General features: G+C 37.1%; 3 protein-coding genes and 1 long non-coding RNA gene across 4 annotated transcripts; 3 read left to right on the forward strand and 1 right to left on the reverse strand.

The window, feature by feature from the left end:
- The first annotated feature begins 9,996 nt into the window (after positions 1-9,996).
- On the forward strand, positions 9,997-12,232 carry LOC125193307. Its single transcript, XR_007171560.1, has 3 exons — positions 9,997-10,286; positions 11,044-11,134; positions 11,966-12,232. It is a non-coding gene; the product is annotated as an uncharacterized LOC125193307 (long non-coding RNA).
- Positions 12,233-31,767: 19,535 nt separating this feature from the next.
- Positions 31,768-33,146, reverse strand: LOC125195177 (bidirectional sugar transporter SWEET14-like). The gene is made up of 6 exons (XM_048093363.1): positions 33,094-33,146; positions 32,969-33,005; positions 32,669-32,879; positions 32,428-32,589; positions 32,188-32,307; positions 31,768-32,046 (listed from the first exon to the last, which is right to left on the reverse strand). The coding sequence occupies exons 1-6, from the start codon at positions 33,128-33,130 to the stop codon at positions 31,768-31,770; spliced, it is 846 nt and encodes a 281-aa protein (XP_047949320.1). The 5' UTR covers positions 33,131-33,146.
- An 11,812-nt stretch (positions 33,147-44,958) lies between these two features.
- Positions 44,959-48,008, forward strand: LOC125195677 (probable protein S-acyltransferase 7). The gene is made up of 5 exons (XM_048093824.1): positions 44,959-45,434; positions 45,973-46,155; positions 46,849-47,139; positions 47,278-47,511; positions 47,589-48,008. The coding sequence occupies exons 1-5, from the start codon at positions 45,360-45,362 to the stop codon at positions 47,913-47,915; spliced, it is 1,110 nt and encodes a 369-aa protein (XP_047949781.1). The 5' UTR covers positions 44,959-45,359; the 3' UTR covers positions 47,916-48,008.
- Positions 48,009-50,140: 2,132 nt separating this feature from the next.
- LOC125195911 (ubiquitin-conjugating enzyme E2 27-like) lies at positions 50,141-54,457 on the forward strand. Its single transcript, XM_048094197.1, has 6 exons — positions 50,141-50,299; positions 50,369-50,718; positions 51,584-51,632; positions 53,545-53,704; positions 53,858-53,947; positions 54,209-54,457. The coding sequence occupies exons 2-6, from the start codon at positions 50,538-50,540 to the stop codon at positions 54,314-54,316; spliced, it is 588 nt and encodes a 195-aa protein (XP_047950154.1). The 5' UTR covers positions 50,141-50,299; positions 50,369-50,537; the 3' UTR covers positions 54,317-54,457.
- The last annotated feature ends 16,471 nt before the right edge of the window (positions 54,458-70,928 follow it).

Below are 70,928 nucleotides of genomic sequence, written 5' to 3' on the forward strand. Positions count from 1 at the left end.
TAACAACTCTCGTGTTGGCCTTACTTTGCCCTCGAGCAAAATATCCTTTGAAAATAAATAGCGTAGCACGCTAATTAGTACTTGAAATATTTCTCTTGAGAAAACAATGCATGCATCCTATTGGATAGCACCTATATCTTAGTCTCGGCTTATAGGATTTCTAATCCTACCTCGGGCTTCACTACTTCAAAAGGTTTGATTATTCTCTTTACTAATTTCGGGGAAATTATATTTTCTCAAAAATAGACACTTGGGTACTTATTTAATAAGGTATGGATTCATGAAAAATCCCTCTCTAAATCCTTTCTTTGAATTTTCTTAAGGCCGCCCATTCGCTTCTCCAACTTCAATATTTTCCATCTTCGGAAACTTAGTAAATCATTCGGAAATTAATTGATTGAGTTCCAACTCAAGTCCTTAAATTAATTCCAACTCAACAAATCAATCGACTATTTAACTTCTCGTCTCAACATATCAACAAGTACTTACTATAGTCCCAACCACAATTAAACAAGTCCATCCATCATGCTAATTTATTCCCATCCAAACTTAATTTATTCTCGGCCCAATTATTTAATCTGGGCAGCCCAACTCCTCACTTTTGTTACTTAATTGGAGCTTCTACTTACTAGCCCAATCTCATAACTAATACTTGGCCCAACAATTAATAACATTAAGGCAGCCCACTAAACTTTATTTAATTAAATGGACTTAGCCCAAAATCCTTCTCCTTTGACTTAACCCATCGGTATTCCTTCTCCATTCCTTCTCAAATTTGAGATCCCAACTTGCAGAGTACAGTTCTCCTTACTCCCCCGTCCTCTCTCTCGGCGAATCCAACCAGATCGCCGGAGCTTCACCAGCGCTAGCCGTCTCCCAGCTCTCTCTCCTCTAATCCTCTCTCAACTCGATTCACACCATAAATTCCCCAAATCAGAACCCTTAATCTGGGAGATGCAGCGCCTACCTCCGTCTCTCTCTCCGTCAAGTCCTCTCGCCCGACGAAGTCGCCGACAGAGAAGGCGTCGCCTTTCTCTCTTCATCTCCCTCTCTGTTTTCTTTTCTCCGCCGGGACTCTTCCTCCGGAGACCGCAGCGCCGCCGACAAGTGTCGGGGAGCTTCTAGCGCTGCGAACTCTCTCTGGCTCTCTTCCTCGCGCGTGGAAGCTTCGAGGTCCGCCGTCGCACCCATGCCGCCAGCTTCGGCAGGCAGAGCCGCTGCCGTGCCGCCTCCGTCGGATCGGCGCTCCTTCCTCTCAAGCTAAGTTTCTTTCTTTCCACTCTTACTACGTTTGAGTTTCCGGCAGCAACTAGGTGATTTAAAGGCATTGACTATTGTTGGGATCAAGCTTTAATCTTGATAATTATGCCTACTGGAATGAGTGCTCACTCTTATAATATGTTTACTATGGAAAGATTTTGATGAGTTTGCTACTGTTCTTGATATTGATGTGAGAATCCTATTGAAGTTCTAAGTTCTCATGCTATTTATTAGCTTGTTCTAAATGATGCAATGGGCGGTGTTGTGAAAATTACCTTAGCTTGGGTGAATCCTTAGGCTGCTCTCTTCCCACCACTCCTTGCTCTCCCTTCCACTCCTTATTGTGCTTCCAAAAATTGTGATTTTCTAAGTATTGATGGGTGTGGAGGAAGGAAGTGGTACAGTGTGGTATGGCTGTTTATATAGCCGATTCTCTTGGCTTGTTGGGGAAGATACCAAATTCCCTTTTTAGCTAATTGTTCATCTCTCTTTTTGAATCACCAAAAAGGCTTCCTTGCCTTCTTGGTGAAAGTCTTGGAAGGTGCTACTTGGTGATCAAGTTCCTTAATTGATCATGTGGTGGAAAAGGATTTTTCACTCTTTAGTTAAGGGGATGACTCACCATTCTTTATCCAATTGTCATTACATCCACTTTGGGAAGATTTGAGATATCTCATTCCTTGTCTCCTTGCAAACACTCTTGCAAGATCTTTAAATGGCTCCTTACCATTTTCTTGAATAACATTTTCCCTTGGTTTTTGTTGAAGAAGAAATCTAACTATTTTTGAGAATTTCCTTGGCAGGTTGAGGGACAACTTATGCTATCTCTAGGAGACTACTAATTGACCCCTTGGCATGGAGTGGGGATCAAGAATCGAGATGTGTGTAGAGAGGATCCTCAATGAAGATTTGTAGTTATCTCTTTGCTAATTTTGGTTTGATGATGTAGTGGGGATCAAGAATCGAGATGTGTGTAGAGAGGATCCTCAATCATGATTTTTGGTTTGCTAATTTTAGTTATCTCTTTGATAATTGACCCCTTTCCATTTTTAGTTGCAAGAAATTCCTTGATTCTTGAGCTCCTTAGAAAAGTATTAACTGTAGCACTTTCTTTCTGCAATGTGATGTAAAAAGTCTTGATATGTACCATAGGCGTGTATTCCCAAATACACATTTATGTGTATGTAAATTCCATATATTGTTTCACTTATATAACATTAGCACTTAAACTTGAATTTCCTGTCCAAAATAAGCGCACAAAAATTGGGGGCGTCACAATGTCGATCAATCGCGAGAGCAACAATTGAAAGAGCTTCGCGAGGGATTTTTAGCTCTGTAACTACAGCAGAACGAGCTGATGAAAAGAATGACGGCTCAAGGAGGCGTTGGTGGCCATGGCGGTGGCCAACCGCGAGCTCCTTACTTCGCTACACGCCAATCCAAGGTCGGTTTTCCGATCTTCTCCAGTGATGACTTAGCTAGATGGATTCTGCGTTGCGATCATTTCTTCACGATGGATCTGACACTGGAGGACTCTAAAGCACGCCTAGCTGTGATTACTTTCAAAGGGAGAGCTCTGCAATGGTTTCACAACTGGTCCAAATATCAGGATCAGCCAATGGCGACTCCGTGGCTTTGATTTCTGGAAGCGTTGGAATGACGTTTTGGTGACCATCTTTTGGGCGATCCGATGACGGAGTTGCTCTCCCTCAAACAAACTAGTTCGTTCTCTGATTACCATGATAAATTTGAATTGTTGTTGGGACGAGTATCTCTCTCTGAATCGTATGCTATTAGCCATTTTATTAATGGTTTAAGACCCTATGTGCAAAAAGCTGTTCGATTGTTTATGCCTTAGACCTTAATTCATGCGTATGCTCTAGCTAGGCTTCAAGATATGTATATTCCTGTTAAGGAAGGGTTCTCTACAAATGCCTCTAAGAAATTTGGTAATCAAGAGTCTAAATTCTCTGGAAATCCACCCTTGTTGCCAACACCTACTATGCCATCATTCAAAAATAAACGTGTACTAACTGAAGAACAGATGGCTTACTATAGAGCTAAAAGTTTATGATATGGCTGTGATGAAAAATTTGAAAGAGGCCATTGGTGTGGTAGGAAACAACTGTATGCCTTGGAGGTGGATAACTCTGTGGGTGTTGATTGTATGGGTGATGAAACTGTGTGTAATGAGGAAGAACAATGTGATGATGAGGATAATCCTCTAATTTCTATTCATGCCATCAATGGTTCGGTCTCTAAGGGATTTAGAACCATGAGAATCTTAGGACAAGTGGGGAAAAGGTTTGTGCACATCCTTATTGACTCTGGGAGCACACACAACTTTCTGGATATTCACTTTCCTAAACGTTTGAACTTATCTTTAACTCATGTTAAGCCAGTTATGGTAGATGTGGCTGATGGGATTAGGCTGGAGTGTGACTCAATGTGCAAGGGTTTAAAATGGAGGTTGAAAGATGCGGCCTTCATAACTGATGTTCTGCTGCTGCCTCTAGGCAACTGTGATATGGTCCTTGGAATTCAGTGGCTGGAAACATTGGGAGTGATCCACTGGGATTTTAAAAACCTTATAATGGAGTTTAAGCTGCTGGGGAAGAAACATATACTTAGAGGAGGACAACTGAAGCAACAAGTTCAAACTGTATCTAGAAAAGAGATGAGTAAGCTGCTTTCTAACTGCCAAGACATTCAACTTTGTTGCATCAAAGTAGTGGAGGAGGAGAATCCTTCCTTCATGTCTGCTGAAAGTGAGGAACTAAAGTTAGGAATTCCTTCTGAAATCTAGGAATTTCTGAGGAATCAGACTTCCATCTTTGAAGAACCTACAACTCTGCCACCAATGAGGTCTCACAATCATCAGATAGTTCTTACTAATGGTGCGTCCCTAGTGAACTCGAGACCGTATAAGCATACTGTTGTTCAGAAAAATATAATTGAGAAGATGGTCTCTGATCTGCTCAAACAGGGGTTCATACAGGTGATGCACTTTTTATTAGCACTAAATAAACCTGCAAATATACAGCGTATATGTAGTATAGCTAAAGGTCAGTACCGGATATCGAACACGGGGAAGGCAAACACAAAGTGTCTATCCTCTACTATAACTCAATTACTATCTGGAAGAACAAGAGAATTTGAGAACTTTTGAAAAATGAAAATAACTAAAAGCAATTAACAACTAAATGCAAGCAAAACACAGAAACAATCGATAGAGATAAGGGAATCCCAGGGATGTGCATTCACAGTTATGGTTATACAAATTCCAAACTACAATACCCTAGCACAGTTATTACTTTGATAGGACGAATCACCTAGCTTATTGCTCATGCGATGCACACGTTGATTACAAAATTAGGGTTGTCAATCCTAACACGTAACTCCATAAAGCTCCTAAGACCCTTGAAAAGTCATCACTCTCAATTAACAGTGTCGTTTTAAGGGAAGCTAATTGTAGCGTCTACTAAGTGAATCTAACTCGCTAGAACTCTCTCACAGTTATGAACCAAGCTATATTAAATCATATATATATATATATATAGTTGTGATCAATGTCGAACCAATTTTAAAGACTGAACTAGAGACCAAATCTGGGCCATTAGATCTAGTTTTTTTGATGAAATGTGCTGCTGTAAAAAAATTTTCTACTTCATTACTAGCCCATTTTACTTCATTGTATAGGTTTATTACTTCATTCTGTACGTAATACCTTGAAACTACAACATGTTTTTACTTGCTTCCAGTAGGTTTTGAAATGATTCAACATATATTTCATTCAAATTGATTGACGTGGGTTTTTGCTTGATTAACATTTAAAAATGCAATTTATTCAAGTGAGTTTATTACTTCATTCAGAAACATTATTACTTCATTGGATAAGATTTTTACTTCATTCTAGTAAGACTTCAAATGCTTCTACACATACTTCATTCCAATAATTTATTACATTATTCCATGTGTTTATTAAACCATATTAGCGCCATGGCGGTGGTGATAGATATTGTAGAGAGAAAGAACGGCACGCGACGGCGAAACCACATTTACGTACTGGAATGAAGTAAAAACCTACTGGAATGAAGTAAAAACCTACTAGAATGAAGTAATATATTCTGGAACGAAGTTAAATCTTCTTAACATGTTAGTATGACTTATTTACCTTCGGATGAATTAAAATAGGCTCGTGATGAAGGCGAAAATAATTTATAAATTTCTATATCTCATCCATAAAAAACTAGATCTAAAAGCCCTAATTTGGTTGGGGTTCGGTGGTTCGGTCTTTAAGAGTGGATTTGTGGATAATGGGACTCTATATAGATTTATATATATATACATGCGGAAAGTCAGGTTCTTAATAAGAGGTTGAGCAGTATCAAAATGTGACACCAATTCTTCAGTTTCATAAATTGAATAAGGGGTGTTACAAGTTTGGTATCAGAGCCTAGGTTTAGGCGGTCCTAGGCTTCTGGTTGGATTAAATTTAGTTTAGAAACATGCCACATAGGACATTGAGTCATTTTCAATAACAGTGACTCGATGCAGCTGCAACTATATAGAAGTTTTTCAAATGGGAATTTGATATATATATATATATATATATATATATATATATTTGTCTAAAGGTTTTCAAAGTACGGGATAAAAATTCTCTTGTGACCGAGAAAGTGGTTATATGGGACTGGCCATCCCATATAGCTCGAATCTCGGTAGCATCATCTTGAGTGAAAGATTAAAAAGCTGGTAGGATGATGAGATTAGAAATGGTCGATAAGAGATTATATTGTTTGTGATCTATAAATGTGTTGGTTTATGGATAAGAATTTGATAATCTCTGTGATTTGAATACATGGTAGTACAGATGAAAAGTTATATGTTATATGGTGTGACGGAAGGACATGATATATGATATATGATACATGATATGATTGGTGGATCTGATATGTGATATATATGGGGTGTTGGGAGGGTATGATATGTGATGTATAGTGTGACGGAGGATATAATACATGATATATGGTGTGATTGGTGGAAATGATATGTGGTGTGACGGAAGGTATTGATATGTGATATATGGTGTGATGGGAGGAAATGATACGCAATATGTTATGTGATGAGAGGAATTAATATATGATATGTGGAATGAAGGAAGACTTGATCAGTCCTATACGTGTGCAATTTGCTTTGCACATATATATGTGGTCATCGCTAAGCAAACTTGAGTAAATAAGTGAAATTTTGTGATAATGTCTATTATAATATGTTTGATGATGTATATATGATAATGTGTGCAGTAGCATGTGGATAATATGCATTTTAAAGGTGATATTGTCTATGATCTATAAATATATTTGTTTATGGATAAGAATGCGAGCCTTTGTATTTAACTTCGGTAGATTAAATGGTGGTTATCTAATGTCAAGTTTTATACACCTAAAGCGGGATTCTGAATGTGAACATATGAATTGATTAATACTTGAGATATATAAATATATGTGACGTGAATGGAAGTGTGAACTCTGTATGGATTATATGTGTGCTAGGAATCGGGAATATGAGTTATGATGTGATATGACAGAGATATAATCTAAGTAATTGTGCTTTATATAAGATATGAGATGCAAAATGTGATATGATTAGAAAATGTGAACTCCATAAGAACTGTGTGCGCTCGAAGACGAGCTAAGTGAATGTGGAAATTTATTAGAGGATTTAGAAATGATATGGAAAATGAAAATAGATGCTCGAAGTGAGTTATAAGATATATGACATGTTCAAAAACGTGAGTTTTAAATGAAATAATATATGAGTTTGAAATTGAGCTATATGAGATAAAAGGGCACTATGGTTGAAAGTATGAAATCTAGTGAATCATATATGTGTTTGAAAGAATGTGAAATGTATTGATGATCAATGTATGTTGGAATCTGAAAAAGAATGTGGTATTTGACGTTTATGCAAATCGTGCTGATAATTGATGTCTGCTGAAAAATGACAATAAATATGGTAATTGGTAAAAATGTGAACTGTTGTTGGTTATTTGGGAGATATTGGAATTTTGTTTGGATGATTAAATTGTCTTGTGCTTTGTGTTTGACTTTGAATTTGATTTTGACTTTGAATTTGCTGGTTTTTGGGCATGCTCCAGTTTTATGGGAGATGCTGCCCAATTTTCGTTAGAAACTAATGGAATAGATTAACTACAGAATTATAATAACAAGAGAAGATGAGTATAATAGTAACAATATGCAATATGCGGTGAATCAAGGTGGAAGTATGTGGTATGATAAAAGGGAATGTAAATAAATTGATTGGAATAAGTTAAAAATGAACTAAAATGGTTAACGAGATACATGAGAAATAAAAATGATAACTTTGTCATGTGAATGCGAATGAGGAATCTGAATGTGAAAATAATGATTATGTAATTTTATATGCTATTTGATAAATGAATGTTGGAATAAAAGCTTTGGATTTCACATTGGAACTTATGCGAAGTCTGTCAGATAATAAAATGTAAAGAAGTATGGACATAATTTGATAAGTATGTTTATGTGTATTATTGAATATGAGACATGATGAAACTAATAATCTTAATATGATATATTATAGTGATATATGAACTTATGTGACATTATATGTGAAAGTTGGATTATGTGATTTTAAGTGTGAATACCTAACCCAAATTTTAAATTACTTTGTATAATAGCATATTATATTGTCATTAGAATATTAAGTGTTATGAATGACTCAATAGTAGAATATGCATAACTTTGATTCATAAGAGACTTCAAAAACTAATATGCCTCAATTTTATACGATACAAAATATTCTTAATCATCAAGAAAGGAAGGAAAACGATCGGTCATCTCATACCAAGTCGGTTGAGTTATAGACAACGATAATTACAATAGAAAAAAAGAAAGGCATAAAAAAAAGAAGATAAAGCTTAACTATTAGGGATTGAGGGTTGTAGATCGAGAATGGAATTTGTGTGTTCAATTTGATTACATGCTATAATCAGTTGTGTATAAATCACTTTTTAATTTTATTTTACATGCATTATATAGTGGATTACTGTGTGTTCAATTAAAGTGGCTATTTGAATTATATAATGTGACTTGATATGATTATGCGTTTCTATTTGATATTTATAGTGGAATATGATATAGATATATGAATGGCACGATGGATATGTTTTACTTATGGTTTTGGAATTATTTAAATCATTTGACGGTCTTGACTTGGATCTGAAATCACATTGAAATCACATCAGATCATATTAGGATCTTCGGATCAAATCATATTGGGACATACGGGTCAAATCATAGTGGGACCTTCGGGTCAATTAATATTGGCAAAGCGGAAACCCGGACAAAACATTTGAAATCTGTTACAAATAATAATAATAATAATAATAATAATAATAATAATAATAATAATAATAATAATAATAATAATAATAAAAAGAGTATAGAGGCATATACATATAGATCTGAAATTATTTATGATACTTGATACTTATGATTGTATGTATTGGTGAAAGGATATACGTGATATTTGTGTGATGTGGAATTACAGGTTTAGTTTATATAAAGTGAGTTGTGGCCATATAAACCACTAATATTTTCTTCAGGAGTAAGATATCAAACTGATATGTTGGTTGTCGTGAGTTCTAGAAACTCCATGGATTATTATAGAAACTTCAAATACTAGATATATGATTACTGCACTTTAAGAAATATTTGTTTATTATAAATACATATGTCAAAGGGATTGGGGTGTGAACTATGTGTACTTGAAGATGTAGTCTATAAATATGGAATGGGATATGAGTTGGATATGTACGCCTTAAATAGGACACTTGTGTGCTCAAGATCGAGCTATATGCATGTGAAATGTGATATGATTGATAGGACTGACTCATTGAGGGTTATGAAAGTTCCCTCGTAATCTGTATGAAATTAAATAAATAATGTGATATGAAGAATTATATGACATGGTTGATATATGTGCATAGATACTATACTAATTAGGTTAATTAAAGGAACTCAATAATTATTTAACGTAATATCGTGGAGTATAATATGATATTATATGATCCTATGGGTGCAAACTGAATTATTACGTGATAATTTGTGAGTCATTTCCGAAGTAAGGATATGTTATGCACACAATGTAAAATAGAAGATATCATAGAAGGGCATATGAGAATAAGTAGCACCTTTAAGCTATGTGAATCTGATGGAATTTCGGGGACGAAATTATTTTTAGGGTGGATGAGTTGTAACATCCCAAAAATGACCCTAGACGGAAATTGATTTATTTTATTTTATTTTATTAGGAAATCAAACAATCAGGACTTTTGTCGAATAATTTGATATGAAAAATTATTCGACTAATTGACTGGGCATTGAACAATATGAAGACTAAATGGAGTTGTAGTATCCCAAAATTAAATTAGAAATAGAATTGGGAAATCTATAATTTTAGTACTCCATATGTTTTCTTCTGTGGATGTTTATATGCATATGATAGTCAACATGTGGAAAATAAAAGTAATATAAGGAAAGAGATTGATTTTTCTGTGAGGAAATAAAAGATAAGGAAAAGGGGGGGAAAAAAAAGTAAAGAATTGTAAGGAAATGGAAATTAATAGATAGTGATAAATAGTAGTAAGGGAACATGTCATGTGGAGAATTAAAAGAAAAGAAAAGAAGATTTTTTAAAAATAGAAAAAGAGAGTTGGAGATAGGAATGAAAATTGGATCCCTCTCACTCTCCTTTCTCTCTTTCCACGTCGTTCTCTCCCTCTCTCTGCAATATCATCGTCGTCCATGTTCTCTCTCTCCGTTCAGCTGCATCCCGCCGCTTGAGCTCTCCGGCGAAGTCACTGGGATACCAGAAGCTCACATAACTCACCCCAAGTCCTAATTTCCCTTAGTTTCTCTCCATTACAGAGATTGAGTTTCAATCCCACTTTAACCCAACATCCAAAATAGTTATAATTGGGGGTTAGATTCTTCCATAAACTCTTTTATCTTGTTTCTAAGTATAGTATTGATGTTGGAGCCGAAAATTAGGGTTCATGGAATTGGGGATTTGTAGTTTTGATGATCTTGTGTAAATTGGCTTTAAAAATATGCAATTGGGACTATGCTATGATATAATATGTATGAAAATGATGAAAAATCTGATGTTGGAAATAGTATGTGACCATAAGCTTTTGATATGAATTTTAAAGACATCTTCTTGATGATTTTGATACTACATAATATTGGTGCTACCTTGTTATGAAGTTTTGTGGTGTTTATTAATATAATTATAAGCTAAAAAGGATTTGGTGAAAGAGGTTCAGATGTTGGTTGATATCAAAAGGATTTTGGTCAAAGTTTTAGATTTAAAATGTCAATAGATTGGGAGTAACTGTAAAGTGTGGTGGTTGTCCACATGTGAAAAACTAAATAAGTTTAGTTTGTAGAGAAAAAAAAATGGAACTTTAGGATTTATGATTTTGGGACAGCCGGTATACTCTCTTTCCTAGAGTTTTTTTTGTTTAGCCTTATCATATCATTCTTCTTTTTCTTGATGTAAAAGTAACTAGATGTGCTTTAACTTGCTATATATGAGTTAATGAATTTGTTTTGGGGAGAATTTGTGTTACGAGCTAATGAAAACTCAAGTTCTAGTTTAATAAGGTAAAAGAGAAATAGAAGTTGGTTTTGATTTGTGATTTGAGTGTTAAATAGATGTGTTTATTTAAAAATGTAGGCAAACCAGATTCAAGTGCATGTAACAAATGAAATGACAAGATCTTGGAGGAGATGAATAATTTAGAAGGAGTTTTATTGGCATGAATCAGGTAGTGTACACGTATTCTATAATTTAATGTCTTTAATTTTGATTAAGTATTACTACGTGTTGTTTATGTGATTGATATGTTTGTGCGATTGAGCTTAAGGATATATTTGAAATATATGATACTTTGGTAAATACCTTGCGATAATGTGGAATAGTTGAATAGTGATCAATGTTTTTGTGGACTGCGTTATTTAAGTGATATGACAGGAATGGTGATATTGAAAGGTAAGATGGTGCATATTGGTGGTTTCGTATATTAAAATTGTGAGTATGCCTATGATATGCAAAGTGATTATCTCAAAAGCTATATATTGTGTTGAATGAATTATAAAGTGAAAAATTGTCTGAATGATATGCTATATTTTTTGCTATAGTTATGGCATGTATGGTTTTATTAACTTGTGGCATATCATTGCTGAAAGTAATCCTTATTTATAAACGAATATATTGGTTGTTTGATTTGATGGAATTATTTAGGGATGGATATGAATCTATTTGAAAATGATACAGGTACTTTATCTCAAACTACATTACGTAGGTTGATAAAATAGAGTGCTAAAGTTGATGTAATAACATGTTATATTTGCTCTATATTGTGAAATTTGTTTACATGATTAGGTTTGTTATGTGAGTTGACAAGATTGTTATTATATGAAATGGCATATTGATTGCTATCAGATTGAGAGGTGTAATATAAATAGATGGTGTACGACTTTTCAGGTAACAAAGTTATTGTTTTGTAATGGTGATATCGATGTAAGGTTTTAGGGACTATATGCTAAAATGTGATTACAAAACGAGTTTAAGCTCACCCCTTTTTCTCCTCTCGCAGAGTATCGTAGTGAGGAATCTCACTAGTTGGGCAGCTGCGTCACTGCGTGTGTCTAGTTACTATCTCTTTTGTCGATAAAGTTACAGTGGCATGCTTAGTTGAGGATTTATAGACGTGTATAGTTGGATAGATTTTTTTGTTATAGCATGTTGCTAATTCTATAACAGAGTGTGTATCTGTATCTGTATCTATCTGTATCTGTGTGATAAAAAAAATATACATACATATATATATATATATACATGCGGAAAGTCAGGTTCTTAATAAGAGGTTGAGCAGTATCAAAATGTGACACCAATTCTTCGGTTTCATAAATTGAATAAGGGGTGTTACAAAGCCACACTTAAACATGGATGGAATGTAATGTCATCGGCAACTCGATCTAAAGTGTGTCCCTAAGCATACGTGTTTCTAAGTTTTTCATGTTAAGTTCACGACATGGATTCAAGCAAACATTTTAAGAACACAAAATTCTCCTACGGGTTATGAAAAACAAAAGCAAAAACTTTAAAACAAAAAGAAAACCCTAAAACAAAAACCTAAACTCACGGTCCACCACTTCATCCCCCCAAACTTATTTACAAGAAAGTATAAAATAAGTTTGTAGAGTCGGTAGGGACGTGAGTAAACTACTGGAAAAAAAACGTACCTTGAAAAATTTCGAGTCAAGGCCTGACGGTGCAAAATCTGAAAAATCGCGATGGAAATTGTGCCCAGATGGCGGTCCGCCGCGGCATGTCCGGCGGTCACCGCGCAGCAACAGATTGTTCCAGCGAGCAGGTGGCGGACCGCCGCAGCGCATGTGGCGGTCGCCACAAAGAGGTCAGACCCTGCGAAAAATTTTCAATGCACAAAAATTAAACTAAAACCAAAAATACTTAAAATTAAAACAAAAATTGTCAAAAACATAAAAATAAAAAAAAAATGTCTTAAAACATCCAAAAATATGGTACAAGTGCTCATTTAAAGTCATTGAGCTTGACTTCTTCAATCTTGAGTAGGAGGAGGGAAACGGGCGTTGAGGTCGTCGAATGCACCAATAAGATAGGGGATGTCGCCACTCATGGTTTGGCGCTCTTGTCGAGCCTCGGCGGCCATCCTTTGGAGCTCTTCAATTTTTTTGACGGCGATGCACGTCTTCCAATCGTTGTTGCTCCCAAAATTGTTGCTCCGCCGTGCGCCAATCGCCTTGAGCCGTCCATCCTTGGCGGTTGTAGGCGTTCTCCCTTTGTTGCTCCGCCCAACGGGTGTCCCAAGTGTTGGACACGTTTTGCATGTAGGAGTAGATATCTCCTAGTTGGGCAGAGGTGTTCGCTTGGAACTCGTCATTGGGATTCGGCCTTCCGCGGCGGCGGTTTGCTCGAGTTTGGCGGCGATGGCCCTCTACTTCCTCTTCCTCTTCTTCTTGGCGATGTTGGGGCGGCGGTGGCGGCGGCACTTCACTCTCTTGAGCATGCGAGTGCTCCCCTTCCTCATTGTAGTGATCAATGGCATCATAAGCGGAGTCGTCCTCGGCCTCAAAGATGGGGATGCGAGCCGGGATATTCCTCTTCCTAAACTCCCCATTGATGGGGTTGGCCTCAATGGCTCTTCGGTGAGCCAAAGTGTTGAGCTTCCAATTGACTTGGTTCGCCCAAACATCGACCTTAGTCAACTGCGGGATGGGAACGGGGAAGTGATCACCCGCCACTTGTAGGAAAAATCCTTGACCCCAATAGTCGGTCTTCAATAGCCCCACCGAGAAGAGCACCTCATAGGTGATAAAGCGTTCCCCGCCATCTTCCGTCAACCGGGCGTAAGATATGTCCAAGTGCTCGGCTATCGCCGTGATCAAGCCTCCACAACAAATAACGCTTCCATCCTTCTTCGTGATCCGGTCCACATAGATAGTGAAAAGGGTTCCATAATCGAATCCATTCTTGTTGAGAAGACACCATATCACATTCAACTCCATTTGGGAGACACTTCCCCCATCGACCCTAGCAAACATGAGTTGGGTCATCGCGCGGTGGAGGTATCTCAAAACGGGGTTGCGAATCGAAGAAGACTTGGCATAGCCCGCGGCGTGCTCGTGCTCATTCGTCATCGCACCCCAAACCTCGTCAAAGTCGTAGTCATTGTCGGCCTCGGGGTTGGGGTCGAAGCAATGGAACACTCCACAAAGTTCCTCCATGGTGAGCGAGTGCCATCGGTTGCCTAGGCGGAAATCGATGCTAAGCGGGATGTTTTGCCGGCGGTCCTTGGTGACCTTCAACGAGCTTAGGAACTCAAGAGTGTACTTCCTGAAAGACGGCCACTTCCTCTCGAACATGTATCGAAGGCCGTTCCCGTCGCCCACGTCACATAACGCCCAAAAGTCCTCCGCGATCCCCAAAGTTTGGAGAGGGAAATCGTGGGGGTACCTCGAGGGCGCCGTCTCTCGCGCCGACAACTTCTTCCACATAGCCTTCTGCTCGTCCGTGGCAAGGCTAATGCCATAGTTCTTTGCGTTCTCGGGCTTTCCCTTTGATCCCATTGTCCTACAAAAGAAGATTATAATACTTAAAAATTATACCAACCAATGGACAATCAAAGGTTCCCCCAAACTTGCACTCTTATAAGCAATAACAAAGAATCAACATTTAGTTGCAAGTTTGTGGTTCATGCATCCTAGATGGTAGCATGTAAACATGTAGAGCATAATCATCCAAACTAGGACAAAAAATCCATCCCCCAACGTGAATTCATCCCCATGCAGAGACGTATCAACAATAAATCAATACATGTCAACAATCTCTTTGAAATTCTCAAGTATTGCAATTCATGGAAGTAATAATAGCCTCACAATGCTATGAACATGATTACAACATATTAACAAGTATAAACAAGAGGGATTCACTATTCACCAAGCTTCAAGTCACCACCAAAACACAAATTGACCATGGAAATTTGAAAATAAGCACACACAATCATCCCCCATCACATAATAAGAGTTTCTACCGAACAATTCATCCAATATAAACCAAAATCCATGAAAGAATTGAAACAAAGCTCAGAAATTGAGTTAGGATTCATACCTTGTGTTGATGAGAATTGTAGAAGAAGAACTCTAAACTTGGAGAGAATTGAGAGAATGAGAGTGTGGGTGTGTGATTTTGGTGATTTATAAAGGTGAGGGTTGTGTGCAAGGAAGGAATTTGAGAAGGAATGGGAAAAGGAATGGAAAACATACCTTAAATAAGAGCCTTCTCGTTTCTGGACTGCGCGACGGTCGCCGTATGCTGCGTAGCGGGCCGCCGCACGGGCCTTCGTAAATGGCGCTGTCCTGGCGGGCCGCTGCGGCCCGTCCAGCGGTTTCCTCGGCCCGCCCTAAGCCTGCCCTAGGCCCGACCTAACCTGCACATGTGAACAAACGTGCGGCGACCGCCACTCGTCAAATTTTTTTTTTTTTATTAAAAAAACAGAAAAACGAAAATAACAAAAAGAACAAAACTAAAGAAATTGGGTTGCCTCCCAACAAGCGCTTTTGTTTTTAGTCGTTAGCTCGACTTGAAGTGGCCCACTAATTGGGCGGATCAGCGACCCGAGTGTTGAAAATTGGCATAGGGAGCAACTTGGTCCCTAGCTTCTTCCACCATTTGTATTTCCCCTTATTGGTCTTGATAACATATATCTCGGGGTCCTCCTTGGGTGCTTTCTTCCTCTTTTGCTTCTTCTTCTACGGAATAGAGGTAGAGGGGTTAGTATCGTTCTTTTTGGGAGAACGTCTTACCTCGTTGACAATGTAGATAGTGGAGGTAGAAGAATCCTCCACTTCAAATGGGTCTTGGGGTTTTGTCAAATCCGTGACCATAATTGCCCTGCACTGTCGTTCCATCTTCACCCGCTTTGCCTCCTCAAACTTGAGCATCTCGCTCTCGATCTTATAGGTGGAGTGGCTATAGTTATCGCTAATTGTGATCTCGCCACGACCTACATCAATCAAAGCTTTGCAAGTGGCAAGAAAATCTCTCCCTAAGATTAGAGGGACGTTCTTGTCTACTTTCATGTCAAGCACAATAAAGTCGGCGGGGAAAATAAAATCATCGACTTTAACTAAGACATCCTCAATCATACCTACAGTTTTGATGGACGAGTTATCGGCCAACCTTAGTGTCACGTCTGAAGTTTTGAGCGGCCCAATGTTGAGCTTTTCGTAATACTTCAGTGGCATGAGATTGATGGAAGATCCTAGATCGCATAGGGCCTTGTCAACCTTTCCCTCTCCAATCCGGCATCTGATAATGAATTGGCCCGGATCTCTCTGCTTCACTGCCCTTTCCTTTTGGATGATCTCGCTGCAATGATGCGGTAGCTTAAGGTCGGCTTTTGTTGGCTTTTTCTTCCTCATCACCGCCTCCCTTAGTAGCTTTGCATACTTAGGTATCTCCTGCAACGATTCAACTAGAGGAATGTTAGTATGAACATTTACAAAACATGTTCAAAAAATGTTTGAACTGCTCTTCGAGCTTAAACTTCCTCTTTGGTTGGAAAGGTAGCACAATCCCATTGTGCCGCACGAGTCCCTGTTGAGTAGGTGGTTCTGCCGTCTCAGTGGCGGCCCACCGCGGGGTGTGCGGCGGTCCGCCGGCGTCTGGCAGACTCCATTCGGTGCTTCAGTGGCGGCCCGCTGCGGTGGTGGCGGCGGTCCGCCGGCGACTGGGCAGTCCCCAGATTTCTGCTTTGCCACCCACTTCTTGTTGATGTCATCCACTCGTGCGGCTGCCTTTGCCCTGTCCTCATCTAACTTCTTTTGGATTTGCTCCATTTGAGTGTTGATGTTTGCTATGGCAGTTGAGATCGTGTTCATTCCTTGCTCGAGGTTGTTTATCCTAGCTTCAACCACTCCGATCTTGGTATCATTAATTTTTCTATCTTGTGTAATTACTTCCAAGATCCTTGTGATTCATTGGTCATACTTCTCCTCCTTTTTGGTTGTTTCAACTACTCCTCATTTGCCAACACTAAATCCTGCAGGAGGTTGCAAGAAATTATTGTTAGAATATGAGAGATTAGGATGAGGTCGGTTTCCATTATAATTATTGAAATTACCGCCCCCTGATTAGGGCGATAATTATTGTTGTAGTTTCTGTTGGAACCGCCTCCTTGCATGTAGTTGATTTCCTCCACTATCGGGGCAGGAGTTTCGGGTTTAGAGACCGCTATGATGGAGGTTGGTGGAATCAGATCCTCCTTCCTCGATGTGTCCATTTGGTCCACCCTAACTCTGAGTTCGGTCAATTCCTTCGCAAAAGAACTTTCATCGGCCTCTTCAATTGCAGCTATCCTCTTCATGCTGTGCCTTTCTTTCGACCACTCCCTGCTATTGGTGGCGAATTCCTCGATCACTGCCATGGAATCTTCACCCGACCTTCTCAAAAAGCCTCTGTTTGCCCCTGAATCCAACATAGCACAAATTTTTTCATTAAATTCATTGTAGAGGATTCCTACCTGATGATCCACAGTGAAACCGTGGTTAGGGCACTTTCGAAGGAGAGCTTTGAAACGAGCAAACGCCTCATAGAGGGGCTCGTCATGGCCTTGGATGAACTGAAAGATTTTGCTTTTCAGCTTCAATATTGTGCCTGGTGGATAGTACTTGTCGAGGAAGGCAGCTACGATGTCCTTCCATGTGGAAACCTTCTCTATGGGCATACACTCAAACCACTCTTTAGCAGAATCAGTTAATGAAAATGGAAAGAGTCTTACCCTTATGGCGTCGTCGTCGACACCATTTAACTTGAGCGTGTTTGTGATTTCCACAAATTTGGAGAGATGGCGGTTGGCGTCCTCGATGGCCCTACCTGCAAAAGGAGTTTGCTCGACCCTTTGTATAAGGGTCATGCGTAACTCGAAGTTATTAGCATCAATACGAGGGCCTTCGGGAAAAGTAACAGTATTCGCATGATTGAACATGTTCATCACGGGTAGTATTTCCTTGTTCTTTTTCTCCAGCGCCTCTCGGGCTGCCCTTTCCGCATCTCTCTCGTCCATCAACATCTTGACCATCTCCTGCAATTTTTCGAGTTCCGTTTTGTCACCCATCGATCCTGATCCTTTTTCACTCCTTATTTTCCTACGAGTTCTTTCAAGTTCTAAATCGAGCGGTTCTAGGTTGTCCTTCCCAGAGCGCGTTCGCATACAAAACCTGCAAGAATCAAAAACAAAAACAAATTAAAAACTAAAAATAAAAACTGAAAGCAATTAAATTCCAAAGTAGTAAACACAAAGAGGTGGGAATTCTAAAGGTCAGTACCGTATATCAAACACGGGGAAGGCAAACACAAAGTGTCTATCCTCTACTAGAACTCAATTACTATGTGGAAGAACAAGAGAATTTGGGAACTTTTGAAAACTGAAAATAACTAAAAGCAATTAACAACTAAATGAAAGCAAAACACAGAGACAATCGATACAGATAAGGGAATCCCAGGGATGTGCGTTCATAGTTATGGTTATACAAATTCAAAACTACAATACCCTAGCACAGTTATTACTTTGATAGGACGAGTCACCTAGCTTATGCTCATGCGATGCAAACGTTGATTACAAAATTAGGGTTGTCAATCCTAACACGTAACTCCATAAAGCTCCTAAGACTTTTGAAAAGTCCTCACTCTCAATTAACAGTGCCGTTTTAAGGGGAGCTAACTGTAGCGTCTACTAAGTGAATCTAACTCGCTAGAACTCTCTCACAATTATGAACTAAGCTATATTAAATCATACAAGATTGTGTCACTCAATCATGCAGCATCAAAACTACTTAGGGAAGAAACAAAGTAAAAACAAAACGGATATTAAGTAGAAATTGGAATTGTATAACCAAAGTTGTTACTAACACATCACTAGAATCCTATGAGTTTAGTTACACATAATGAAATAAGCTAAACACATAGATTGAAGGGAAGACAATTGGAACATAAAACTAAAGCAAATAAAACCCGTAGGTTGAATCCTTGCACAAGTGAAGTACTCTAGCTTTTGATCTCTATGAATTATTTTGCAAGTAGAAGCTCTTTCTTTTGATGAAGCTTGAGGTCTTATTTATAGGGGAAAGTCATTCCTTTTTGTAGAAGGAAAAGATCATAAAAATACGGTAAATCTTGGAGCAAATCTAGGGCATCTCGGATTCGCCACCTTTCTCCGGCGGGCCTCCGCACCTTGGCCGACGGTCGCCGCGTTAGAGTCCAGAGAGTCTGTTTCTCCGGCAGTGGACCGCCGCGCCAAACTCCCACCTCTCTGTAAAATTTCAACAGCCTTCTACTCTCTCCGATCAGCCACCGCAAATATTTCGGCCACACCACCGTGAATCATGTAACACACACCACCAATCCAAGCTCTCAATTCCTCCTATTTCCTCTTAATTTTGGAGCTCAAGTTGAAAATCCACCTTCACTTAGCTTTGCAAATTAGTTGAAATTAGAGGTTAGACTCCTCCATAAACTCCTTAATCTTGTTTCTAAGCATAGTAATGATGTTAATTTGATTTGCTTCTTGTTGTGGGAGTCGAAATTAGGGTTCTTGAGTTTGGGGGTTTTGGTGTTGTGATGCTTTTGTGTAAATTGGCTATGGAATTATGCAATTGGAAGTATGCTATGATATTTAAGCATGAAAGTGATAGAAAAAGCTAAGTTTGGGGATGATTTGTGACCATATGCTCTTGCCATGGGTTTCAAAGCTACCTTATTGATGGTTTGATATTATATAATGTTGGGGCTGATCTTGTTGTAGAGTTTGATGTTGGTTATTGATGCTTAAACAAGCTGGAAATTATCAAAAAGGATTTGGTGAAAGGGGTTTAGATATTGGTTGTTATCAAAAGGTTTAGAATTGAAGTTTTAGCTTCAAGATGTCAAAGTTTTGAGTTTAATCTTAAATTAAAGTTGCTGTCCCATATTTTTAAAATTAATTAAGTTTGTTTTATGGAGAAAAATGGAATTGTGAGGCTTATATTTTTGGGACAGCCGGTTATAGCTTTCATTTTCCGAAGCTATTGAATAGTATTATCGAATTTCTTAGCTTCTTTTTGGTGTACATGAAGTTAGAAATGTTTTAACTTGTATATATGTTTTATTTGGCTTAGTTGTGATGAAGGAAAGAATATGCAAACTGAAATAGATAGATGTGATGATTCGCTTTTTCTTGTGTTTATTTATAAATTGTATATGTGATTGTTTGAAAAATTAGGTGAACCGAGTGCAAGCACAAGCGATAGGGGAAAGGGGTACATCCATGGTTGACTAAGAAAGTAATAGCGTTTTTGTGACGCGTACAGGTAGTGTACGCGTGTTCTAGAGTTTAATCCCTTAAACTTCGAGACATATTGCTACGTTTTATATGTTTTATTTGCTTGCGCAATAGAGATTAAATATGATTGTGTGAATGGTATAACTTAATGACATAAACGAGATATGGAAAGGTAAGATGTGGGAATTACGTTTTGAAATTGTGAATTGGTGTGATATATGATATGCAAAGTGAATTAAATAGTTATATGTGTTGAATAATGTGAAAGTTGATATGAAATAGTTGTGTTATGCCCCGTTGCTTGAGCGAATCACAGGGTATAGTTGGCATGCCATAGGACAGCAGTACTGCACACATGTTTGATCATTCGTCTTCCGGATAACCGAAGCGATGATCCATATGATATGTTGATAGTTGATATGATCCCTATACGGGTAATATATGACAGATGCCTTATGACAGGCTATACGAAAGATATACAACATCTGATAGTATCTCACCCAGATGTATACATGACAGAGGCCCTCATCGGGCTACTTATAGTGTCCGTGTACCCGTGTCCATCGCTAAGCATAATTTGGGGTTGAATGTGATATGAATGCGATATCTGATTGAGAATTGATGTTTCGTGCCTTGGATATCTAAATAGTTTTCCTAAAGCATATTGTTGATTAATGAAAGGAATTGATAGTTGTATGATATATGTTACTTTGTGCCATATGCTTTTGATTAACAGATGGTAAATGGTTGCTATTAAAAGTATCATGTGACTAATATATTGTGTTGTTGCGTAATTGATCTAAATAGTTTAGGAGATATTATATAAAGTGTTGGGAAACGATATTAGTTTATGAACTGAAAAATGAATAGGTACTGAGTAGCATTCCAAGTTATAATTTGATTTCTGTAAGTAATATCGATTGAAGTCTTTCGAGATTGATTTATGGAATGCGTTTACACTACGAGCTTGTTGAAGCTCACCCCCCTTCCTTCTCCCTTCTACAGAGTATAGAAGCGAGTGATCTCGCTAGTGGGCAGCTGCACGTGTCAAGTCACTACCCTCCTTTTTGCTGATAAAGTGGGAGTTTTCACGTGGCATGCTTAGGGTAGCTTTTGATTGTAAATAGTTAGTTGTATGTAAGGTTGTGTATACTTATTAAACAAGTTAACATTATTTTGTTATGCATAGTAGTAAATGGTTGTGTTAACAGGTTTGATTACTCATATAATAGTATTATGTGTTGAGTGTTTGCAAAAGAAAAAAAAAAGTTATGCAGGTTAAATAGAAAGGTTTTGTTTATCGATCTGACCGAAATGTGACGTCACTTATTCGGTTAAAACTAACCGAGCAAGGGGTGTTACAGTTTTGGTATCAGAGCTTAGGTCCAGGCGATTCTAGGCTTTGATCGTTTCTTTAATAGGTATAGAAGCATGCCACATAGGATCTGATATGTTCGTGACTTGACACAGTTGTCATTTTAATCGAGTTCGAGAGACTTATGACGGAGCCTCCAGTCATATATAGGTTTCTAAGTTGGAGAATGTTCCTTTAACCTCCATTGATGCTCCATTTATGAGGCAAGATGAGATTTTACATACCTTGACAACTCTTGTGCCCATATTGCTGTAAATTATCTAGGACTGAACCAAATGTGATATATATGTCGAAACATACCACGCTGTAATATGAGATATATCTATACTAATTTATGCAGTTGTCACGATAATTAGACTAGTATATATTAGACGTCGTTTTATCATGTGGATGTCCACCTTGTCCTTTTAATTTTTCATCTTGTTAACATTATTTGCATGTATCATATAAGTTGAGTTTGTCATATATGAAAATTAATTTGCCAGAACATGGTTTTAAATAGAGTACAAAGAATTGATCGAAGTTAAATGAAAATTGAAAGATATGTGTGACAGTGAAAACATATATGTTTTGTTTTTGTGCTTATGTGCAGGTAAATGTAACTAAGATATGAGACGTAGTCTCAATGTGACTGAGAAGGTAGTCGTGTGGAACTGGCCACTCCACATAGCTCAAATCTCAGTAGCGTCACTTTCTGGAAAAAATAAATAAATAAATAAATAAAGAGTTATGACTTTGGTTAATTTCATTTAATTAGTCATTCTACAATGGTGCAGTCTAAGTTCTTGAATTATGTTTATGATATTATATATATGAGATTGTGTGATAATTGGTGAGTTAATATGCAAACGTGAAGATTTTATTTTGTCGATTGGAATGTGTTGGAAATGAGTGTTGATATGAAATACATGATGAGATGGGAGAAAAGATATGTGACGTACAGTGTGATTGGATGGAAGTGATGTGTGATATATGGTATGATGGGATGAAGTATATGTGATGTGCTGTGTGATGGGAGGAAATACTAAGATATGATATGATATGAGGACCTGATCAATCATCTTTTGGGTGCATTTTGTTTAACATGTATACCCATATTTATAGTTAAGCACACTTGGGGTAAGTGAGTGCATATATGTGATAATTTCTATTATACTATACTTTGGCAAGATGTATATGATAATATGTGCATTAACATATGTGGTAATATATTGTGTTGATATGTGAGGAGATCAGATGATCGGTACATGTGTTGGTATGTAATAATATCTTTGAATTATATACGGGTTGGTGCATGGATAAAAACTATGAATACACTAATGTGTGTAAATATGATGATAATGAATGTTAGAACTATAACTGTGAAGATTAAATATTGTAAGTTTTACGGAAATATATTGAAGTAAAAGTGATATACTACTTTTGCTTTAATAATGTTACCTTATATGTTGTGGATCTGAATTGTTTATAGTTATTCATATATTTGATGTATAACGTACATAGGTGGTATTACTTGATAGAAATATTAAGGATTTCTATAGAAAAATCATTTATTGCATAAAACGCTTGATTATAATCATTTTAAGTTTCTAGGTATGGAATAGAATATGCCAAATATTGTATAGAGTTATAATTACTCTACTTCAGCATAGTGTCATTTAATTAGAATGATGATGCCATGTAAGTTTTTAAAAAAAAAAAAAAAAAAAAAAATTTGCTAATTTCACCTGAATTAGAATAAGAGTATACTATATTTAGTAATACATCACACAGTGGTTTAGGTTGTGTATAAATACAAGTAGGCAAGGTGGTTGCTTATGCTTCCCAAGAGTTGAAAACTTACGAAAGAAATTATCCTACACATGATCTCTAGTAGGTAGTTAGTGTGTTGATTTAAAGGAAAGGCAGACTGGTGGTAGGTGATGATGCAACTCTAAGGTTGAAAATCATTCAACTATTCCACGACTCGAGTTCAGGAGGCCATTCTGGAGTCCTAGCCACTTATAAACGCCTCTCTTCTCTGTTTTATTGGGTCAACATGGAGAAACAAATCAGAGAGTTCATCCGAGCTTGTGACACTTGTCAAAGATTCAAATATGACAATAGTGCATCCCTAGTCTTCTTCAACCTCTTCTTATACCAGAGGCAGCTTGGTCTCAAGTCAGTCTAGACTTCATTGAAGGATTACCACTATCTCAGGGTAAATCTACTATCTTGGTTGTTGTGGATCGTCTCACCAAGTATGCCCACTTCATGAGTCTAACTCACCCTTATACAGCTTTATCTGTGGCTCAAGCCTTCTTGGATCATGTGTTTAAACTACATGGGTTGCCTACAATACTATTCAGTGACAGAGATAAGGTCTTCTTAAGCAAATTCTGGAGTGATTTTTTTAAACTACAACGTGTGGAGCTTCATTTGTCTACAACTTACCATCCTCAATCGGATGGACAAACTAAAGCAGTAAACTGCTGCTTAAAACATATCTTCGATGTACGTGTGGTGATCAGCCTTCAGCTTGGAGTAAATGGCTAAGCTTGGCCGAATTCTGGTATAATACTTCATTTCATTCGGCCATAGAGACTACACCGTTCGAGGCTTTATATGGCTATCCTTAATGATCCATATCCCCTATTTTCGCGGTGATTCTACAGTACATGATGTTAATGAAAGCTTATTGACCAGAGAAGCTATATTAGAGGTTCTTAAACACCACCTCAACAGAGCCCAACAGAGGATGACGCAGCATCACAATAAACACCGATCGGACCGACACTTTCAACTAGGTGATTGGGTCTATTTGAAACTTCAACCTTACCGCCAAAACACACTCCGTGATAGACAATTCCAGAAACTCAGCCCGCGCTACTTCGGGCCATTTAAGGTGATCGATAAATTCGGTGAAGTCGCCTACAAGTTACAACTCCCTACTGATAGAAAAATCCACCCGGTCTTTCATGTCTCTCAACTTAAGAAAAAGATGGGCCCAATTACTCAACCTCATGGCTCTTTACCAACTATGGGCAACTCTACATTCATGGAACCAGTTAAATACTTGGATCGTCGTTTAGTGAAGAGAGGAAACATACCGGCAACACAAGTGCTCGTGCATTGGGAAAACTCATTTCCGGAGGACGCTACATGGGAATATCTTTTTGACATGCAGGAGAAGTTCCCTCACTTTCAACCTTGAGGTCAAGGTTTAAGCGATGGGGGGAGATCTGATATGAGAAAGGGATCGAGCTAAAGATAGAACGAGAATAAAGGTCACTCGAGCCATGCAACACGTGGAAGAGGCGAGATAGAGCAAATGGAACGCGTGTGACGTGGACAAAAGCAGTTAGCTGAGTCAGTTAGTTAGTAAGGATGGTTATTCTATTGCTGACATGGACATGAGCGGCTATATATAGCCGGTCATGAATGTAAACTTTTTTCCTTATGAATGAACTGATGCGAAATTCTCCTTCTTCTTCTTCTTCTCTATCCTCTCCTTCTAATAGCTCTGTCAGAATAGATGCAATCGCGGTCGACGTTCCGATCACCGAAAGACCATATTCTGTACCATACTAGCAATGCAGTCTATTTTAGTGTTAATAAATGGCGCATCAATACAACGGCAGCACGGTGATGGAAGGGTAGACCCGAGGGTGGTGTTGTCCGGAAAATCTGAGAGAGTGAGAGATAGCCTGGGCCTGGGGGACGGTGTGTGGTGGAGAGAAAGGCGTAAAGGTTCTAATATTTGTGTGATCCTGTTTTGTAACCTAGACCGGTCCGATTGGGCTAGGATTTGGCATTTCGGGCTTCTTCTTTGTTTGGGCTTATTGAATTCCGTTTGGGCTATGCTAGAGCCCAAGTTCAAGTATAATTGGTCAGACTTGATTTTAAACGCTAGTGGACTAGAATAAATTATTTGGGCTGGTATTAAATTGGACTCGAATATAATGACATCTCCTGTTAGAATGATGATCGGATTTGAACAGAAGGATTCTCAAAGAAAATGCACAGAAATCTTTGATTGAATCTTGACAAATTGAGGGAATACAAATTGGGGAAAAACAGAGAGTCGTATATGCTAATTACACTCTCAACAAAAGTAGTCAAATATAAACCCTCTTTCATCTATTAAGATCTACGGCTAGGACTTAATCTCAGCAACTAAAACAATCTGATGGCTGCTGAACCTTGATGACTTTGACTCTATTATCTTCATGCTATTTAACTTGTGATTGAGCTATCACACTTCTACAAAATCCACCTTGATTGATCAATCACCGGCTTCTTCCTTCATTCTCTTCAACTTTACAAGATCCAAACACAATTGAAACTTTTCTTTCGGCAAAGGTTTTGTCAACATGTCTGCCGGATTTTCAGAGGTATCCACCTTGAAAACCTTCACTGCCCCTTTCTCAATTTCTTCTCTAATAAAATGTAAACGCACGTCAATGTGCTTACTCTTCTCGTGGTAAGTCTGATGCCTTGCCAAACATAAAGTGCTGCTGTTATCACAGCCAATCGCCACTGCCTCCTGCACTTCTCCAAAATCAGCCAACAACCCTTACAGCCAAAAACTTTCTTTAACAGCAGATGTAAGTGCCATAAACTCAGCTTCGGTTGTAGATAGTGCTACTACACTCTGCAAACTTGACTTCCAACTGACTGTCGAGCCATACATGGTGAATATGTATCCGGACTGTGATCTTCTACTGTCCAGATTCCCTGCAAAGTCTGAGTCGCAATACCCCCTCAGTATATCTCCTTCATGCTCTCTTCCTCCATCAAATAGTATCCCAATACTTCCTGCTCCCTTGAGGTATCTCAGAACCCATTTTAATGCAGCCCAGTGTTCTTTTCCATGGCAGGACATGTAGCGGCTGGTCACACTGATTGCCTGAGCTATGTCTGCCCTTGTACTTATCATAGCATACATAATGCTTCCTACGATGTTAGCATATGGTATTTTCTGCATTTCCCTTTCTTCTTTTTCATCCTTTGGTTTCTGACTTGATGTGAGCTTAAAATGTTGGCCTAATGGAGTTGAGACTGGTTTGATATTCTCCACCTTAAATCTTGTAATGAGCCTAGAAATATAATCAGACTGAGTCAGCCAAATCCTTCCTCTTGCTCTATCTCTGATTATACTCATTCCCAAGATTCTTCTGGCAGCCCCTAGATCTTTCATATCAAAAGCTCTGCTCAAGTCATCTTTTACTTCTTGAACTGTCTGTTTGTTGACCCCAGCTACCAACATGTCGTCAACGTACAATAACAGATATGCTACAGGTTTCCCATTCACTTTCTTGACATACACACATGAGTCATACCTTGAACTAATGAAGCCAACTTTCTGCATATGGTCGTCAAATGTCTTGTGCCATTGCCTACTTGCTTGCTTCAACCCATAAATGCTTCTCTTTAGTAGACAAACTTTATTTTCATTCCCTGGACTGATGAAGCCTTCTGGCTGACTCATGTATATAGTTTCCTCAAGTCCACCATGGAGAAAGGCAGTCTTCACATCCAACTGTTCTAGCTCCCAGTTTCTCTTGGCCACCATGGCTAGTAGCATTCTAATGGTAGTATGCTTAACAACGGGAGAGAAAACTTCATTATAATCAATCCCTTGCTCTTGTGTAAACCCCCTCGCCACAAGCCTGGCCTTAAACCTGATTCTATCAATCTCAGCTGCATCAATTTTCTTCTTGAATATCCATTTACAACTCACTATCTTCCTCCCATCTGGTCTATCAACAAGGATCCAAGTCCCATTTTTAAGTAGGGACTCTATTTCCTCAATCATGGCTTGCATCCATTTCTGACATTCCTTGCTTTGTAATGCCTCTCTGTAATTCGATGGTTCTCCATACTCTATTCCTTCAGCAACACATAATGCAAAGAAAAGCATCTCTGAATCAGCAAATCTGGCTGGTGGCTTACTGACTCTTTTTGTTCTATCTCTTGTTAATAGATAATCAGACAAATCAGTTGGTTGTTCTTGAGCTTGCTTTTGAGGTTGCTGATCAGATATACTTTGTTCATTTCTTGGAAGTTATTCTGACTCCACCTCAGATCCACTATCCCCAGAAGCTTGATCCTCAAAAACAACTCCATCTTGCTTCTTGAAAGGCATTTCATTTTCTGTGAATATTACATCTCTGTTGATTATAACTTTGTGGTTTCCTGGTTCAATGCACCATAACCTATACCCCTTCACCCCAGATTGATAACCTAACATCACACATCTCATAGCCCTTGCTTCCAATTTTCCCTGCTTGAAGTGAGCATAGGCCTTGCAGCCAAAAACCTTGAGATGATCATAATTTCCAGGCTTCCCATACCACCTGAGATCTGGAGTATCTCCACCAATACTAGAAGAAGGGCACTTATTAATCAATTTCACAGCTGTGGATGCAGCCTCGGCCCAGAACTTCTTATCCAATCCAGAAGATGAGAGCAAACACCTTACCCTCTCCATTATGGTTCTACTGGCCCTCTCAGCGACCCCATTCTGTTGTGGATTCATGGGTACTGTTCGATGCCTTTTAATTCCCCTTTCTTTACAGAAACTATCAAACTCCTTTGAAAGATACTCCATGCCGTTATTTGTTCTCAAACACTTTAGAACATGGTCCTTTTCTTTCTCAACCTCCAAGCACCATTCTGTAAATTTCTTAAATGCTTCGGACTTATCTTTCAAAATGTATATCCACATCTTCCTCGAATAGTCATCAATTATGCTCATATAGTATTTTCCACCCCCAACAGAAGTCACCGGAGATGGACCCCAAAGATCACTATGTGCATAATCTAGAGGTGAAGATGAAGTATGTTTACCTTTGGGGTACGGGAGTTTCTTTGATTTCCCCAGAATGCAGTCTTCACAAGGAGAATGATCTTCTTGTATACTGCCTTTCACTACTCCCTTTTTGATTAATTCTCTGATTGTGCCTTCAGCTGGGTGAGCTAATCTGAGATGCCACATTCTGATGCTATCCCCATTTGTGCTATTAACTTCACCATTTTTGGGAATCTTGACTTCAGCCAGCAGGTAGTATAGGCTATTTCTTCTCTCAGCCTTCATCAACAATTTCTGATTTCTTGTAACAGTCATGATTCCATTTGAGGAGCTGAAAGTGCACCCCTTATTCTCTAGCATCCCCAGTGAGATCAGGTTTCTTTTGACTTCAGGTATATACCTGACTTCACTTAAAACTTTGACAGATCCATCCTCCATACGAAATCTGATTGATTCTATCCCTTTAACGTAGCACACTTGATTGTTACCAAGAGTCACAATCCCACTGCTTTCTTCAATATCCTCAAACCAATGCAGATTAGGACTCATGTGGAAACTGCAACCTGAATCCATAATCCAAGCCCCACCAAGCCCATTTTCCATGACATTCATCACCTCTGCAGTCTCAACCGAATCAACACATTCAGTGGAGTTAGATCCACCATTTCCTCCACCTTGAGCCTGCTTTTTCTTCCAAGCATAGCAGTCTTTCTTGAGGTGTCCTGGCTTTTTACACCAGTGACATGATCGGGTTTCCTTTTGATCTGAGACAGAGCCTGAGCCTTTCATTGCATCAGGTTCCTTTTTCTGGAACTTCTTGGATTTAAACTTCTTTACACTTAGGCTTTCAGCCACAATTTCCTGACCCTTGTAGCCCCCTTTCTGTAATTCCTTTGACCTTAGAGTTGATTGGATCTCAGATAAGGTGATAGTCTTTTCTCGGCCATACAAGATTGCATCTCGCATCTGATCATACGACTTTGGGAGAGCATTTAGCAGCAAGATTGCCTTATCTTCATCACTTATGGAGACATCAATATTCTCTAAGTCATCCACAGCCTTATTAAAATCTTCTAATTGCTCCAATACATTTCTATCCTCCAAGAAACGATAAGAATACAAGCGTTGTTTCATATATAACCTATTAACCAAAGATTTGGTCATGTACAAACCTTCTAGCTTGGTGAAGATGCCCCGCGTTGTAGTCTCCTTCGCTACTTCCCGAAGGACCTTATCTCCCAAACATAGCACGATTGCGCTGTGCGCCTTCGCTTCAATTTCAGCTTTCTTTGCAACTACTTTCTCATCCAGAGCCTCCTTCGCTTTCTCATCATCTGAATCGGCATCTAGAGCTGTTGACAAGCCTTGATGAATCAGCATAGCCCGCATCTTCATCCGCCACAAGCTGAAATCATTCTTCCCCGTAAACTTCTCCGCTTCGAATCTTGAAGCCATCCTCAACCTTGCGAGTTCGTTCCCACAGACGGCGCCAATTTGTTAGAATGATGATCGGATTTGAACAGAAGGATTCTAAAAGAAAATGCACAGAAATCTTTGATTGAATCTTGACAAATTGAGGGAATACAAATTGGGGAAAAACAGAGAGTCGTATATGCTAATTACACTCTAAACAAAAGTAGTCAAATATAAACCCTCTCTCATCTATTAAGATCTACGGCTAGGACTTAATCTCAGCAACTAAAACAATCTGACGGCTGCTGAACCTTGATGACTTTGACTCTATTATCTTCATGCTATTTAACTTGTGATTGAGCTATCACACTTCTACATCTCCGTAGTTAAATCTCTGGATTTAATTAAATAATTAGTTCCCATATCTCTAGTTTACACATGTATTTTTTGTTCTTTACTAATTTTCATGATTATTTTTACAAAAATCACGAAGTACTGATCTTTAAAGATCACAAATTTATTGAGTGGAGTAATGATTTTCACTCACACTCCTATAAGTATGTACCATAAATATATGAATCTTTCAATTCAAAATTATATGGTAATGATCTCTGAAATCTAATGTTAATTTGTCATAAATTATATGATAATGATCTCTTTATTCTAAAAAATTTCCAGTTTTTTATTCACTATTTTTTTTATCAAGTTCTTCAATTGAAGATGTCTAGAAAAATGATCTAAATGAAATGTTAAAGTTTGTAATTTATTGATAGTCATGTCTAGAAAAAAGAAATACTACGTATTCCTTTTGTCTATGAAAAATAGTCTCATTTTGCCATTTTAGAATATCCAAAGAAATAACATTAATTCTAAAAATGGAAAGTTTCTCTCATAGTTAACCTACTTTTTCTCCTTTCTTTCATACTTTACCCTCTTTCTCTTATTTTATCAATTTCTCATTAAAAACCGTGTAGTTTACAAATGAGACTATTTTTTGTGGACGGTGAGAGTATTATAGTACTCCCTCTGTCCCACAGAAGATGTCACACTTGTGGGACGGCACGAGATTTTAGGAGGTTTTGTTTTGTGTGTTAAATGGAGAGAGAAAATATAACTTTTATATTCATATGAAAGAGAACTTTTTCTAAAAGGGGAAATGTGACATCTTTTGTGGGACAAACTAAAAAGGAAAGTGTGACATCTTTTGTGGGACGGAGGGAGTATAATTTTTTTGGTATTATTTGTTTAGCTGTCAAGAAAGGGTGTTATTAATAGCAGTTACAATAGTTTCAGTGTCAGTTTCCCTATACTATTGGCATTTTCGATACCGACGCTGCTGTTAACGATAGCCGTTGTATGTATCTCTAGTTTCTATTACTCATCTTTTGATTATTTTTCTCTTATTACCCATGTCTCTCATTTCCCTACTACTCATTTCGTGCTTCCGACGATGCCGATGCCGATGCCGATGCCGATGCCGAAAATTAATACACTAAAACTGTTAATATATAGCTGTGATTGGGCCTCAACGCCAAATTCTTGACGCTGCTCGTTGTATATATATCTTAGTTTAGATATATTGCCATTTCCAGTACTTGCATAGTATAATATTAGAATATGTTCCTATTTTCAAATTTGTGATTTGGAAAGTTTCAAGTAAAAATTACTCTACCATGCATAAGCCATTCCCGTAGAGCTATAGAACTAATATATGTGTAGTATAGTTCTGCCAAAGAGTCCTACTCTTATTTATTAGATTTACCACAAAATTTACAAAACATCAGATGAAAAAGAAACATGAGATATTTTACATGGCAACATCAGCAAAATTTATCCAACACCGTCAAAGCATTAAGGCGCCCCATCACTAAACCTTAATTTATACTTATTCATGAAAAAGGGCCGTCATCAGTTATCACCTTTAATCATATGTGATATTAGCAATTTTAGTTTTGATTAATTAGGCTGATCGTGAGAATCCACAGTGCTTTGTTGGGCCTCCACAACGCTTTCACCCCCATTTTCGACTGCGACTGTAACAGTAATATCCAAATCTTGGTCGTCTTTAATAGGTGGAGAGCAAACAGGGTGTATCTGCTCACAATTCGACGTCGTTTCGGGCTTGATAGCAGTTGGAAGTTTATGTTCTTCAGCATAGTCTATCTTGCTGTTCTTGTAAATACCATACAGAATTATTTGGAGTAGTCCAAATATAAATCCCACCGTGTTAGGAACCTAGAAAAGAAATCAAACGACAAGTTTAAAATTACAAGTGTAGAAATATTTGACAAAAACTTAATTTATAAATTAGGCTGTTTAATCAAACTTATAACCTTTTTTTATTATATCATTCTAGATAATAAATCAAGAACTTACTGCAATGTAGATGTCCTTGAGCAGTAAACCGTAGAAAAACCACATCACAGCGTTGAGTAGAAGAGCTAATGAGAGTGAGATTGGCATGAGCTCTACACTTTTTGTTCGAATAACTTGCTTCTGCATGCCCAAATTGAATTTTCATAAAATAGATAAGTGAAAAGAGATTAAAATAAAAGACTAATGTTTGCCAAAAAAAAAAACTCATTTAGCTAGGGACGTTTCGGAAAGGAAAGTTACCATGATGGTTAGAGGCGCGATATACACACTTGCAGACAATGTTACGGATATCCATCCGAGAACCTCAACTCGCTGAGGTCCTTCTAGGAAAAAGAGTGTAAACAATAGAATCGAGCCGAACCCAATAATGTCAAGAACCAGACTTAGTTTGATAGCCCTTAGCTGCAAAACCAACATTTATAAAATAATTAATGTAAGTATTAGCTATTGATTTAATTTGTGGGAACTGCTCCATACTTACCCGAGCCTGTTTGGATGCAAAAATGATATAAATGGAGATGTATATAGTCTCGATGAAACAGCCAATGGAATTGATGGTGATGAGAAGAGTCTCATTTGATTTGAGAGTTGCATAATAGATCCATAGCATACTGCTAAGTAATGCAACCACGTATGGCACGCATTCAAACCCTTCGGTTGATTTCTTCTTCACAATTCTATGGAATGTTGGGCTGTCACAACATTAAATTAATTTCAATAAAACATACTACTACTATATGTAGAGTAGATTTAACGTGACACATAGCGATAATTAACTTACGCTGGGGATAGATACACCAGAAATGAAACAATGTTGCCTGCAAAATCAACATGAAATCATGTGTTACTCATCATTTTAAGTTGCTAGATATGCAAATTAGAAATTCAAATTTTAGTTATGTTCACCTAAGATCCCAAAGACGAATATAATTGGAGTTTGCATGGTGAAAAGATCAACCTTCTCTCTCTCCCTCTCTCACTATATATATCTAGTAGTATGCAACAATGATTTAGGAGAAAGAAAGTACTTGAGTTACAAACTTTGTGTGAAGATTTGATGGTTCGTGAAGGGCTATATAAAGAAAATATGGATGCATGAGTGCAGATTTTAAAACCAATGTCTCAACCATTGACACATTTACGGATCAAAAGATATTTAAAATATATGATCTTAACATATAAAAAATACTCTAGCTTTGCCACCTCGACAAATTTTACTTAAACTTGCCTACGAAGTCCTAGATGATTAACTATTGAGTGACATGCCACGTTAGAGTTTAAGCTGTTATTGGAAACCCACCATACTTTCCTCCCTAAATTTAGTAAAAGAAACAAACATTATATGTGTATACATAAATTATGTTGAGCCTACGTTAATGATTTAAGAGCTCAAACGTTAATGCACACGTGTTATACTTATATATAGATGGTTTAGATTTGTTGGTATTAATGATGTTCAAGTTGTTTCTCAATTAGTTGCATTCCAACCAAGTATATTATGCCTAGATTTCCAATTACCAATCAAATGGAGTATATAGATTTTACTCCCATTGCCCCTAATTGTTCCCTGTCCGTACCAAAATTATACTCCCTCTCTTTGCCAAAATGAAAACTAAACTACAATTATCCTTGATATATATACCCTATTTAGTTACCTTGGAATTTATATTTTTCGTCCCGGTGAGTATGGGTAATAAAAGAAAAAATATATATTATCAAATGAAAATGAGAAAATATATTAGTATAAAATATTCAAATCATCGAAGTCCGTTCTTTTTCAATCAAACTATTCAGTGGAGTTTTTTTTTTATATATTTATGTGAAACTATTCAGTGGAGTTAGCACTTAGCTAACTTCCAATTATTTTATAGGGTTTCCAAACAATAATAAACGCTCTAAAGGCGAATCTTTAATATTTTTAATTTAATTAGCTTATATGTCAGTATAGAAGTAAAATCTGTGCATAATACTGCCGCCTAATCTCATAATTAGACCTTAATCACTCAATTGACTGCCCTATCATTTCGTATAATGATTTTTTGCATACATTATTTTAGTATGAGATGTCATCAGCAAATGCTATTGCGCTATATCAAGTATCATCCAGCTTTTCTGACTGCGATCTCGATTAATTGTGGCACAAATGTCTACCTATTTTATCGACAGGTGCCACCATGAATCTTACTATAATTTTTTACGGCATTTTATACTTTATGAGATCTTTTCACTGCCTTTTACTAACATTGGAAACGGAAAAGAATAAAATAAAACGTTACGACCAATGTTTTTGTTCTTGTGGATTATCAAAAAACCTACACTAATGTATGGATAACTATAGCGTGATACCAATAGTAGATTTCAATTTTTCAAGCAATAGTCCTATCAGGTCATTGGCACCATGTTGATACTTAGAGTTGGGACCCACCTCTCTTTATACATTTCTTTATTTTTATTAATTATTTATTCTGAATTTCATTTAAATTCACTAATTAAATTTAATTGAAATTAATAAATTATAGGAGATGTAATTAAGAAGCTTAAATAATTAACTCTAATTATGATTATGTTATCTAATTAATACTAACAAATTATTTTTTCAATAATTAAATGTTAATTCAAGTCTTTCCGTATCGTGTAGACATTCACACTAGTTTCTCCAAGGTAAATTATTTGGGAGTCTTCTTCTAGCCTTGAATTAAACCACCTTTAAGCAAAAACACGAGTGATTTGAGTATATATATGGTGCGGTGATAACTTCAATTCATTTTCAATGTCTAACTTTGTTTAGTAGGTACGATAACGGAAATTGAAGACTAACTTTCTAAGATGGATGCCTAGATCGGAAGAACCCTGCTCCACCGCAAGATCAGGAGCACTCTGAACCTTGTTGGAATCTATGTCCGGTCAATGGACTTTGACCAATTATAATTTCAACGAGACATTTAATTTTGTAAAATTAAATGATATAGCGTCGATCTACGTTCGGAGTAGATGACCGTGGTATATTTATTTTCTCAAATCCGATTCCCGGTGAGTGAGAAATAATTATTTAAAGTTGTGCAAAAATTGCAAACTTAATGAGTTATGAGAGGAGATTAGGGAATAATTAAGAGAGTTAATTATCCCACATTGAAAGTTTCAACCTTATTAAACTAGTATTTAATAAGAAGGATTATTACATGTAATAATTATAGTGGACTAAGATGGGCTGTAAGAGCCCACACGCGCGCACGCGCGCGCCGCCCGCCTCGTGTCCTTGTCCTTGGATCTTGGCAATTGGTCTTTGGGCTTGGTCGTGGGCTTGGTGCTTGGCCCAAGTCTAGTGGGTCTAGTTCTTTTTAGACCACCACCGTTTCCACGTCAGCGAGCCAAGCGGGATGCCACCTCGTCAGTATGACACGGTAAGCCAACGTGGCTGACACGTGATAGTCCACGGTAAGCTTCTAGATCAGCCTCTCTAACTCTGAGCGCGTAACGGCTTGTAACGCCCGAACGTTACAGCTCGTAACCGACGACCTTTACGGTCTACCATTAATGACGGCCATTATGGCCGTTGACCCCCTGCAGTGGACTGAGCCTATAAATAGGCTAGCCATTCTAGCATTCTCGAATCAGAAACCTAGAATACACTCTGCATCATACACTCTCTTCTCCCTCTGCATTGTTCTTCTGTCGAAGCTCGCCCTCTCCTCCATCCAGTTCGCCGGAGCTCTGCTGATAGCGGTGCTGCTTCATCAGAGACGTAGCCGTTTTATCTTTGGGGACGAAACGCCAATCCGAAGAGCACTACCGGGGCGTATCTCGTCTTGCGGAAAGAGGCCTCCTCGACTCGGCTATTTCCTTTTACGGTTCATTAGTTTCGAATTTTCCGTTGTAATTTTCGTTTCAGTTCTTCTTGTATTCCTTCTTGTAATCCCTAAATCTCCAACAAACCTTGCTCAAACTATGATTATTCTCAAATGAAGACTGCCAAAGAGAGATTGTTTAGATTTGGAGTGGTCGGCATCGTTGATGACAAGTGCATGTAATGCAAGGAAGAGTTGAGTCTGCTAAGCATATCTTCTTCTGGCGCAATATCTCTAGTAGCCACTGGAATTTTTCATTGTGATCAGTGGAACATATCTTTTTTCCTTCCCAACCAATTAACCGACGATGTGCTTTCTCTCCTAGCTCGGTGCTCCATTTAAAAAATTTGACCAGAAGATGTGGATTTCATGTTCTACACTTATACATCATATTGTGATCTTTATAGGATATTCGAAACAAGATTGCATTCCAAGACTTTAATCGCAAGTAGGAGTAATTACAATTGAAATTCCATTGTAATTTTTATTAGATAAATAAAAAACAATTTATGAACTGCAAGACGTACTAGAGTTGAGAGTGCGCCTGGTTAAAAATAGCACAAACTTAGAATTTTTATAAGCAACCATACCCAGAGACCCTCTAATTAATTCTCCATTTTGTCTATTTATTAACTACGCATGATGTAACTTATGCACCAATTGCTGATAAATTTTATAGAAAGTTACATACTTATATGAAATATAACATTTGGGATCAATCTCACCGTGACTTCTGTCGTTCAACAAAGCTAGGCTCAAAAGGTAGGCAAAAAGTCGGAAGTATGAGTACTTAATTAGGAGGATAAGATTTCCTTTGAGAGTAATCTCTTATCACTAAATAATTAATCTTGCAATCAATAATCACTAAACTGTCTTTAATCTATAGTTATAGTAATAACTGATAGTCTTGGTACATGTCAATTGATCTATACTATTTGTTTGAAATCGGCACACCAATAGCATTGGCTTATGTGAAAAAGTGGTTAATGATCAATGTTTTAAATACCGTGACTGTTGATCTCAGATTAGAGTAAATTAGAGTTGATGGTTATTTTATTAATATATTTTCGTGACTGTTGATCCCAGATTTTTTTTTTTTTTTTTTTTTTTTTTTTTTGGTAATGGATTGAAAAGTTAATCTTTTAATTCTCATTTTTTTGTCGGGAACTAATTTTTTAAAATATTTTTCTTTGTGCTAATCAATACAGCTTTGCATCACGGATAACGGATTTAATATGTTGTTCTGCTATTGTTAAATTATAGCACAATATTTAATTTGGTGATCGTCGAATATTGCTTAAGGGAGGCCTGCAATAACCATTTAATGGAACTTTTATAAAAACTTATCAAATTCAACTAGGCATGTCCACGGTTCAAAAACTTTCTATATATTTTTTTAACTAGTATGACAAACTTTCTTAGCGAATTGAATAGGGAAATACTGCCCCAATTGTTGGAGAAATTTCTAAAACTGTATGAATCTATATAAATATATGAGTCGAGTTCACGGAAGAGAAAATGATTGTAATATAGAAAAAATTTAGTAAAAATTTGGAATTGTAGTGTGGGCAATAGAAATGATGGTGTTAATTGATGTGAAAATGAAAAAAACGCCTAATGATAAAAAGAAACAAGTTTAGAAAATGGTAATATAAGAGGTTTGATTAAAAATGAAAAAAGTGATTTACATGGATCATTACCTGACAGCCAGCCACATGCAAATCAATAAACTAGCTAGGACGAAAAAATAATTGAGGTTTACATTTTTGTTCAGTTCTTTGAAGCTAAAAGAGAAAATATAAAAGAAAAATTGATGTAATTAATAAATTTGATGGTCCTCGTTCCGATTTTGAGGTGTGAGAGATACAAATCAAAATTGTAAAAATCAAATCATAAGTACAGTACTAATTTTTGTCAGTGACTGGGTTAGGTTATTTTTTCAACTTTTGGGCTGTAATTTGTAGCCTGAAGAATACCAATAAGAAAATTTGGGCCTTTTACGCTCAATTAGATTATGGGCTCCTCAAAGCAATATGCTTCAAAAACAATTAAACTTACTCCTAATTGCGAATTAATTTAGATTTATCAAACTTTATCTGGGTTTACCTTGAATTATAACGATTGTTTATTTACTATTACAACTCGTGACAAAAACTCCATCAATAATCGAGTATATTGTTAATTTATTATGTTCACCATCACAACCGTAGAAAAGATGGAACGGTAACAGCGGATATGTACTATGCTATTTTGCATCTTCTCACAGTTAAATGTATATAATGTTTCGAGAGAATTGTTGAATAAATCAAGATCTTGACATTGTTATCTCAGATTTAAATTTGTTGCTAGTTGCATTTTTCTTTCCTAACAAAAACAACATTCTATAATTATTAAAATTTACTTTTTAAATATGTTTTCACATATATCCATCACAAGTCAAAAGAAGAATTCTGAAAAACGACGCCCAAATTCACATATTAAATTCTTAAATTTTGAAGTTAAAAATATCCAACAAACACGTGAGACTTCAATAATTGGCGACTCTCTCATGTCCATTAATCCACTTGTTACTATTTGCATAACAAATTGTTTCAATAATTGTCCACTATCTTATTGTAAACGGCATTAGTTGTTTCCAAACGATATTGCAATCACGCTCTCCAAAAGTTAAGTTAGGTATAATCGAACTGCTGGTTAGGCCAAGTTCAATTTTAACTAAAAATGGTTCATTTGCATAATGTAAAATTCATGTCAATATAAATTATAAATTATATACATGTCAGTCAACCATCTTAAATTCGGGACCATCCATTTATTTATGTTCTAACTCCTTACAGCCTAAGCGGGCTTTGTTATATACTTATATTAGATGGTTGAGATTGATTATTTTTATTTTTGAAAAAAAAACAAGGGTACATGTCAATCCCCGTATTATGTAATCCGTTTGTTATCCAAAAACTAAGAACTCCTTGAAGCTTTAGAACTAATGTAGATCGCATATTTTCGAGATCTTGCTGCTGACAATCTGTCGCATGTCATCCGTTTTACCCAAAATAAGAAGAGTCTTTTTTTCACAAATCTAAAACACCTCGAAATATTAAATTTACCACAATATACACACCAGTATGGATCATAAACATATCTTATAAGTTATATCTGCATATTGAATGTACGGGATTTTAAGAGAATATTTTTTTGTATCCCATTTAAAATTTTGCACAAATGTCAATCATTTTTAAGTTTCATCTCACAGCTAGGATCTAGTCATTTTTAACATATAAGGGTAAAGGGAGTGTATTGAATATAATGCATCCCTGTATATGGTTGGAGTTTGAGTTCTCATAAGGACCATATTTATTGTAGTAGTATGAAATACTACAGTTTTTTTTTACAGCTTTAAAATCGTAAAGATTCATTGCTTAATATGTTGATTGGATTTGTGAGGTTTGAATATTATGCACGCTGAATAATAAATTCTTATCATAATTTATATATAGTTAAATCTCGAAATATTTTCTTTAGACATTCACGAGTTCAGGGAAATATAGGCAATTTTCTCATAAATAAATACAGTTGTTATAAATTTATACAAGAATTTGGTCAAATTGAGTCACTTCTAATATAATAGTAGATCATAGTCGCATTCGTATATGGATATAAATATGACTTGACCAATATTCATCACTATCACCTACCAATACAGTGTATTTACTAATTCATAAACCGCAATCATTATTAATAAATAGTCGCAGCACACTGGCCAATTTATAATTATCATCGATCTCTTTATATCCACTAATTTTAAAACTCGGTCAGCTAATAGACATCTACTATTCTTTATTTATTTATAAGTAAAAGGAGGGAAATAACAGCATTAAGATTGGAGCTCTAAATGGATTAATAGTAGCAGTACTCCCTTCATTCATTCTGCACTAATTCTTTTTTGTGCATATACAATTATTTAGAAAACCATACACAAGTTATTAATATCATTCGAAGAAGAATCGCATGAATTTGTACTCGAAACTCCGTTTTCTTTTACAGTGTGATTCAATTAAATAATTAATTACCACTTTTTGGAAGGGACCGGTATAAAAGTAGGAGTACATGCAACTTTCCTATTTTAATTGTCTTGGATCTACTACAAAAATTATCTAGGCCAGCAGGCCAGCATTTTACTATGTGGGGTTATTTTCCACTCCCTTCCAAAACAGGCGTTTCAATGGAAATTAAGAAAATAAGTAAATGTTTAATAATAATTAAATAAAAATAAAAATAAAGTAAAATAAATATAGAGATTATTAACATGGAGAAAAAATTGAAAAGATAGTAAAGTGGGAGAGACAATAAATTTAGAAAAATTAATTACAGTATAAGTTTTTGTTAGAAAAGCACGTTTTTGTTAGGGCATCCGCATCGCTGACTCGATGTTGTCTCGTCTCGTCATCGATCGACTAGACGCGACATCTCGTCGCGCGACGCGTGCCGGCGAGGCCGGCCTCGAGCTGGCGAGACGACGCGCGCGCCCCACGTGGCGCGCGCTGGAGGATGGCGTGACGCCCACTCGCCGGCCCACGAGTGGGCGTCGGAATTATGACTTAATAATTTTTTTATATATATATAAATTCGAAAAATTCGAATTTAATAATAATAAAAAAATTAAAACGGTCAAATGACCGTTGGCCTCAAACGTCGTTCTTTTTAAAAAAAAATTCTTTTCTTTTATTATTCTATAAATATACTCCATACTCCATTCACCATTTTACATAGGCTAGGGAAAAATACCGAAATACCGAAATACCGGTCTTATCGTACCGAAAAAATGCCGAAAATACCGAATTTTTGGCATACCGTGACTTTCTGTATGGTATGATATCTTACCGAAAGATTCCGGTAAGGTAACGGTATGAATTTTCAAATACCGCGGTATACCGCTGCATACCGAAAATTCGGTATATACCGTAAATTAAGGTATATACCGTAAACTAAGGTATATACCACAAAAATATAAACACAAGTTATTTACTATAAAATATAGTTTGTATATTTTTAAATTATAAAATCTATTGTGAAATATAAATATAATTATGAATAAATTATATTTAATTTATTTTTAAAATTATAAAATATAAATAATATTCTAAAAACTCTAATTTTCTATTTTAATTGATGTTGAAAGTCAGGTATACCGCAAAAGTAAGGTATACCGAACTTCGGTACGGTATACCGAAAATGAGGTATGGTATCGATATAGAAATTCGTCATACCGAAAATAAGTATACCGAAGTTCGGTATACCGAAAACTTTGGTAAGGTAAAGGTATGACTTTTTCGCATACCGTATTTACGGTAAGGTATACAGTACGGTGGTTTCGGTAAGGTATACCGTACCTACCCACCCCTAATTTTACACACAAACACTACTCTCATTTCTCTTCCATTCACTACACTCATCTATTCCTTTCTCTCAAATTGTTGAAAAAATGTCCGGCGATGGAAACTCAAGCGGCGGCGGCGGCGGCGGCTCCGGCGGGTTCGACTTGAACTCGTTTGACGATTGGGCGAGCATGTACAACTTTTTGGGTACTCCCGGTTCGTCGCCGGGCACCCAAGCCTCGACCACTCCGTCGGCGTACCAAACACCACATTTTGATGTGGATGCATACTATCGTCCCTCCCCCCCAGAGGTACGGGCAATCGCCGTGATTATCCCAAATTCCGGAGAATTTTTTGGCGCCTGAACGCACTTTGCCCGACTGGCCAATAGGTGGAGGCTCCGGCTCCGGCAGGATCGGCCTCTCGGCTCGGCGTCAATGCCGAGGAGGAAGAGGTTGTGGGAGACGGCACCCGTCATCCATACAGCCAAGACGAGACGTTGGCTCTGTACGACGCTTGGATCAGCGTCTCGTACGATCCTGTCGTCGGGAATCAACAAACCAACAAGTGTTTTTGGAAAAAATTCACCGAAGTTTACAACGCACGAAGGCCGAAGAACACCTTTGCCCGCGACGTGAAGATGCTCCGCAGTCATTGGGACCGATGCGACAAAGATGTCAAAAAATTTTACGCGATATACAGGGCAGAAGAGGCGAATTATCAGAGCGGAGCCAGTGGAGCCGACATTCTGAGAGCGGCGTTGCGGGTCTTCAAAGACGACGTCGGTAAAGATTTCAAGTTTGTCGATGTTTGGTCGCAAGTCCACCACCTTGAAAGGTGGGCTGCGGTGTCGAGTCGGGCTCGAAACGCACGAAGCACACGGCGCGTGGCCACTACTCGTCTAGTGATAGCGGGGAAGGCAACACCTCACGTGAGGGCACGCCAACCGATGATGCAGGGGGGTCTTCTTCCGGTTCACGGCGTCGGCCGCAAGGGACCAAGGCGGCGAAGGCGGCGAGAGCGAGGGGGAGAGGGAGAGGGAAGGCCGCGGTGATAAACACGGGATTTGCATGTTTTTAAGGCCTAGATTTGGCTCGTTTTCAATGTCAATCTTGCAAATTATGTTCTTAAATTGCATATATTATATATTTTGGTATTTTGATGTGTTTGTTGATAAATGATAGAAAAAGATAGAAAAAAGGGTGCAAAAAGGCCAAGGTACAACAGCCTCTGTTCGAGACCATCTGCCAACGAGTTTGAAGTTCAATCAGTACTTAATACATACCATTCTCTTCATCTTCGAAAGAGCTTCGCGTGGGTACCTTGAACATCTAAATCGGAGTTCTGTGGAGAAAGTTATGGCCATTTTACGAACGTTGCGCAGTGCAGTCAAAATTAGGCGGAAATTGGCGGAAATTGAAGAAAGGAAAGAAATTGTTGCCTTGTGATATCAAATCTCTCATATTAATTGTAGGATTCGAAATTACCATCTTTTCTCTTACTTGGAGGATACTTTTTTACCAATTATAAATCCTTTTCAAGCTTATATATACCCCATAACCTAATTCATAATATTCATCTCAGAGCCTCCAATCTCTCCATCCCTATAATTCTTCCATCTCATATTCCACATATTATTCTTCCATCTTCCATTGGAGCGGAGCTCTGCAGATCCAGGCAAGAGAAGACTGAAGACTGCATAATTCAACCTTGGGTTTTGTTTTGTTTTTCTTCATGTCTAGTACTTTTTGTTGTTTTACTTGTCTATGAGTATTAAACATCTTTTGTAGAATTTTTGGTAATATGCTATGATTTTGAGTTATTGATTCAATTGTTTTTCCTTGTTAGCTCTTGTAGTTATTTCGATTTCTCTTGTGCTTATACATTTGTTTGACTGGCCATCTTATGAATGCATGTGGATTTTACTACAAGAACTGAGAAGTGAGTAGTCTAATTTGAAAGAGGAGAAATTGACGTCTTTGCCAATAAAATCGAGAGATTTGAGCCTTTGAATGAAGCAAAATTATCTCAGGAGCTTTTAGGAGTTGTTGCCTTAGTTCTAGGAAGGACACTTCGGTTCTAGGTAGTAATCTACAAATTATATGCTTCGAGAGAAGATATAGTTTTACATACGTGATAGCTTAGTAACTCTAGAGACCGTAATTCAAGGAAGTCTTTTGGATTTTAACTTTTGATTGTGGTTCCTAAAATTCTGCATTCCTTAGCCTGTTTTGTATTTTATTTATTTTTATATTTTATGTTATTTATTTATTTCTTTATGTCTAGTTTATAAATTCAAACCCAAAAACCATATGTCTCTAAATAGTACATTACGCTTAGTATATGATAGTCAGTTGCAATCTTATTCCCTGAGTTCGATATCCCGGTACTGACCTTTAGCTATACTAGATCTACCTTATATACTTGCAAGAATTTTTAGTGCTAATAAATAGTGCATCACGCGGCGAATCAAACCAGACGGGCGAGGGCTCGGGCTCCGGCACGGGTACGGGCTCGAACACCCTAATGTCCATGTACCTGGTTGCCACGATGGCTGACCTTCCAAAAATGACTCATGCCCAAGTTTCAGCCCATATGGACGGAATTGAGTTTATGAAAGCTCAACTTGGTATAGGGAATCAATCTAACTTGGGTGCACCGCCGACTTCGGAGGATGATGATTCGCCGGCGAAGTAGTTTTTATAGTTTAATTTAGAGTATTTTAATTATGTATTTTTTTATTTTTTAGGATTTTAAATTATATTTTTTTTTGTTTTTTTAGGTTTTTAAATTGTAATTTTTATTTTATTTAATGAAGTGTGTTTTTATTAAATGAATTTGTTGGAATTAAAAATAAAAAATGAAATTGAATGAATAGTTAAGAGATGGTTAAGAAATTGAGGGATGCAGGTGTTGTCTCTTAGTTAAGAGATAGCTGAAAAGTACAGTGAGATCTATGAATAGTTAAGAGATGAAACGGTTAAGAGACGGATAAAAGACAGGGATGCGGATGGCCTAATACTCCATAATGGAATGCTCAATTTCTCCAATACTTTAGACTCTATCTATTTTTATATCTATCTTGTAGTATTTCACATATTAATCTTGTTAATTTGGATAGATATGAATTGTACAATTTCTTGAATCCTCTTAATTATTTTAGGATGATTAGTTCAAACATATTATCAGTTGAAATTCGAATTGAACCGCTACTTACACTTTTTGAGCTCAAAATCAACATGTTAATTATATCAATCTAGAGTTTTGGAAATCATAACTCATGGTTAATCATTAGTTTTGTCCTAAAAATATAAAAAAAACTCATGAACAAACGGGAAAATCAATGAAAATTGAAGATAAAATATAATGAATTTCCTTTACCATTCTGATTACGGTTCCGTATTCCTGGAACGGGAACCGTAATCCCGAGCAAAAACGGCCCAATTTTGAACAGGTGGCACCACTAAATTACTTAAGCATGGTCATGAAGATAAGTAAAGAATAAAGCAAAAGTTGTGAATATATATAAATAAGTCCGGGGAAAAACAAGTCCGTACTAGTATAAAACTAATAAAAGTGGGGCTGCGCTGTCGTTTTCTCCGATTCCACCTCGCCCACACGCAGCGGCGGGGCCGGAATTTGTCGTCACATCCCGGCGTCGTTAGGAGTCCTGGTCAAACCCCAAAGCCAGTGGAACTTCAACCCGCTGCCCATGGAAGACTTTCCAAGCCGTGTTCGACTATTTAATTCATAAAATTTGCGCGCTTCCCTTCATTCCTCCCTCGAGACTTTTTCGCAGCTCAATTCATTATTCGCCCCCATCATTTCCACTCTGTCTTTTTTTTTTTGTTAGAGGGAGAATATTGTTTGAAGAAAGAAGATAGCTAGGGTGTAGTTTGTTTGTTACAACTGAAAAGCAAGATTCTTTCAGTTTCAGGGAAGAGAGAGAGAGATGAATACAGTTGGCGGCGCCGATGTGGGCGCGGCGGAGATGGTCCGGAAATACAAGGCGTGGGAGGGCAGTAATGTAAATTCGATCGCTTTATGCCCTTTTCTATCTGCCTTTCATTGAAATCAGGGTTTTATCTGCTTTTTGGTAGAGCATTTGTTATTGAATCTGGATTAGTTTGAAATTATTTGATTAGGTTTGAGAATTTGTTGTACGGGGAGCTTTGATTTAGTAAATCTGTTATCCCTAAGTTGTTTTGGAGCATCTCTCAATCTTGTTTGAGAATTAGGGAAAGGGAATATTAGTTTGTCACTTTGTTTGAATCTTAAATATGCTTTTCTTTAGCCATTGGAGGAAGATTAATTAGTCTTGCTTGAAGTTTGTGATGGCTAGACTTTCTTCTTGTGCATTATCAACAACTTAAGCTCTCATTTCAATAGATGTTTTAAACTAAGCTTGTGGTTTACTTGACTTCCCTTCAAGTGTACGATTGTGGATACTGCAGAAATGTTGTTGGTTCTACAGTCAACAAGTCTCAGCTTAATTTCCCTCTCGATTAGAACAACGTTGTGAACAAGTGTTTTTAATCTAACTGAAGCTAGTTTTTCTCTTGCAGAAATTCTGTCTTGGGGGAAGGTTCATTTTTGGGCCTGATGTAAGATCAGTATCTCTGACGGTGTTCCTTATAATTGCTCCTGCTGCTGTTTTCTGCGTATTTGTTGCAAGGAAACTGATGGATGATTTTTCTGGTGATTGGGGGATTGCAGTTTTGGTTGTATTTATTGTGTCGACTGTATATGTAAGTTTGATTTCCTACCTCAAATCCTACATTTGTCTGGAATGGTTCTACTAGTCCAGCCACTAACTAGTAATATTAGGCCGAATCTTCACACAGTTGTTTATCACAACTGCGGCAATGAATTAGGAACTCTCTGTGGCATTTTTCCTTCCTAAATTTTACTCTTTCTTGCAACTACATTATTAAAACCAACTTTTTACTAAGGCATCAGTGATGCTATATTTATGTTTAGCTTCATTCGATAGAGCACTGGAAAATACGGGTGAAAATTGAAATCTGTTGAAACCTATTTTTCTTGAACTGCCATGTGTTTCTGACTTGCTGTTAGAGGAATTTAGGATAAACTAGTTGAAGAAGCTTCCCATGTGACTAAAGAACTGAATTTGGGTGAAGAATGTTGTAAACTATGATCCCTTGCTCGATATTCCATATGAAAATCTTGATACATTGTTCTAGAATTATTGTTGTTATATTTGCAAAGTAAGGTTTAGGAAAACAGACCTGCATTCAGACTTAATAAGATGTTTTATATACTATTAACATAAAAATCACTGTGTTTGGATTATGTATGCCATGTAGAAAGTGAAGTACATTATGCTCGATTGCATTTTTGAAGTGTATTTAGTAAGATGATTAAAGTAGGGTTTGCATTCAGAAAAGATAATAATGTGGCAATGTTATGTGCTTTTCCAGGTTTTGGTGCTGCTTCTGTTGACTTCTGGAAGGGACCCCGGTATTGTTCCTCGCAATGCTCAACCTCCTGAACCAGAAACGAATAATTTAAGTACGGAATTGGGCTCTGGCCATACACCTCGCTTGCCTCGTACAAAAGATTTTATAATAAATGGAGCTACTGTGAAAGTGAAATACTGCGACACTTGTATGTTGTACAGGCCTCCGCGCTGTTCACATTGTTCGATATGTGACAACTGTGTGGAGCGATTCGATCATCATTGTCCCTGGGTTGGACAGTGTATCGGACTGGTAAGTTCCACCATAGCTGTTTTATCTTCTTGTTGTAGTAGCTCGTTTTTTATAGTACTCTAAACGTCAATCTATACAAAATGGATCGAGGGATACTATTTCACATTGTTTTTAAACGAATCTTGATTTTGGGTGCAGAGGAATTATCGGTTCTTTTACATGTTTGTCTTCTCGACGATGCTGCTTTGCTTGTACGTTCATGGGTTTTGCTGGGTTTACATTAAAAAGATAATGGACAGTGAGAATTCCTCCATATGGAAAGCTATGGCCAAAACACCTGCCTCCATCGTGCTCATTGTTTACACTTTCCTGGCACTATGGTTCGTAGGCGGGCTCTCAATCTTCCATCTCTACCTCATCACTACAAACCAGGTAAATTGCTCATCACTGCTCTTGATCCTCTTAGATTTCATGGTTGGTTTTTTAACATGGTTCTTTCTTCTCTACAGACGACATATGAGAACTTCAGATACCAATATAGCAGACGTGCAAACCCCTACAACAGAGGAATAGTTGGAAACATTATGGATATATTCTGTAGCAGTATCCCTAAATCAAAGAATGATTTCCGGGCCAAGGTGCAAAAGAAGCAGCCTATGATTCCTTCTCACTCAGTGGGTGATAGTTTTGACAGTACAACCTTGGCAGTTTCCAAGAGGCTGCAAGGGAAGTCGATTTGGGACGAGACGAACGACAAAGCCCTTGCCATAGGGTCGAACCGTGTAACCCTTTCTAGTAATGGTGAAAGTGTAACAGAATATCAGCAATACTTGTAAAGTCATGTGACTGGGAAGCAAGAACATTGAGCCAAAGAAACTGGCCAGATTTGTGTGCATGTGCAGTTGTTTCAATAGAATTCGGTTTTGCTACTCTGTGTGTGTGACGTGGAAATTTCACAAAACCTACAAGAGCATGAAAATGAATCCAATTCAGAACTGAGCAGTACAACTTCATGTTATTGATATCAGATTCAGAAACATTCATCAAAATCGAGATGAAAACTGGGTCGGTGCTTCATTGTTGGAGGCGTCTCATGACGAGCATTGCCATATCCATGTAGCGTTGAGCGCAGTTGGTGAGACAGGTAGATTCGCTAGAACTGAAACTGCTCCCCGGAGTAGCTGTGATGCATTTGTCCCAGCAGCAAGAAGTGAGCTTTCCAATCATCTCATTGACCTCAGCCCTCTGCTTTTCTTGCTGTGGAGATGGGGAATGAGAGATAGATCACTTGTTAGGAGAGCCATACATATAATCAACCTCTACAGTGTTACTACTCTGACGCCCAAAACAACCAAATTACGACATCGTTTGGCTTGATTGTTTGCAGCTAAAATGTTGTTGATGATACAGCTGCATCGCTTCAAAAAGTCTCATCAATTTGATTAGGATTGATGAGACTTTTCCATCCCAAAAGGAATAACAAAAGAAAAAACCCAATTACGAATTTCCAACCCAATCGCTAAACATAAAAAAAAAAAATAGCGAGAAATTATTACTTGAATGAACTGCTGCAATTCAGGGTTGTTAAAGAATGAAGGATCCATTGAGAACTTCTTTCGAATTTAGAATCTCACAGAATTCAGATTGAAGGAACAATTAAGAATATTTCTCCACTTGTATGCATGGCCAGTTGGACCCGAAAAACTTTTTTTTATTTTTTGAAAAAAATTAAAAGAGTGCATTTTTAGTAAAAACTAAATATATTCTACTTATATAAGGAAACAAACATATAAATATATTTATTATTTTACCTTTGATTCTGAATTTGAGTTTTAAAGCAATAATCCACAATTACGAGTACTATTTAAAGTGAACACGACTTCCAAATCTATAATTATATTAAGAAATATTCTTTGTATTTGCGACCTCTGAAAAAAAAATACTACTCCTAACTTGTAAATATTGAATCAATATACATTTTCAATTACATTTAAAAAATAATTTAGTTTACTAACTTTCAAAAATAAAAAAAGAAGTAATGAAAATTAAAAATTAAATAACGAGAATTCACTCATTTTGGCCCAATTATATGTGATTCTTGTTATTTTCGAGTAAAACCTATTGAATTGCATACTTTTTAATTTAGGGTTATTGTTTTTAATTTATGAATAGGTTTGAGTTTTATATAAATGGTTGTAGACGTTCTTCATATATTTATTTGCATTGAGCCTATATGCATATTGAAATTAAGAAATTGAATATAGTATCCAATTACTTTTTCTATTTTTCATTATTTTTGTTATTACTTATTTTTAACTAGTTAAAAATACAAAAAATTATTAAAACATCTAAAATTAAAATTAAAATTAAAATACATAAAACGAAATCAACAACTATAGATATGGTAGTATTAATAAGGTTGTATAGAGAGTTTTTAGAGCCAACATCTACTAAAGTTTAATAGTTTAGGTTTGTTTAGGTCTTTTGCGTCTAGTGACAAGACACAAGATCCTATCAAGTGCTACGTCGTTTTATATGATTTCAGCGACCTAATTAATTGTCTGGTCAACAGTTAGTTAGATAAGCTGTACTTATCAACCATGAGGTACATAACCCATAGTAAGAATTTAAATAATAAGAGAACATAACCCATAGTAAAAAAAATTAAATTAATAAGAATGCGTGGATAAATACATCTCCAATAATTTACACTAAACTCAAATTTATTTTTGAGTATATATATTACATTAAAAATAATAATTTACTTTAATTATCAAATTCAAATTTTACATTATTTTATTTTAAAGTATATATCTCACAAAATTTTTGCAATAGCTACCGTATGTATCAAAATTTGATGTTGTTCCATAGCAAAATGCAAAAATTAATTTGGATTTAAAGTATGATTGAAGAAGTTTTTGATGCTAAAAATGAAAATTTGATAATATAGTTGAAGATGATCTAATACTGAAATGAAAAGCCCAAATAGTATTTCTTTAATGTTATGCAGATGACCAAATTGAATAATAGTTCAGCCTATCAAAATAATTGAAAGAGAAATAGAAATAGAAATTGAAATGAAAAATAAGTAAAAACAGAAATAATTGAACGGAGCAGCCCTAATTTGTGGCTTGTTCAATTCTTCCATCATCTTCTTAGTCTTCGTTTTCATCATGCAAAATATATTCAGTTGAAGGGTTCGAAGATCAAGATTGGGCTGGTAAATGAATTAATAATTCCTCAATTCTCTGCTAATCTCTCGTCTCTCACTTTCTCTGATTTTCTGCAGGACAATTTTACGCTCTGTAATTCACTGTGCACGCTTCTTCTCTCTAATAGGGAAGAGAGAGAAAGAAGCCGCGGCGGAACATATAAGCTATACAAACCCCTCTACACAGCTCAATTCCACAATTTTCTCTTTGATTTGGGGAAATTAGTGGACGGAAAAAACATCAGAAATGGTAGATTTTGCTAGGGTTCAGAAGGAATTGCAGGACTGCAACAAAGACTTTGAGGTTTCAGGGATAAAGGTCAGCCCTAAGGGTGACACTAATCTCACCCACTTGTTTGGTACAATTCATGGTCCTGTTGGTACACCTTATGAAGGCGGTACCTTCAAGATCGACATAACCTTGCCTGGTAATATCTCATTTCCCTTCTGCTTTATTGAATATAGAATCAATTATTGAAACGAGCATGTTTTTAGATTTGTTGGTGTTTTTTTTTTTTTTTTTTACATCAGTAGTTTTGGACAATGTTTGTTCATGTTGCATCACGTGTATGTTCCTGTGTTTGTGTGTGGGCGAATCAATCATTTTATTAAATCAAGTACATGTGTTGTGAATCTGTTTTTAAAATATTTTGTCTTTGTTCCTATTACTTTCACTATATGGTGGTATACATTAAACTAGGCAGGAAGAATATATTTGTAGATCCAATATCCTCTTTGAACTGTGCTTTCATTCTGAACCATCGCCTGTTTTATGTTTACATTTTCATAAACACTCTTCATGTCTAATTATTTATGTCTGATTCCTGCATAGAAGTGACTAAGTAGGCAATGTGACAGTTGATTCCTTGGACAATGAAAACTGTCTTTTGTTTCAGGAGTATGGTTCAAAAGATTCTACTTATAGACCCTTGATGCATGTTGCACTTACACGGATCATGTTTGGATGCTTTGGAACAGGGCTTATGAATATGACATTCAGCTCTAAAATGGATATTGAGTTATATACTGAGTGGACCCTAATACTCAGTTGTTTTTTGATAGTTTTCCGTGATGTCTGACAAAAAAATATTCACATAAAGAACTGTATGTAAATCTTGCACTTCATTGCCCTTCTTGAGTTTGATTGCCATATTCTATTACTATCCTTCATGATGGCCGAAAACTTTGTATAAGGAACTTCGCTATGTTCTTAAATTTTCATGAAATGTAACTCTTGATCTTAAGCTTATTACCAAGTATTTGCAATTTTATTATTTTTCCTCCTCATTGCAGATGGTTACCCTTTTGAGCCTCCCAAAATGCGGTTTGCGACTAAAGTATGGTATGATGAAACCTGTCTTTCTGTGCTCTTTCTTCCCCTAATGTTTGTATGTAAGAGTATGTAGTCTGGACTGCTGTTGTGCTTGCTAGGAAACATCTGATTTTGAATGAACATATAAAATCTTCCATATCTCTACAGCTCTACTTCATGCATATACCGATTCCATGTCTATAAATGTGAAATGATATGATGCATTCAGTTGCCAGGTTTCATTTAATAGAAACAGTTAGGGTAGGAGATACACATTTTAATGGATTACTGTAGGTTAAGGTTCCGTTATGTTTGCTGGATCTTTTCAGTTTAACTTTCTGATTGCAGCATAATTTATTCACTTTTTAATTACAAGGATATGAAATCTAATGAATGCAACATACCTGAGGAGCTAAAGTCTGACTGAGAACATATTGACAGTTATCAAAATATGGTGTGGACAGGACTCCTACCTTGTGTATGGATTGATTTGTTTGCCAGATTATTTCACAGTTTGGTCTCCTATTAAATTCAATTGTCACCGTGGCTATAATTCATTTTATATATCTATTTTCTCTGTGTGCAAACATAAATTAAAAACCCCCAAGCTGAACTGTTATAAGCAAATGTAAATTTAAATTGCTTTCTAATGCCTTGGCATAGAAAAAAGAAGTGAAACTAGGCTGACGATATGATTATAAAATGTCTACATCATATTTCAATGATAAAATGGTACTACCTGTGACCTGACGTAAATGAGGCATTTCATTTGGCACAAGAATTAAGAAAAAAGGTGTTTAGTGAGTAATTGAGAGATAATATAGTAGGAGAGAAAAGAGAGAATAAAGGAGGAGATAGAATAACAGTTAATTTTTTCCAAAAGAGGATATGAGTGAATTAACTTGAGACCTCCCAGAAAGGAATACGAATCAATTAACCTGGATGGAGGGAGTATAAAGTATAAACCAAATGTAGGCTATAAAAATAATCAAGTACTTACTTTCTCCGGTTCTACATTGTCGGTGAGGTTAGTTAGTGATTGTGATTCCAGATTCCATCATTATAAAAACAGCTGAGAGTGTTATTATAAAAATAGCTGAGAATGCGAGTTTAGATAGTTTATTACTCCCTCCGTCCCAAAAGAATATGCACTTTGGGGACGGCACGGGTTTTAATGTAAAATTGGTAAAGTAAGAGAGATGTAGAGAGAAAAAGTAAGTAAAGTATTGTTAGTAGAGAATGGGTCCCACCTCATTAGAGCAAAGAGACTTTCCAAAATTAGAAAGTGCATATTCTTGTGGGACGGACTAAAAAGGAAAGAGTGCATATTCTTATGGGACGGAGGGAGTATTTAATAAATTTATATCCGGTGCATATCATCTTTCTTAGAAATAAATTATGTGGTAGATGGTTCTCAACTCTTAATTTCTGGGCCATCTGTGATATTGTGCTTGTCTTGGTATGTGGTTTAGGAAATACAGAGAATGACTGTATTAGAAAATGTGATCTATTATACTATTAAGAAAAAATGTTTTGTGGAAAATATATGTTTGGTTCTGTTTTGCAAATTTTGTTTTCATAAAAAAGGGCTGATTGATGCTCAAAACAGCCATCATCTTTCTTCACAATTTTCTGTCTGGATTGTCTCAATTTTTTATTATATTGAGGAATTGAGGATTAAATTTATTTTAAAGTGCATGCAAATCACATTTCACTATCAACTCAATTGTGTTGGCTGCCAAAAATTCACAGCTTATCTTATTACTAATCGAAGGCTCACTTTTAAAGAGTTGAACTTGATATCTAAATTTTCATGCAAATAGTTTTTGTGCAGCTATCAATTTTATTTTCAATTGCTTAATGGTAGTATATGAGGCCTTGATATCGTGCTTTGCGAAGTTATTTACCTTTTTAGTTCTTTAATGACTTTGTTTATACGAAGGCACCCAAATATTAGCAGTCAAAGTGGTGCCATATGCCTTGATATCCTGAAAGACCAATGGAGCCCGGCACTTACTTTGAAAACAGCACTCCTTTCTGTTCAAGCATTATTATCTGCTCCCGAACCTGACGATCCCCAGGATGCTGTTGTAGCACAACAGGTGCTACAATGCGCCTTTATCTTGTTTTCCTGATGACCTTATGTTACAAATTTTATCTTTTGCTTGCTCTTTCCGGGTACACTTGATCTTATGATGGTCAATTTTATCTTTTGCTTACTTGTTAATTGGTTGTTATTCTTCTGCACTCCTCAGTATCTAAAAGACTACCAGACTTTTGTTGGTACGGCTCGTTACTGGACTGAGGCATTCGCGAAAACATTGTCTCTTGGTGTCGAGGAGAAGGTATGTTACATTTTAAAGAAATATACTTGTCGTATACTAGCCCTCTTTGTCCATTGATTTTGCCGTGTATGATTACTTCTAGCTGCGTTCATTTAAGGCTTAACAGGCTTGTAGAATTGAGTCACACACATAAATGCGAATTAACCTAAACATTTAGTAATATAGAGAATTTGGCTCGATGCATTCAAAGTAACAGTACCAAGAAAAAGTAGTGCACACGAGCTACAAATAACAGTTCCAAATTTGGTGCAACCTGCGCAGGTACAGAAGCTTGTGGAGATGGGATTTGGTGAAGCTTTGGTGAGAAGTGCTCTAGAGAGTGTTGGTGGCGATGAGAACATGGCTCTGGAGAAGCTATGCTCCAGTTAGTATTAGTAGAAGCTGCAGCCCAAATTTGTTCATCACTTGATTTGAGTATAGCAGCCACATCTATATCTATCTATATATTCTACTACTACTATATTACTACTAAAAAACAGTCATGGAGTGAAAATTTTCCGCCTTCGACGAGACTGTTTTCAATTTCTTTTTCTCGTATTAAAAGTTGCATCTCATGTTATATTGTACTATGCTTGAGTTTTATTTAGGTTTGTAGTATTGTAAAGCTTTTAGTACCCCGTCCCACTCGAGATGTTCACATGTTCTTTTTAGTTTGTCATATTTTAGACACCCACAGTCCACTTTCTATATTTAGAGATAAATTTCTCTCATTATAATATTTAACTATTTTCTTTTCTGATACTCCACCTAATAACTCTTTGAAAATTCAAGAGAGCGGGACTAAGGGAGTATATTATTGGCTTAACATAGCATGTAATGAATCAAAGTGCATTTTACACCTTTTCATAATTTTTCAAAGTCCACGAATGTATAATTTCCAAATACAACGAATGTGAGATTGCTAAGTTAAGGAACTACTCTATCCATTCATAGTTAATTGAGTCATTTTTTAATTATGGGAAGTTCTAAAATAATTGAGCCATTTTTATTTTTGGCAAAAAGTAACAATCTCTCTTACTTTATTCTCTCGTATCTATTAGTAGTACTTTATTTACCATTCACTTAACACATTATTCTTAATCTTTATGTATGTCTGCCTCAAGTAATAAGGAACAAACGGCGTATTAAGTAGTTTATTCTTTTTTATTTTGAAAAATTAACTTTTGAAACTGAAAAATGTGGTTTTGCATATTATTTTAACAGTATCAACATATTAATTAAGTATCAAACTAATGAGAGCTGTGTAATTCATGATCATCACTTTGATATTAATTTTCTTCGTGGTGGGGTGATAATGAGTAGCTAATCAAAATGACATGGGAGATAGGCAGAAAAGAAAAAAATACTAACAAATATTAAAAAATTGCAAGGGAATATTTCCAAAAAAAAATTCAGATAGATTTTGATCAACTACTCATCCAGTAAATTTACAGTAGTCTGCTTGATTAGCATTCATGTTAATCAAATGATCTAATTTTTCTGTACAAACTGCAAATTAAAATCATAGAAATTCTCATAAACGAACATAAAAACAGTACGTACATAATAGTGGCCAAATCTCTGAATCTGAACTCCACCAACATTCAGAAAACAAGTAAGATTGAAGAAAAGTTACTTATCACATGTAGTTAATCGGAAAGCATATCTGAGGTGAGAAGAGCCAAAGCCCACAGAATCCATTAATTCAACATACAATTAATATAAATAATTAAAAAAAGAGGTAGGTAAATTTAGCATGGATAATGGTAGCAAACTTTGTAGTGTCCTCTAACACGAGGAGGTTGGCACAGAAAAAACAGCGTGATCGCCAGCGCCAGCGCCACCACCAATCCTAGCAGCGCCGATGAGCCACCGTCGTCTTCGTCGGAGCAGCAGCAGCCCTTTCCCATGGTGGACTGGGGACTATATATTCAAGAAGTTGGAAATATTCAAGATTTTAATTCCATATACTAATGACAACCAAGGAAAAAAGGATAATGGGATGCTGATATTATTGAAAGAGTTTGTAAGGATTGAATTAAATGAAAAAAGTTGGAGGTCAATTAATTAGAGTGGTGGAAAATAATGAGAAAGTTGGTATGAGGGGACAAAATGGTATATGCATAATTTAATACTACTCACTTTCCACTGCCAAATGATTAATTTTTTTGGTGCTATTTGGTGCACTATACTACTCCATTTTGTATCTAAACTACAGTAATTAACTTTTAACACTATTTTAACATAATAATGGCGTTTTGAGCATCCTCAAAACACGTTATTTTACATAATAATTTAGATAAAAATGAAAATTCACATAATAATCTATAGATAAAAATGAAAATTTATACTTTATAATTTTATAGGCTAGAATTAAAATTTGATAAATATTGTGATTCAAATAACTATTATCTTTAAATATAAGAATTGTTGTTTTTGGAGAACTTAATAGAAAGTGTTAAGAGGCAAATTTCCCTACTAGCTGAATGTATAACTTGATTAAATTTGTCCAGTCGAATGTGCAAGTGATCGAGAATTTTCTGTCATTAGACATTGAATTCGTCGCTACATTATTCCTTGAACTAGTATAAAAATCATTTTACGAAATAAATTACTCTATTTAGGAAGAATTAATTAATTAATTAATCAATTATATTTCCACCTATATATTTCCTTCAAATTAATGTAACAAGGGCAGGCATGTGGAGGTCTACGTCCGACAAAATTGACGTCTTAACTTCTACTCCTAATAAATCACAGTCTAAATTTTGGATCGATTTTAGCAATTTTTGTGGTTCTAATCCCAATTTAGCTTTATGTGGTCCATACTTGTTTGGTCAACTTTTAGGCCATAGCATTTCAAACTGTTTAGTCGCAATTAATTATAGAGAAGGCTGTGATTATTCTAGTCGATTTTTACTATTCAATTATAAAATAAACGATGATTAATGTAGTACTCCTCATTTTATCCCTACATCTTTCAAAAGTAGGTTGGACTCATTAAGAGGCCACAGTAATTTAGATGAAAATCCTGAAATTTTGCAAAAATCTCTATGAATAGAAGTTTGTTTATCTAAGTATTTTTTTTTACTTCGAAAATTTTCATATAGAAGGATCAGTAGAACATAGGTGACTTTGATTTTGAAGATAAAATTTTTCAAAAATCTCTATAAATAGAAGTTTGTTGATCTATGTTTCTTTTTACTCCGAAAAAGTTCATTTAAGAGGATCAGTAGAACTAGAATGTAGGTGACTTTTGATTCTGCACATGGTAGTGAAAGTTAAGGATTTTTAGAATGATTAATAATGTCTTCATTGCAAATGATGTGATGGAAAGGTTGAATAAGATAAATCTAGAAGCAACTATGCTCAAACTTGAATTTCGTAAGCCTCATTGACACATTTAGCAAGGACTTTCATGATGGGAGGTTGCATTGAAGTATAGGATTTGGGGAGAAACGAAATAGATGGAATGGAGTATCTCCAACCATTTATTCTAAACTTAAATCTATTTTAGTGTAAATATCATAACAAATAATGATTTTATTTCAATCATTTATATTAAACTCAAACTTACACAGAATATTCTCTATTCATTATTTTTTTCACATAAAATTGAAAGTAATTTGGATTTGTTTTAATATAAACACGAAATGGAGTACATTTTACTCCAAAACATAAAATGGGATGGATTTTTAAATACTATTAGAGTAAATTGTGAACTTCACTTTGAGTTTTAGAATACCATTGGAGATGACCTTATGTAGTGTGAGGTTTAATTCGATGTCCTTCGTTAATGTGTTGCCCACCTCATTATTTCAATTTTCACCTGCAGAGATGAGTTATGTTAATGCAATATGCTCTATATATCCCTTCATATTTTCTTTTGAAAGCTAAAACATTCAACGAGTTTGTTTTTAAAGGAGTCAAAGCATTTATGAATGCCTTTAGATTGAGTTGTAATATAGACTCTTTAGACGGTAGAGAAAATCAAACTATATTGTATAATCTTCACACATAACAACTTGTGGTCAATCTCCACAACACAATCAATCATACAACTTGTGGTCAGTCTCCGCAACACAATCAATCATAACAACTTAAATTTCAGTAAAATTAAACTTTGTCAAATTTCTTCTTTTCCTCTAACACCGTTTATTCTTTCTATTTCTTTTAATTTTTCATTTTTTCTAACTTTTTCGTGGTTACTCTTTTCATCTACTATTTTATACTTATCAACTCTTCTCATTTTTGCAATGTATTTTACCCTTTTTTCCCCTTTTAAATAGCTCAATCACTTTCTCATAAAATTTTCCTTTTATCACCTAATGGTATAAAATGTGTATATATTCCAAATTCGTCGTCTACGTAGATTTTTTGATATTTTAATATTTTATAGTTAGTTTTATTTGACTGTGCAGTTGTTAATCATTAACAAAAGTCAATTTTTTACTTGCGTAATTATTTTGATAAGATTAGTCTTTAGTCGTGTGAAATTGTATGATGATATTGTTTGTACCACTATTAAAGGAAATGCAGCTTGTCCTATATTGCATCGGTGATAAGTAAACCACGTGTAGCACTAGGTCTAGCAGCATCACAAAAATAACAGGGGTTCAACTCATAAAGAAAGAAAGAAAAAAAAAGAAAAGAAAAGAGTATATAGTACGAGCATTTAACTAAAAACTATAAGTATCACAAATTAAAAATATGATAGTGTGATGTGAGTATTTATTTTTGTCAAACGGTCATCCAATCAATTATTGGCTATAAGTCCTACAGTGATGCTCTTATTTGTTCGAACAAATCCAAATGATACTCGAAAACCATGCTTATCAGAACGTACCACTTTTAGTATATAGTATATTTAATTATTTTCTCCATATACATAAAATTCCTTCTCTCCCAATTATATATATATTTTTTTATAGTTCATCGATGTTTACCCAATCAATTATCATTGGTTAGTTCATCAATGGTTACCGAATCAAACTATTAGTAGTACTCCCTCAGTTCTATAGTAGATGTCACATTATCTTTTTTAATTTATCCTACAAAAGATGTCACATATCCCTTTTTAGAAAAAGTTCCCTCTCACATCAATTATAAAATTATATTTTCTCTCACCACTTAACGCACAAAATAACATCTCCTAAAATCTCGTGCCATCTTCCAAATGTGACATTTACTACGAAACGGATGGAGTACTTTTTATAGTTCATCGTCTATGACTCTATAGCCTATTCTTTTTTGTTTTTTATACCCTTTCATCGTCATTTCATATATGAATTAACCCTACTTTCACGTTTATCAGTGGTTCATTTGATTCACATCAGTTTCCATGCACCTTCCTTCTCATTAAACTGTTTTTATTTCTTGAACTTCTCGATGGCATGCATCTCGCTTGATTAATCACTACCCACACTTGAGGTATTGTGAAATTTTTTGCCTCCAAAACGCATTGGACTTCTTCTAAGAGCATATCTAAGGGAGAGGCAAATAAAGAGGTAAAGTTATATAATTATCATATTTATCTTTTTTTCATTAAAAATCATTCTCCAAGGGGAGAGGTATTTGAGAAGGTATTATACCTTTTCCCATTTTGAAGAGGTATCTTTACCTCTCCATCAATGGAGAGGTAAAATTTTATAACTATCATATTTGCCTTCTTTTCATGAAAAAACCATTCTCTAAGGGAGAAAGTATTTAAGAAGGTATCACACTTTATGTATTTTTAATGTATTTTGTACTATTATTTTATGTTTAGAAAATCATTTACCTTTCTATATACCTTTTTCCTTTTGATTATGTTTCTTTTTGAAAGGATATATTTCACTTTTTGAGGAGGTATATAGATGATATACCTCTTTTATTTACCTTTTCTTGTTGGAGATGCTCTAAGACTACTTCCATTGGTAACATTGGAAGCAAGCTCCCGGGCAAATGGGAGCTCGAAGAAAACAATTAAATATAAGAATATCAATAGTAACAAAAGCAGAATCGTCCTCATATTATAACTAAAGGAGGTTCAAAAGATTATATAATTTCAACTATTATATTGGATGAAAAGATTATATAATTTCAACTATAATTTCGGATGAAAAGATCATAACATTTTAAAAAAATATTACATAGTATAAATAAGGAATTAGGTGGATTCATAAATTAAATGTGACATGGTACTTGACAAATTTAGTAAAATATAATAATATATTAGTTTTTATATATATGGATAAATAAAAATGAAAAAAATAAAAAACTCTTATTGATGGACAGAGTCTTATTGATAGACAGAGGAAGTATTTTGAATATTACTTTTATTAGTGTTTTAATATTTTAATAGTCAGAAAATAGCACAAATATAGTACTCCTCCATATTTGAAATCGTACAAATTTTAAAACTCAAAATGAGTATAGTAACGGGGGGAGTGTTATATTGCTAACTCAATACTTAATTGCTAACTACAACTATAATAATGTGACTATATAAAATTAACTATGTAAAAATAAATTAACTATGATAAAATTGCCGACAATAAAAATTATAAATTTTAAAATATAAAACCAATTTTATAAATTAGAAATGTAGTATAACGTTTTCTCTAAGAAAGAGGCGGTTAATTGGGCAAAAATAACTTAAGTATTAAAGCTCAATAATGTTTTTGCTAACTATTGATTTCATAAAATAAAAATTAAAAAGGTAAAAAATTGAAAAATAAATAAAAACTATGTTTTTGCTAACTATTGATTTCATAAAATAAAAAAATTGAAAAGTTAAAAAATTGAAAAATAACTAAAAACTGGCACTCTAATTATTAAGGTGACCCAATTTAAAGGCCCAATTTAAATGCGCCAGCCAGCCGTTGACGGAAACGTTGCCAGCAGAAGCCTCCATCCTCTTCTTCATGCTTCATATTTTGAAATTTCCGGTAACTCCTCCATCTTCATATTTATATACTATAAATATTTAGGAATTAAATATATAGCACAATTTGTAACATCCCAGAATAGGTGTGTGTTAAAATGACAACACCTCTTAAGGTAACACCACACCACCAATCCTAGTCAATCATTTGTACACATGGACGAATAATCAGCTACCATGTGGCAATGATAAAAATTGCTCAAGGGTAAATTTTCACGGACTGCAATATCCAATACGTTAGACTGCAATTTTTCCCGCCTGCAATATCCAATACGCTGGACTGCAATCAGATTGCAGTCCAGCGTATTGGATATTGCAGTCTAGCGTTTATAATATTGCAGTCTAGCGTGGTGTCACAGTATTATTTTAAGAGTGTTGTCATTTTAATGCACCCCTCCCAGAATATGCTTAAATGAAATTTATTATTTCAATAAGGAAATATCTGGATTATGATCAGTAGATAAATATTTTAAATAAGAGATTATATGGATTGAGTGAAAATAAGGGGGCAATAAATTGCTTGAATTTAATTCTAGTGAGGGCGTGTTTTGTAGGCTGGTTGGGAGATGCTCCAATTAAAACTACATTAGGATATACCCATATGGATTATAGCGTGCGAAGTCCAAATTGGGCTTAGTGTTTTGTAGGCTGGATACATGGGCCCACTGTTTTGAGAAGCGTTTCGGAAGACTAAAGGTCTCTCACAATGGGACGTGTTTTGTCATAAATGCCCTCTCCTAAATTGCTGTCTCCCAGAAAAGCCCTTACGTCAAATATAGGCGCGATCGTTGGGCGCCAGTTTTTTAGTGAAAAAGTTAAATTGCGTGCCTGTGATTGGTTGGCGCCGTTGTGACGCGGATCACAAATTAGAATGTGCATATAAACATCTGTACATCACTCACAAATTAGTTTCACTACTGCATAGAGGATACCCAAATCGCAAATCTGCATTCATGTCTAAACCAAGATGCAACAAATCTGCGTTACGTGTGAATGGTGGTAGTCGCGGTGAGATTAATCTTGCTCTTTTGTACTGTTTTTGATTTAATTTTTGCATTCGCTCATTTTTTGTCCCTATTAGTTGGGTGGAATGGTATGCCTCATTCCAGCCCCAGGGCGGACCGCACACGCCAGTGCTGGGCAGACAGAGAGGAAGGGTATCTACTCGCAACGCTGAAGGAACTGGTCAGTCTCAGATGGAAGGCTGATAACGGGTTTAGAGGTGGTTATCCCTCCAAACTCGAGGAGGCCTTGCGCCGGGAGTTTCCAACCTGTGGACTGAGGGCTAATCCGCATATACAGTCCAAAATTCATACCTGGAAGAAGAGTTACGGGGCTGTGGCCCACTGTTGGATAAGAGTGGTGTTGGATTCAATATCCACGGCGATTACAAGATAGATTGTGACGATCACGTATGGGACTGAGATAATCAAGGTGTGTAATGTTTGAAACTCACGTTGTTCTTGTTGACTAAACAAATTAAACATTGTATATTTTGGTCTATATATGCAAATTGATGGCCCTGCATTCATTTTATGTATTGCGTTTCTCTGACCACATTTTTCGCACACTTTAGGCTGATCCAAGTGCCCGGGCGATACGTAACAAAGCATGGCCGTACTATGATGACTGGAAAATTGTGTTCGGTAAGGATCGGGCCACTGGAGTGGGAGCAACGGACACTGAGCGGGCAAACTCCATGTACGCTCCTAACAGTGGCAGTGGGAACATGGGAAGCGGCTACGGATCCAACTACGAGGGTGATGAACCATATGAGGAAGTTGGAGGTAATGAACGTTCCACTCCCGATGGAGCACCGGGCAATATCCATAGCTCACCGCCTGTTGGCTCTGACTCGGGCAAGGCTAACAAAAAGCGAGGACGGGGGGACGCTCCAGATGGGATCGTTGATGTGCTCACCAAAATGCATGAGGATACAAACACTAGGCTCGAATACTTGTCCACTCGTATTGGGTATGAGTTTGATGTCACAAAGGCTCGTAAGGAACTCTCTGTCCTGATCTCGGCCATTCCAGAACTCACACTTTCGCAAGTGTTCAAGGCATCTGATGCGATCCTCGCTAAGGGAGAGAGACTTGACTACTTCATGAGCTTACCTGAGATTGCGCATCATGCGTACGTGTGGCATGCTTCGGAGAACTACGTAGGCAACAGAGGTGTAAGGCTCAATGGTGGGTGTTCTGTTTGGTAGTAGTTAAGTTGTTTTTGTTTTGGGAACTAAGCTTTTGGTTATGCAAGTAGACTGAAGTAATGTCTTAGTATGATAGCTGATGAATTTTTGTAAAATATGTATTATGCATCAACACCTATGTGAATATATGAAGTAATGCTATTGTGAACGAAGCTTTAGGAAATGCTCTGCTGAACACTTCTTGCACTACAACACATATACTACTACATACATCACTAACAGTAGGCATCAACAGGGAAGAGCCACTCACATTACGATAACTTACAAAAAACAAAACATGCTCGTAGCATTTAAAATCGGAGCATGCTTTAGTGCGTGAAATGCAACCCTCCCCTAAATACTTGTACTAATAGACAATACTTATGTAGTGCAAGACCGTAGTCCGCGATTAACGGCACGGTATATTCAGGCTTTAATTAAGACATAGAAGTGGACACCGTTGATATCAAAAAGGAGGAAATGCAAGGTCATACACCATCCTAGTGAATTACGGCACCTGAAGAGTGACCAACCACGTTTGATACGGATCTTCCCACTGCCACGTGTATTGGAAAACTATGTAGACTAGAAACGTAATTTGGATATTGTTCTCATCGCTGATGATTATAAGTTTGTGCTTGAAACCGATTGCCCCGAAAACACCTGCTGATAATGCTTCTGCGGAAGATAAGGCCGTGTACAATAAGTGGATAAAGGCAAATGAGATGGCGAAGTGCTATATTTTGGCTTCTATGTCAAATGTACTTCAACATCAGCATCATTCCTACGAATCCGCTTATGAGATCATGGAGAACCTTAAATCTCTTTTTGGGACTCAGAGTCGATCCGCTAGATCTCTAGTGATTAGGAGTCTCATGAATAAGACGATGAAGGAGGGCACACCAGTTAGGGACCATGTCCTTGAAATGGTGCGCCATCTCAATCAAATTGAGGTCTTGGGAGGATCAATAGATCCAGATTCTCAAGTAGACATAATACTCCAAAGTCTTCCGGCAAGTTTTCAACAGTTCAAAGTCAACTATGAGATGACTAAGCAAGACCTTAACTTGGCTGAGCTTCTAACTGAGCTTCAAAACGCTGAAGGCATTTATCCCCAAGCTAAGCAAGCTATGTTGGTTGACCGCGCCTCCAGTTCCAAAGTCACTAGACCTAGGAAGGATGGCAACGCGAAGCAGGCTGCCAAGGGATTGAAGGCAATGAAGGGCAAGAAGAAGGTCAAAGCAAGAAAAACTGGCAAGTGTTTCAAGTGCGGTGAAAAGGGACATTGGAAACCTGATTGCCCCAAAAAGGGTAAAGGTCCAAATGGTCAAGGTAAACACCAAGCTCATGTTCTTAAAACTTACTTAGCAACTGTTTCTACCCATTAATGGGTAGTAGATACGGGAGCAACTGATCATGTATGTTTCGATCCCGCTTTATTGCAGGAATCAAGGAAACTAAGTGAAGGGGAGATCACTGTCCATCTGGGGGATGCTACTAGAGTGAGAGCGATTGCAGTGGGAGCTGTTTATATTCGCTTTTCTAGTTGTAGAGTTTTGGTATTAAACAATGTTTTATTGATACATTCGTTTAGAAGGAACCTGATTTCGGTTTCTAAACTGGTTTTTGACAGATATTCTATTTCTTTCAATGATGCTTGCATTATAAGGAGAGATGATTATTTTATCTGTCAAGGTATCATGGATAATAACTTGTATACTATATGCTCTACGCATCATTTTGTTGAGTCGAATGACATATCTGTTTCTCGCAAGAGAAAGACTTCACCACACGATGTGAATGATATGTACTTATGGCATCTAAGACTTGGCCATGCCAATCCGAGAAGGATCCAAAAGTTGGCGAGCCTTGGCTCAATTGAAGGACTGAGCTTAGACCCTTTTCCAACTTGCAAATCCTGCTTGGAGGGCAAGATGACCAAAAGATCCTTTAAGATCAAAGGAAATAGAGCCAAGAAAGTACTAGATCTCATTCACTCGGATGTGTGTGTTCCATTCCAAATTCAAGCTAGGGGAGGCTATGTATATTTCATCACCTTTATTGATGATTATTCCAGACTAGCCCAGGTCTATTTGATGCAACGCAAATCAGAATCCTTTGAGAAATTCAAACAGTTCAAGGCATTTGCAGAAACGCGTCATAGTAAGACTATAAAAGCCTTACGATCTGATCGAGGAGGAGAGTACCTTAGTGATGAATATTTGGGCTACTTAGCGGAAGTTGGGGTTGAATCCCAACTGACTGCACCTGGCACTCTTCAACAAAATGGGGTTGCGGAAAGGAGAAATCGAACATTTCTTGAACTGGTTCGATAAATGATGTGTTATGCTCAGTTGCCAAAATTCCTCTGGGGATTTGCGCTAGAAACAACGTGTTATACCCACAATAACTTACCTACAAAGTCAGCGCCTAAAACACCTCATGAGTTATGGACTGGGCGTAAGTCCAACCTAGAACATCTCAAGATATGGGTTTTTCCGGCGCATGTGCTAGTTAAAGATCCAAGTAAATTGGACTCTCGCACAGAGGTATGTTTGTTTGTGGGATATGCCAAAGGAACAAAAGGCTATGAATTCTATAGTCCTCAAGACAACAAAGTATTTGTAAGCACAAATGCAAAGTTCTTGGAAGAGGAATATATAAAGAATCAAAAACCCCGAAGTGTAATCACTCTTGATGAAATGAGAGATGATGGCGTTCCAATTACACAAGAGAAAACTCCACAAGAAAATATTGCACCACGTATTACAACTTCTACTCCTACGATTGAGAGCCTCGTCATAGTGGGAGGGTTTCAAAAGAACCAGAAAGGTGGATTGGTCTGGGAGAGTCTTCAGACTCAGTTTCCGGTTATCTAGAACCTGACCCCTGGAACTACAAAGAAGCAATAGATGATTTGGATGGTCTCAACTGGATTGAGGCAATGGATTCCGAATTACAATCAATGGAGGATAAGGACGTTTACAACCTTGAAAACCTACCCGAAGGCTGCATTGCCATTGGGAGTAAGTGGGTATTCAAGCGTAAACGAGGTCCGGATGGGAATGTTAAATTGTTTAAAGCCAGATTAGTGGCAAAGGGTTATACCAGAGAGAAGGCATCGATTATGATGAGACCTTCTCACCTGTCGCTATGCTTAAGTCAATTCGGATCCTCCTATCCATCGCAGCCTACATGGACTGGGAAGTATGGCAAATGGATGTCAAGACCGCCTTCTTGCATGGCAGTCTTGAGGAAACCATTTACATGAAACAACCCGAGGGCTATGAGGTTAAGGGCAAGGAGCACATGGTGTGGAAGCTTAAAAGATCCATTCATAGACTCAAACAAGCATCCAAAGAATGGAACATGTGTTTCGATAAAACTATTAAATCATTTGGTTTTGATCAGTGCCCAGAAGAGAGCTGCGTATATAAGAAAGTTGAAGGTGCAAATGTGGTGTTCTTGGTACTTTACGTGGAAGAAATCTTACTAATTGAAAACAATAATGAGATGTTGTTGTCCGTAAGAAATTGGTTGTCTACCCAGTTTGAGATGTGATAAGGATAATTTCATGCATTGGTTATGTGGTAAAATTCTGTGATTTCCTGGGTCTAACAAGGTTTTATAAGCCAAGTGTGTAGATAAATCGCCAGCCCCAGGAAGAAGACGAAGATTTCCTGGAGGAAGAAGCTGGCGGGAAAAATGAGTGGAAGAAGGAAGAGCTACTAGACTGAGGAGCATCAAATCAGAGGGCAAAATAGGGAACAAAGGAACAGTTTAGTAGCCCTATCCACTATAAATAAGAGCATCTGATCAACATGAAGATATCTCGTTCCATCACTTTTTTGGCTCTTAGCTTAGTTTTTTTCACTTCTCTACACACACTATCACGGGGAATTGTCGCGGGGGTTCACGTTTCTAGTCTGGTTGTGGCGTAACACCGTCTCTACGGAGATGAAGAAACAATTGTTATTTGCTTTCCAGTTTACACTTCGTATTTCCCGAGTGTTCGCTGTTCGAAGCTCAGCTCTGTTTTGTTATTCTCGTTGAATACTTCATATTTTGTTATGGATGTTGCTACTTTTGTTTCGTTTACCTTATTGCAGTGTTGTTGGTTTGAACTGTTGGATATTGGTGGTTGATTTGAGTTTGGAGTTTGAATTGTATGGGGTTTTGAAGTGGATCGGTTAAATCTGGTTGAATCTGTGAAGATCGGAGATGAAAATAATGTTTAATTGTTGTGGATGGCTTGGATCCGGAGTGGATTAAGCGTCCCGTGGCTGGATCTATTTACTTTTGCATGATTGAGATGTTTAAATTCTGCATTCTCGTTTACGTCGTCTAGTAGTTGTAGATCTGCTTTAATTCTGCCTGTTTATTGTGTCTATCGGTTTAATTTTGGTTTGCCCTGTTTTGATCTTTGTTTTGTCCTGTTTTTCACTGATTGTTTCATGATAAAAGTTGGAGAAGATGATGTCGCTGTTAGTTATTCCTTTAGTTAGTTAACCGCATTTGTGGAACTCCCAGCTGGGGGTTCGCCAGCTTCCCTACTTCCTTCTTTTCTTACTAACTCAGGCTCTGGATCCAGGAAAAATGGATCAGCTGCTCAAGGTAAAGATCCCCCTAAATCTCCCTTCTGGAGGTCATCCTGAACAGGAACTTCTCTGGGTCTAGGGCTATCTTCTTGAAACACCTGACTCTCCTTCCCCTTACTTGCTTGTGCGGGTACTTCCTCATCGATCTCCAATGTTGGCCCTTCATAACCCCTTCCGGATCTCAAGGTGATGTGACTAATGTTTGCTCGGTCAGGTGGCTTGACCGTGACAGGAAGTTTTCCTTCATTTCCCCGCATCTTGTTCAAAGAAACCGCGATCTGGGACAGCTGTTTTGCCATCATGTCCATGGCAGCTTTGTGTTCCGATTGAGCGTCTTGCAACTTGTGCACCACGTCGTTATTGGATTGCAAGTTATTCTGCATGAACTGCTGTGAATTCACTAGGTCGTGGACCATGTCATCCAGACTCCTCTGTGGCCTGGAGTTGAATTGGTTAGAATTTGATCCTTGACCTTGGTGTTGTCCTTGGGGTTGTCGGCAGTTCCCCTGATTTCCTTGGTGGGTATTGTACTGGTTGCTAGACCCTTGATTCCCTTGGTGATTTGGTTGAGAATTCTGATAGTTCCCTTGGTTATTCCTCTGGTGAGGTGGCACATAGGAGTTCCCTGGATTGTTCTGATTCCTGTTTCCCCAATTAGTATGATCCTGATTCCTGTACCCCAGTTGCAATTGCCCCTCTTGATTTTTCTCTGACCAGTTGGACTGCCTCTCTGGAAGGTGTGCATAATTTGTGAGCTGCAGTGGGGGCGGCTGACTTTGATCATTGTCAGTCCATCTAAAATTGGGGTGAGTTCTCCATGGGGCCTCCCTTTGTCTCCCTTGGTTCCAACTTCCATCCGGATTCCAGCTTCCCATTGAATTTGCCTGGGTTTGGCATTCCCCTTCACAAGATTGACCATAATAAGGATGAAGTTGCCTTTCCTCCGGACCAGGGGGTTTCTCATTTTCTGATGGAGCATGAGGGTTGTACTTCTCAATTGCATTCAGCAGTGCTTTCTCCAATTTGTCTATCATGTCTTCCACCTTCTTGTCATCTTGCTCTGTTACTGCATTGGCTGATCCCCTTCTCAAAATGCTCCGCGGGTTATCATAGGCCTTCTTCGCCTCGATCAATCTCCCCAAAGTTTCTCTGGCTTCACTTGCTTTATTCTTGGTAAAATTTCCCCCGCTCGAGGAATTCATCAAGTCCTTCGATTCAGGGTTTGCACCTTCGTAAAACAGATAGTAAGTCTCTGCCTCGATCATCCTGTGGTTCGGACAAGCATCCAACAGTCCCTTGAACCGGGACCAATAAGAGCTCAGAGACTCATCATATTCTTGTTTGCACTCCTGGATCTCCTTCTTCAAGGCATTTGTCTTGTTGGACGGGAAAAAATAATCCAAGAACTCCAGCTTGAAGTCTTTCCATGTATTGATCGAGTCTGGTGGGAGCCTCAACAGCCAAGTATTAGCCTCCCCCTTGAGGGCAAACAGGACTGCACGCAAGCGGTAGTCCTCCTCAGTCGCCTCGTTGGGCCTCTTTTGAATGCTGCAAAGCTTACTAAACTCGTTTAGGAATTCGTAAGGACACTCGTTCCTTCGTCCAGAGAATGTGGGCAAAACTCCGAGCACATTTGTCTTGATATCGATAGACCTCCGGCGCGGGTTTGAGACTATGGCATGGGCGGGCTCACCGTCTAGATGCGCGGTAAGTGATCCTATCTCCGGATCGGGATCCACTAAATGTGCCATATTCACGTCTTCCTCTTCCTCAGTCTCGGAATGCTCTGTTTCTGTGGACGACTTCGGGTCCTTTTCTCCTGACGAGTTCCACTCCTTCTCACTTTCTGATTCGAACGGAAACGGGTCTACTGTCCTTAACCCTGATCTGGTAGTGACGGTGGACGTAGACTCCTTGACTTGCCACTTGTATCGGGTGTTTCCTGACCCAGATGAACTAGCCCAACTTCCAGAATGGAAGCCCGTGTTCATAAACTGTCAAGAAAACAAAATAACAGAAATTAAACTATTTGCACCAATTCCTCAAACGCATAAACAATTAACGCCATCCATCCCCGGAAATGGCGCCATTTGAAGCTCGCCCTTTTCTGTTTGTGCTAAGTACTGTGTGCATAGAAAGGAATAACAAGTCTCCTAGGTCCAAGTGAATCCACTAGATCACAAGGTCTAGGAACTCACGGATCGTTGGAAGATCTCGGTCGTCGGAAAGAAAAAGGCACCGAACCCAGTGGCAGCTAAGAATGCTAAGGGAAAGAAGAAACAGCGGGGTGACAAGAAGCAAACTGGAAAGTGCTTCAAATGTGGAGAGAAAGGTCATTGGAAGCCAGACTGTCCTAAAAAGGGCAAGGCTACAGGTATGCACCATGCTCTAGTAGTCGAGTCATGTTTGGCTTCGACATCTACTCATACTTGGGTTATTGATACTGGAGCAACTGATCATATATGTTTTGATCCTGACTTAATGCAGGTGACAAGACGGCTACATGATCGTGAGATCGAAGTCCAGCTGGGCGACGCTACGAAAGTGGCGGCCGTTGCAGTGGGAGACGTTTATTTACGTTTTTCTAGTGATAGATTTTTGATTTTGAAGAATGTTTTGTTGATACCTTCTTTTAGAAGAAATTTAATTTCAGTTTCTAAATTGTCTTTTGATGGATATTCGATTTCTTTTAATGACAATTGCGTTATTAAGAAAGATGGTTCTTATATCTGTCGTGGTATCATGGAAAGCAATCTGTACACAATCACTTCTACACAATTTAATCAACGTAAATCAGAACTCAATAATACATCGAAAATTTCTAAGAAAAGAAAAGAACCTTCAAGTTCAATGAATGACACGTACTTATGGCACCTTAGACTTGGTCATGCCAACGAAAGAAGGATTCATGCGATGGTTGATCAAGATCTCATCAAAGGTCTTGAGAAGGAACCATTTTCGAAGTGTGAATCCTGTCTCGAAGGCAAGATGACTAAGAGACCTTTTAGGTCAAAGGGAAATAGGGCCAAGGAAGTACTTGAGCTCATTCATACTGATGTGTGTGGACCAATGTCAACCGAGGCAAGGGGTGGCTATCGATACTTCGTCACCTTTATAGATGACTTCTCGAAAGTTGGATATGTCTATTTGATGCGCTACAAGTCTGAAACTTTTGACAAGTTCAAGGAGTTTAAGGCTAAAGTAGAGACGCGTCATGGTAAGACTATCAAATGCCTGCGATCTGATCGCGGAGGCGAATACCTAAGTGCCGAGTTTTTGGACTACTTA

This window comes from Salvia hispanica, chromosome 6 (genome assembly GCF_023119035.1).
Source record: "Salvia hispanica cultivar TCC Black 2014 chromosome 6, UniMelb_Shisp_WGS_1.0, whole genome shotgun sequence".
Taxonomy (NCBI): Eukaryota; Viridiplantae; Streptophyta; class Magnoliopsida; order Lamiales; family Lamiaceae; genus Salvia; species Salvia hispanica.

Bases quoted from the DNA above. Each gene is read 5' to 3' on its own strand.
- LOC125195911 (XM_048094197.1), top strand. From the start codon at position 50,538: ATGGTAGATTTTGCTAGGGTTCAGAAGGAATTGCAGGACTGCAACAAA. The intron at 51,633-53,544 runs GTATGATGAAAC...GTTTATACGAAG, and splicing joins CGGTTTGCGACTAAAGTATG to GCACCCAAATATTAGCAGTC. The intron at 53,948-54,208 runs GTATGTTACATT...CAACCTGCGCAG, and splicing joins CTCTTGGTGTCGAGGAGAAG to GTACAGAAGCTTGTGGAGAT.
- LOC125195177 (XM_048093363.1), bottom strand. From the start codon at position 33,130: ATGCAAACTCCAATTATATTCGTCTTTGGGATCTTAG. The intron at 33,006-33,093 runs GTGAACATAACT...TTGATTTTGCAG, and splicing joins ATTCGTCTTTGGGATCTTAG to GCAACATTGTTTCATTTCTG. The intron at 32,308-32,427 runs GTAACTTTCCTT...TTGGGCATGCAG, and splicing joins TCGCGCCTCTAACCATCATG to AAGCAAGTTATTCGAACAAA.
- LOC125195677 (XM_048093824.1), top strand. From the start codon at position 45,360: ATGAATACAGTTGGCGGCGCCGATGTGGGCGCGGCGGAGATGGTCCGG. The intron at 45,435-45,972 runs GTAAATTCGATC...TTTCTCTTGCAG, and splicing joins AGGCGTGGGAGGGCAGTAAT to AAATTCTGTCTTGGGGGAAG. The intron at 47,140-47,277 runs GTAAGTTCCACC...TTTTGGGTGCAG, and splicing joins TTGGACAGTGTATCGGACTG to AGGAATTATCGGTTCTTTTA.